The sequence below is a fragment of the Peromyscus eremicus genome, chromosome 8a (genome assembly GCF_949786415.1).
Source record: "Peromyscus eremicus chromosome 8a, PerEre_H2_v1, whole genome shotgun sequence".
Classification (NCBI taxonomy): Eukaryota; Metazoa; Chordata; class Mammalia; order Rodentia; family Cricetidae; genus Peromyscus; species Peromyscus eremicus.
In genome coordinates this window covers 78,237,318-78,309,406 of record NC_081423.1, presented here as the reverse complement: position 1 = coordinate 78,309,406, position 72,089 = coordinate 78,237,318, and the positions used below count along the sequence as shown (strand labels likewise).

The 72,089-nt window shown below is 43.5% G+C and overlaps 1 protein-coding gene, 1 non-coding gene and 1 pseudogene across 2 annotated transcripts; all 3 read right to left on the bottom strand.

Moving 5' to 3' along the window:
- Window positions 1–17,916: 17,916 nt before the first annotated feature.
- Window positions 17,917–33,906, bottom strand: Znf652 (zinc finger protein 652). Its single transcript, XM_059271600.1, has 5 exons — window positions 32,761–33,906; window positions 29,825–29,972; window positions 29,410–29,525; window positions 28,829–28,973; window positions 17,917–19,257 (listed from the first exon to the last, which is right to left on the bottom strand). The coding sequence occupies exons 1-5, from the start codon at window positions 33,655–33,657 to the stop codon at window positions 18,734–18,736; spliced, it is 1,830 nt and encodes a 609-aa protein (XP_059127583.1). The 5' UTR covers window positions 33,658–33,906; the 3' UTR covers window positions 17,917–18,733.
- Window positions 33,907–45,669: 11,763 nt separating this feature from the next.
- On the bottom strand, window positions 45,670–46,080 carry LOC131916328 (large ribosomal subunit protein eL27-like; annotated as a pseudogene).
- An 18,237-nt stretch (window positions 46,081–64,317) lies between these two features.
- On the bottom strand, window positions 64,318–64,481 carry LOC131918167 (U1 spliceosomal RNA). Its single transcript, XR_009380902.1, has one exon. It is a non-coding gene; the product is annotated as a U1 spliceosomal RNA (small nuclear RNA).
- Between the last annotated feature and the right edge of the window lie 7,608 nt (window positions 64,482–72,089).

Genomic DNA, 72,089 nt, shown 5'->3' with positions numbered 1-72,089 from the left:
ATTTACTATGTCCCTAAGAGTAATTTAGTTTGTCCCTGAGAGTCACAATGCTCAACAGTGGGACATGTGTAAGATGAGTAGTTATATCTGGTTCAACAAGGTAGAAATGTCACAGTTCAAGCCTGTTTCTTCTCACCTGTGGGCAAGAGCTGGAATTTTTTTTTTTCTCTCTTGGTTTCTTGAGACAAGGTTTTTCTGTGTAATAATCCTGGCTGTCCTGGAACTTGTTCTGTAGACCAGGCTGGCCTCAAACTCACAGAGATCTGTCTGCATCTGCCTCCCAAGTGCTGGGATTAAAGGCATGCGCCGCCGCCGCCGCCGCCGCCGCCGCCGCCGCTGCCGCCGCCACCACCACCGCCGCCGCCCAGCTAAGGGTTATAATTCTGAGGAAGATCCTTTACCTGCACCCTCAGGGCTATGGAGCACACTCTTCATTCTTTATCCTTCAAAGAACTTCACGGTTGCAACTGAGTTACCAACCTGCTTCCTGGCAGTGACATTTTAGGAAACCTGGAAGCTTCTTCTGTCTTTACTCCATTCCTCTTAGTTAAAAGTCTACTGAGTTCTGTGAGTGTAAACCTTGCCAGAACCCTGTGGCCTGGAATAGGCCTTGCAGGGCTCATTCCATTCATTCAAGGGTTCTGCAGAGCTTCCCAAAGTAATCCCTTCTGAGCCAGGCATAATACCTCTAGCCTGGAAAGCTGAGACAGGGAGATCAGGAGTTCAAGGTCAGCCTTATTTACTTACTTCTATTTTGAGACTAAGTCTTCCTATGTAGCCCTGGCTATCCTGGAGCCTACTCCGTAGACCAGGCTGGCCTAGAATTAAGAGATCCACTTGCCTCTGCCTTCCAAATGCTTGGATTAAAGGTGTGCGCCACCATGTCCCCAAGATTTTAAAGATTCTGTCTTTAAAAAGAAACAAAAGGGTGGTGGTGGTGCACACCTTTAAGCCTAGCACTTGGGAGGCAGATCTCTTGAGTTCCAGGACAACCGGGGTTATACAAGGAAACCTGTATAGTTAAAGACAGCCTGGGTTCCATGGGAAGGCTCTGTCTCGAAACAAACAAAACAGACAAACCAATGAACTCAACCGGGAAACGGGTGGGCCCTGGGTCCATCATGACTAGGGCAGTTTGGGTACAGACTTGCGCACAAAGGGAACGCCTCATGAAGGTGAAGGTCAGTGGAGGCTTCTACCAGCCTAGCGGTATCAAAGGCTGCCAGCAAAGTGCCAGGAAGGGGAGGAGTGGCAGGGAGCACGTTCTCACAGAGTACAGACAGGCAACTCTAGCACAGTTATCACCAGACTGTGAGGGGATTGATTCAGGCTGGCCTCAGATTCAGTATGGCACCAAGAATCACCTTGAAATCTTAACCCTCTTGCCTTTACTTTTATAATTTTTGTAATTTAACTTCAATCTTCTGAGTGCTGAGGATTGAACCAGAGCCCTGAACACTAAGTCAGCACACCCTCAAGCTGTGGACCCACTTTCAGCTTTAGACATAGAGTTTCCCAAGTTGCTCAGGCTGACCTTGAACTTGTCCTCCTGCCTCAGCCTCCCAAGAGCTGGGACTACAGGCATTAGCTACCATGTTCAACACCATTCCTGAACTTTAGTGTCTTTCTTTTCATTTCTTTTTTTGTTTTTTGAGACAGGGTTTCTCTGTGTAGCTTTGCACCTTTCCTAGAACTCGCTCTGAAGCCCAGGTTGGCCTTGAACTCACAGAGATCCGCCTCTGCCTCCGAGTGCTGGGATTAAAGGCGTGTGCCCGGCCTTCATTTCTATTTTTATTTCCTCTTTTAAAAACATCATTTGGAAGCTGGGTGTGGTGGAGCTCACCTTTAATCCCAGCACTCGGTAGGCAGAGGCAGAGGCAGGTGGATCTTTCTGAATTTTAGGCCAGCCTGGTCTAAAGAGCAAGTTCCAGGACAGCCAGCGCTACACAGAGAAACCCTGTCTTGAAAAACCAAAGCGGGGAGAGGAGGGATCTTTTGGATTGGGTGTGGTGGTACACACTTTAATCCTGGCCTTGGTAGGGGGGAGGCATGTGGATCTCTTGAGTTCATAGCCAGTCTGGTCTGTGTATATATCAAGTTCCAGGCCAGCCAGGGCCATATAGTAAGATTCTGTCTAAATAAATAAATAATAAAACACTGTTTATAGGCTGGCTAGGCTGGGAATTTTCCAGACCATCAAGTTCTGGCCTCTTTTGGATTTTTGCAACAGTCTTTTATTTATTATTTTGAAATTTATTCATTTTATGTGTGTGAATGTTTTGCCTGCATATATGTGTGTGTGTGTGTGTGTGTGTGTGTGTGTGTGTGTGTGTGTACCACACGTGTGCCTCAGGAAGACAGAGAGGGTTATGCCCTGGGACTGGTGTTATAGATGGTTGTGAGCCACCATGTGGGTGCTGGAAATTGAGCTCAGGTCCTCTGTGAGAGCAACAAGTGCTCTTAACCTCCAAGACACCTCTCAAGCTCTGTTTTGTTTCACTTAGAGATAGGGTCTCTTTATGTAGCCCTGGCCGTCCTGGGTCTTATAGCCTAGGCTGGTTTCAAATTCACAAAGATCAACCTGCCTCTGTTTCCAAAGTGCTGGAATTAATCACCACGCCCAAGCAGCTCCATTTTAATTAATTTTAGTGTGTGTGTGTGTGTGTGGTGTTTTCTCTAACTTTTATGTGGGTTCTAGAGATTGAATTCAGGTCCTCAGGCTTCCGAGGCAAGCACCTGACCCCCTGAGCTATCTTGCCTCTTCCCTCACCTCTCCCACGGCTTGCTTTTTATTTAACAGTTCTTTCCAGATGTATTGTTTTCTTCTTACATGTTACCAAGAGTAGCAAAAAGCAGCCCGGCTTTGCCCTGGAAGTCATCATTAGCATTTGCAAAATGTTTTGCCTAGAATGACCCCACACAGTTCCACTGAGCTGGAGCTGGCTGCCATGCGATACGATACCTCTCTCCTCCTTTGGCTTCCGATGGCACATTACTCGCTCTGACGTGCTCACTGAGTGTGTCCAGCTGCTTCTATTCTTCCTGGAGCTTCAAGCTTCTGCTGGGTGTGGCCTATCACTCAACACTTGGGAGGCAAGGCAGGATCGCTGCCAGTCCAAGGCCAACCTGGTCTACACAGCATGTTCCCAGGCCAGCCAAGGTGGCACTGTGAAACTGTCTCAAAAGGAAAACAACCGATGAAGTCTTCTCTGCTCAAGATTTCTGTAACTGCTATAAGCGGGGCCACCAGCTTTATGTAATTTGTGTGTACGTGAGACAGGGTCTCACTCTGTAGCCTTGGCTGGCCTGGACTTGCTTACATAGACAAGGCTGGCCTTGAACATCCTCTGCCTCCTGAGTGCCACCATGCCTGGCCTAGCTTCCGTATTTTTTACTAAAGGTTGTTCAAGGCAATCTAGGATTTGTTTTCTTATCAAACTTCTCAAAAGTTCTTCCCAGCCCCCTCTCACCTGCCCAATTTCAAAGCCGAGATTGTAGGTATGTATGGTACCAACTTCGGTGTGCTCACATTCTGGTTTTCTGCTGCATAACACAGCTGCAGTTCTTTTGAGAGAGAGGGTCTCTCGATGTAGCTCTGGCTGTCCCGGAACTCACTATGTAGACCAGGATGGCCTCAGACATGTCTCCCAAATACCAGGATGAAAGGCGTTTGCCTCTATGCCCAGCTCAGACGTGGTAGCTTTGAGCAACTCGGAGCCCTGTGACTTTACACTCATCCCTTGCTCCTCTGGCCCCATGAGTGACAAAATACCCACAGCCTTCCCTCCTCCTCCAGCTCACCAGCTACGCTCACCAGGAGCCCTCAGGCAGACTTCCCTGACTGACCCCTATGACCTGCACCCAGGGCACCCCCCTGCTGAACACTGCACCCCTTTAACACAATGCTCAGTGGCTCTATCTACCACTGGGGTAGAAACCTTATTACTAGTTGGCCAGCAAGTCCCATGTGAGAGTCGCCTTCCTCAAGCCACTCAACCCGCCAGATGTCCTGGGCACGGACACCAGCACCCAAAGCCAAAAGCTGGTAAGTGAAGGAAGTAGGCCAGGTCAGAGGTCGTGTTGGACCCCAGGCCTGGCTGTGATGCCGTCACAATGAAGTCTGCAGATGATGTCACAGGAGTTCAGGAGAGGGTGACTCTTTAATCCATCACATCTAAAGCAACAGGTCTATCTGAATACCAGTCTTGGGATGTGGGCCTCCTCCTCAGTGCTGGGTTTATAGTTGTGTACAACTGTCAGACTCTCACGGTTGTGTGTGTGTGTGTGTGTGTGTGTGTGTGTGTGTGTGTGTGTATTTTTTGAGACAGGGTTTCATGTAGCCCAGGTTGGCCCATACTTGCTAAGGAGTCAAGGATGAGCTTGAACTTGTGATTCTCTTGCCTTTGTTTCCCAAGTTCTAGAATTACAGGCAGGCAAGTGCTACCATGTCTGATTTATGCGGTGGTGGGGACTGACCCAAGGCTTGTGCATGCATATGTCCCTGGTCCTTGCAACTATACTTTATTGCTTCGTAACAAATTACCCCCAGGAGCAGGCCTGGTGGCACAGTTCTGTAATCCCAGCTTCTTGGGAGGCTGAGGCGGTATGATCTGAAGTTAAAAGCTTACCTGGACTACAAAGTGAGTTCAAAGCCAACCCAGGCAACTTGTTGAGACTTGAAGAAAAGGGGGCGGGGGCTGTCAGTCAATGAAAGAGTGCTTGCCCAGCACGCACGAGGCCCTCATGTCCAGTGCCACCCAAACCTCAGTGGTGCCCCGATCTTAGCGGCTAAAAACACATTACCTCGGAGTTCCTGTTGTCGGTGGCTATCACTCCCAGCCCAGAGTCTCAAGTTCTGCCATGACTGGAGAGCTCTCTTCTTGCTCATGTGACTTTCAGCATGTCCTTGCAGATCGGCTTCCAAGTTCACTCCCATGGTCGCTGGCCAGCTTCGGTCCCCTGGCATCCTGCTTTGGTTGCCTAAGTGTTGTCATGACATGGCTGCTGGTGACTGAAGATCGAGGCCGTATCCAGAAGTGGTTTTGTTTTTGCGATTGTGTCTCATTTAGCCCAGGCCGCCTCAGAACTTACTATGTAGCTGAGGGTGCCTTTGAGTTTCTGATTGCCCCGACTCAGCTCCCTGAGGGTTAGGATCACAGGCCTCCACCCCCAGACTAAATGTCTCTGGTTCTTCACCGTGTCACCTTGCTGGTGGCACCCTGTCGCTTCTGACATACCGCACTTACCAGGAGGTCACTGAATACAAGCCAAATCAAGGAGGGGGTCATTTAAGGGTGTGGCTACACCAGGGAGTGGGTTCCTCAGGGACATGTTTGAGTCACATGCTACTGGAAGTTAACTGTCCCAAAACCTACCTGGCAAACTTCTTCGAGCCGAGCCTTTTATCTACACAGCTTCACTTAATCCTCACGGGGACCTTATGGCAGTGGTTACTAATGTCACCACTTGCAGACGGGACAACAAGCTCCAAGTGGCTAAATGGCTTGCTCACAGCCATGGATGACGATTCAGTGGTGGTTCCTGACCTGTGTTTCAAGACCCCACAGGGTTGCTTATCAGATATCCTGTATATCCTATATTTACATTACAATTTGTAACAGTAGCAAAATCACAGTTATGAAGTAGCAATGAAATAATTTTATGGTTGGGGGTCACCACAACATGAGGAACTGTATTAAAGGGTCACAGCATTAGGGAGGTTGAGAAGCACTGGATTATGCAGTAGAGGAGAGATGTACCCTGGGTTCACCTGTGGACAAGCCCACGTGTTTCTCTTCCTCTGCTGGAAGCTCTCCTTCTACATACTCGAAGAATCAAGGTTGTACAGGTGTGTGGAGCTGAACTGGACCAGCCAGAGGGCTGGAAAACCCGACATTTCCTGCCTGCAGAGTTCAGGAATGGGGCTGGGAACAGAGCGTGGGGCTCATGCCCGAGGGGAAACTTGTTCCAGAAACCAAGCTAAGGGCTGATGATTGTAATCAAGAGTATTTGCTTCTTGGACAGGGGGCTGTGTGAAGGTACCAGGTCCTAGTAACCGTTAGACCAAAATCTGTGGGCTGTTTTAAGTTACCTATTGCTGTATGACCACCTGTCTCCCAGCCTAGTGGCCTACAACAGTATTTGATTTCTCAGATTCTGAAGGTGGATTGGGTGGTTATTCTGCTGGTCTCACTGGGCTCTAAGCATGCTGTTAGCTGTTGGGTCAGCTGACCTGGAGCGTCTGAGATCTTCTCACTCTTTGTCTCTGCACTCCCCAGTTCTTCAAGGGTCTAGCCTGAGCTTCCCACCCCCCAAGGTCTAGGCTATTCTCAAACTTATCAGGTAGTTGAGGATAACACTATTTCTAACCCTCCTGCTTCCCCCTCGGAAGTGCTGGGATTAGAGGGATGGGCTGCCACCAAACCTGATCATAGTCCAGGCTCCCCCCATTTCCTTTCTCACGTCTCCCTCTGGATATGCACATGTACATATACATGGAGGCCTGAGGGTGACGTCAGGAACCTTCTTCCATTGCTCCTTCACTTATTCATTGAGGTGTCTTCTCTGAATCAAACCCAGAGCTCACCAATATGGCTAGTCTTGCTCTGGGGATTCGGTCTCTGCCTTCTGAGAGATGACTAGAATCACAGGCCACCCAGCATGCCTGTGGGCTTGGGAGAGTCTCAACTCTGGTCCTCACGTCTGTGTAAGAAATGCTTTAAGTTCTGTACCACCTTCCAAGTCTGTGTGTCTTACTGGGAGTCATGTTCCAAGGAAATAAAAGCAGAAGCTGCCAGATGGCTCCACACACAGGGAATCAGATGGAATGTGACACATTATAAAAGGGTGTGGACGTAAGGTTTTTGTTTTGTTTTATTGAGATAGGGTCTCACTGGAACTCACTCTGTAGCCCAGGCTGACCTGGAAGTGACAGAGCTCCACCCACCTCTGCCTCCTGAGTGCTGGATTAAAGGTGTGCGCCCTGCCCAGCACAAGGACATTTTCTTTTAAGTCACAATAACTTACTTTGGAGACCTAAAGAAGATGGGTTATGAAGGGCCTCAAGGGTAGCTAAGTTGTAGAGCACTTGCCTAGGATGTGTGAGCCCTTGGGTTCAATGCCCAGCATCCATTTCCCAAAAGAGGGCCTATGTTTGAGTTGCAAAGAAGTACTTGTAGTTAGCTACCCACTATGGTACTAGTAATGGGTTATGGGCGCCAGTGAGGAACAAAGTGTCTGGATTCAGGGATGAATGACGGCTAGTCGGTGTAAAATACAGCCAGGTAGTTTGGAAGCAGTCAGGAAGAGAAACTGCTAAGACCTAAGATATTGAAAAATCTAGTTAAAACCACCTGACTGTCGATAAAATTGAATTCAAGCTGCTGCAGCAAAAGAACAGAACGGGATTGTACACACATGCTGCTGTGGGACAGGGTTTGTACTCCAAACAGGACTCATTAATGAGTCTTAAAATTAATTTAGGGGCTCATGATCCACATGAAGAATAATAAGGCTGGGGCCGAGGAAGACATTTCGATCTGTAAAGGGCTTGCTTTGTAAACATGAGTTCCAGAGTTCATCTGAGAACTCACACTAAAAGGCCAGGCATTGGCGGCACTGGACTATAATCCCAGGGCTAGGGAGGAGGAGACAGAGGGTCACTGGGGCTTGCTGGCCAGCCAGTCTAGGCTAACTGTAGAGCTCACGGTTCAGTGAGACCCTTTCTCAAAGGAAGTGGAAGACATTTCTGAGGGGGACACCTGTGGCTATCCTCTGGCCTACTAATCTAACACACATACACACACACACACACAGAGCACATGCTCACACACACACACACAGAGCACATGCTCACACTCACACACAGAGCACATGCTCACACTCACATACTCTCATGAACAGGCAGGCACATACATGCATCAACAGGCAGATAAACAAAGCTGGGCCTGGTGGCATTTGCTAGTGACCCTAGAACTTGGGAGGCTGAGGTTGGATAAGTATAAGTTCAAGGCCAGCCTGTACTATATTGTGAGCTCCAGGTCAGCCAGAGGTACATAGTGAAACTATCTCAAATAAATAAGAGCACAGTATATATAGCTATCTTTCTTGATTTTTTTTTATTCACGTATATAACATTTACATGTGTGTTAGATAGAAAAACACTAATACTTTATATATTTATAGTTTGTTTGTTTGTTGTTTTGTTTTGGAGACAGAGTTTCTCTGTGAAGCCCTGGCTGTCCTGGAACTCTGTAGACCATGTTGGCCTTGAACTCAGATTCACCTGCCTCTGCCTCCCTAGTGCTGGGATTAAATGTGTGTGCCATCACCACCCAGCTATAAATATATCTCTTCCTAAAGCTGTGGTCAAAGTGTAAAAGGCACTGATGTAATGTGTGCTGGGGTAGAGGTAGCTACAGTGTGTAGGAATAAAATGGTTGCTGGACACGGTGACACACACCTATAACCCTAGCTCCTGGGAGCTGGAAGCAGGACCAGCAGGGGTTCAATGTCACCCTCAAACACATAACAAGAACACAGCCAGGACTACAGGAATCCATCTCAAAAACAAGACCAGGTGGGCGTTGTGGTGCACGTTTAATCCCAGCACTGATGTGGCAGAGGCAGGCTGATCTTTACAGGGAGCTTCCAGCCAACCATGGCTACTATGAGACCCTGTCTCAAAAAACAAAATGAAACAAACAAAAAAAACCCACCAAAACCAAACACCACCCCTCCCCCACAAAAGAAAAGAAACAGTGTGTTAATATCTGTCAGGGATCCAAAAGGGCTGGGGTGACTCAGCAATTAAGAACCCTCAGCACCCACATCAGGCAGCTTACAACCACCAGTAACTCCAGCTCCAGTGATCTGGCACCTTCTTTCTGGCCTCCGAGGGCACCTACACACACACACACACACACACAACCAAACCTTAAAAATAATAGAAGAGAATGAAAACGGGCAATCCTGTGATCTGTTCAGCTCTGTCCCATTCTAAGAGGTTTCAAACAGGGAAATGTGAACAATACGGTTTCCTTCCTAGACACTGAGTCCCTAACTGGAATCCTGTAAAGGAACAAACAGGGTGGATGCGAGCTGGGAAGGCTTGTGACAGAGCTGGCTTGTCCTCCAGTTGGCACAGCCCTGTCTCAGAGGGCAAGCTTCAGGTTACAAGGACCCACATCACCTGACACTGCATTACATCATTTTAAATATACTTCTTCATTCATTCCCCCCTCCCCCAGTGCCAAGCACAGAACCCAGGACCTAACTCACGCTAGGTGAATGCTCTAATCACCCAACACCGTCCCTAGATCTCTTCTTGTTTTTTGGTTTGAGACAGGGTCTCGCTAGGTTTTCCAGGTGGCCTTTGAATTTGTGAACCTCTTGTCTCAGCCTCCCACCTGGCTAAACTGAGGCCTTGGCTCCAGGCTCAGCTGACATGTTGGTCAGGTTTTCTCCACTGGAAAGCATGCTCCGTGAGAGTGCGGACTCCGTGAGAGTACAGACTGCCAGTGTGCCCACTGCTGACTCTCTAGGCCTAGACCAGCAGCAAGGACCCACTAGACACATGTGGTGTGCGCGGCCAAGGGACTGGAGTGGGTAGGGCGAGGATAGGAGCCTCATCCCGTAACTGCATTTCCAGCTGCTGCCACCCAGTGGCTGCACCTGGTAACTGTCTGCACCTGTGTCCTGATCCTTTCCCCAGGTGGTCCTCCCTCTCAGGGATTCTGTGAACACTGCACCGCGGGTCAGAACGGGGTCACTGTGGTAGGCAGCCTTGGAAGCACGTCACCCAGTTGGACCTGGTGGTGCAGGCCTGTGATCCCAGATACTCAGGAGGTTGAGACAGGAGAATAGCAAGTTGAAGACCTGCCTGAGTTCCGGAATAAGTTCAAGGCCAGCCTGGGCAACGTGGTAAGACCCTGTGTCCAAACACAAAGTGTGAAGAGGGCTGAGGATGTAGCAACGGTAATGCTGACGTGATGTACATAAGCTCTAGATTCAGTCACCAGGAGTGGGTGGGCAGGGGACAGGAAATACGATATTCATAAAAGGGCAGGCAGAATTTGGGGCTGGGATAGGTGCTACCAACTAGAGTTACCAACCAATAATCCAGGTGTGGCTTACATGATTATTTTACATAAAATGTGCAATCATTAATCAGGGACCCTCAGAATGTCATCTGAGCTTAAGGAAGAAATGAAGAAAGACAACATAGGAATATGGCTACTTTTTCTTCTTTTTTACTTCGAACATTAGCATGAAGTTGATTACCGTACACATCCAAAGGCCCAGCATGTTGGAAAAAAAATCATTAAATGGCACACCTTGTACCAGAGTCTTAATAAGAATAAAATACACAATGCTACATTGAGTGGTTAAAAATACACAAAAAAGTAGTTTTAACAATCTATAAATTTTTATACTTAAGATCATGATTGAGTTGAAATAAAAAAAGTGCATTTCAATTGCTAAAAAAAATAATATTGGTATACTTAACACAAGGAGGAAAATTATCACACCAGGGGATCTGACAGGATGCTAGGGGAAAAGATGACTCGGAAGCCAGGCATTGTGGACCAGTTCAGAGCCCGCCTGACTCCATCCATCATGAAGCGCCTCGGGTCAAGCAGCCCATGCCCATCCTTTCCATCTCCAGAGATCCTGTCCTACCTGCCTGTCACCCCCCGCCACACACACACACTGAAGGTCCTCCGAGCTTCTTTACAGCTGACAGATACCTTCCCTCACCGAGTCCCCATTTGACGTGACCTTCAACTGGGCCTCTATAGAGACAAGAGGGGACATGCCCATTCTGGACTGAACAGTCAGTCTTTTGCCCTTGCAGGCAGGACCTGAACCAAGCAGCTTGTCTTCTTACACTCCTTTGGACAAACATTCAACAGCAAGCTTTGTAAACCTAAGGCTAAGGATTCTTGGCAAGCAAACTGGGCTTCCTTTAAGAAAGGAGAAAGTCCAAGTGACCTCAGCACTATGGGGAAAGCCACCTGCTACCTAACATGGTCACAGCTTCCACTCCGCTCTGGACAGTGCTGGAGTTACAAGGACCCCCACTCTATGTTTGCGTCTGGCATTGTTCAGGTTCTTGGGTCTTGCTGGGGAAAAGGGACCAGGAAGACATCAGTAAGGGATGTCTTTCCATAGGTAACTGCTTCCTGATCCTACAGGGTAAATGTTCCCAGGCTGCTGTTTTCCCTAGTGGAGACCCAACTATTCATCTGAAGATGCCCAATGAGCACAATCAAAATTCCCAAAGAGCTGATGAGGGCCAGGAGCCCAAAGACAGGGAACTGTGGAGAGTGCTGGGCCAAAATTCTAGCCGGAAGGGGTGCCTGCTGTGGGAGACCCCCCCCTTGACCTGGAAGACACCTTTTGGTCAGACAAAGTGAGGGCATGTGTGCTTACACACACTCCAAAGTCCCCACTGCTGTGACAGGTGTGAGGCTGCAGGGCCGCAATGGGATTCACAGCGAGGAAACAGGGAAGAGGGTTACCTTTCAGCTCTGCATTTACTAAATACTGGATCCTTCATGATAAGGTCCAGCTTTCAATCTCATGTCACCAGTATTAACAAAGCCTGGATGATTCTGCTGCCTGACCCACACAGACCTCAGACCCAGGAATCTCTGCTCCCATCACAAGGCCTGAGCAACTACTGAACTCAGTGCTTTCATCAAATCCAATTAGTGAACCAAGGGATATTCCAGAAGAGACTTAAAAGCTGAGAAGAAAGTATTTTACCGCCCCCTTATGGTCAAAACAAGTACTGTATATGGAATAGAATCGGCTCAAGAAATGAAAAAAAAAATCATATTCAAATTTGTGGAAGATTAACTCATTTGATTTTCTGAGGCCATATATCAGGCGGTACAACTTGAGAATTAAACACACACTACATACACTACACCGTTCTTTTCTTTTCAACTGAACTCAAATGAGTAATCATGCATGGGAAGATACTTTCCAATGCCGCCAAGCCGTCTCAGATCCCACGCAGGGTGTGAGGGAGACGCTGCTTCTGGCTAGTGACCCCTTCACCTGTAAGGCAGACTGCAAAGGCTGTGCTCATTCAGGGGAGCCAGAGATACAGAAACAAGCTGCTTCCTTCTCGGGCAGGCTCTTGACTTGACTAAAACCAGCCACCACAAGTGATCAGATTTCTTTTTGACATTAAGCAAAACCCAGCTTCCAGACCTTTTTGAACATCTCCATTTCCTATAAAATAATTTCTAAGTAATTTGTCACATTCCTGATTTCACCAGAGACGCTCAAATAGGATGAAGGTAACCTGGATGGAGTTAAGCGATGGGAACACCTCTGAGGAGCAAGAACTTCCTTTGATCCCTGACCAAAGGTATCCTAATAAACACACAAAACAAGCAGCCATCCTTTTCAAAGGATGTAGCTCCTTCCAGTGGTAGGTTAAGTATGGCTCTCTGCTATCTGAGTGCCTGGGATTCTGGAGAGAAAAGTAACCAGTTTACAAGCAGGTACTTTTAGGCATCCAGTTCTCAAGAAGTGACTGTCCAGATCAGCGATGGGCAAAAGCAAGGCCGAAGTCTGTTCATGATTTCTACAGTAGACTCTACCTCGTACAGTTTGCATACTGCCCTCACTGCAAATAACCAGTGAAACATTCAAATGTCTTGACTTCTACGTTATCAAACCAATACTCACAATTTGCTACTGTCCCACCAATTAATATCTTGTCTGTTCCCAGACAAAAAGTATTAAAAATTTATCAACAGCTGCCTTTTGAGACTCCTACCTCCTGCAGCGATCAGTCCTGGATGCCTCTGTACTAATAACTTTCAGGAAAGAGGCAGGAGATTGTAAGTCAGAAAGCAAAGATTTTGACCAAGGTCAAATACTCATTAGTGTTCATTCACCTACACAAACAAATCCCATTTCCTCACTGAAAGAGTTCATCTGCTTCCACTTTAGGAGGGGACAGTCAACCCATTACATAGCACAAGCTTTAATTTGGGGTGGGAAAGACCAGCCAGGTGCTAAGTAATTTTTAATCAATGAAGTAAGTGCACATACTACACACAGAACACACTTCAGCTTCCTTTTTATTACATCTTTCATATATTATACACCAATTACACTTTTTAAATGACTTGTAAGAGAACAACTAGAAAAGAAAATAAATGGGTTTGTGAGGGGACAGGTGGCTGGGTGAGAGGAGCCGATTCCCCCCCCCAAAAAAAAATCAATAAAGGACTTCTGTTAAAACCCGAGAGCACTTTTAAATTCCTATGACTAAAAGAAGATCACGGGAGGAACCCTGTGAAACGTTTATGAAAGAGAAGATGTGTAGCAACAGCAGCATTTAGTATTCCTTTAATTTGAAAGGTTAGGCATTCAGGAAGACTTCAGATGAGAAAAAGATGGCCCAGAGACATACGGGCTGACCTCTGATATAAAAGAACACTCAGCCTTCAGTGAAAGAACAGGAAGAAGGCCAAGGACCAGGACGGCTCTAGTAGTAGAGGTGTCGTATATAGGGAGTAAGATACAGAGAGAAACAGCAGCAACATGGGGCAACAAAACATAAATGTGTTCACAATCCTTAGCCAGGTTTTAGCAAGTTAAGCCCTTTGGGTTAAGGGTGAATTCCAATACTCATGCAGAATGAAACAATCAGAGGTAGGATCCAGACCAGGGACAGAGGTTCCAGGACATGGGCTTTTTGAAGGCACTCGAGAGCAGTGATGTAGACTAAAGCTGCACACAACAGCCGAGGGGCAGAAGAACAGGTAACTACTCACTCCTGTGCTACATACAGTAATAAAAACAACTCCAGGAAAACTGTCACTGTGCACAAAGCAACCAAGAACACCCAGTTAACAGGGTGGAAAGACTCACTTTATCACAACACAGCCTCTACTAAGGGAACAAGAAAAAGGAATTTATTTTCAGAATATATAGGTCTGCAAAGTAGTTTTGATTTACATGTGTGAGTTTTGTTTTTTTGTTTTTTGTTTTGGAATGGTATGGCATCTGGCTCTTTAAACAAATTTACTGAAGCTAGAGCTTCAAAGTTGGGACATTTAAGGAATTTGATTTTCCTTGGAGTCTTGCAAAAGCTATCCTCTAAGATGAAAAGGTCTGATTATAAGTCTATAAAAAGTCTAGCGAGTATAAAAGTATAGAACCGTGAAGGTGGACATACTGACAACGTTTATGGCTTCCATAGAAAGTGTAGCGAGGATCTCTGGGTTGCTTTATCGAGGTAGTTCCAGGGTTGGAAGGTCAGCATTACTTCTCATGAATGCTACAGATGACAGAAGCAGACTAGCTAGTGAGTTGTTATTGCATAACAATGCCACTATTTCTAATGGCTAATGACCTTTTATTCCTGAAAAAAGAAAAAAAAAAAGATGGAGAGAGAGAACTCTTGGGGAATTTTCTAACTTAGTTTAAGTAAAGAAAAAACTTAAAACCTGATAATGTTTTGCTCAGCTTCAGAGTTATAACAATCCCAGCTGATTTTTTTCAAAAGAGTTGATAAAATGGTTATATGTAACATACCTTCCTTTCATGACATGTTCCACAGAGAGTTTGGAACAGAATCAAAATCTATATCATGTGGACCATCAAAGTAACAAAAGTGGTATTTTTCATACAGTAGCTTAAACAGAGGGTTCCTTTAACTGAAACAGGGGTTCTTTTAATGGAAGTTTTAGTTTTTCTCTCTTTAACACAAAAACTCACCTACCATAGTGTATTTTCCTAACCAAAATCTGCAAGAGGAAATAAATCCATATACATATATGTGTGTATATATGTATATGTATACATACACATATACATGTATATATACCTATATACCTATATACATGTATATAGATATTGATTTATTATACCCAAGCGCGCGCGCACACACACACACACACACACACACACACACTTGCAATGGAGTTCTCTGCTTCATAGCCTCAAATTTTAAATCTTCCGGTGAGACAAAAATGAAACTAAACACATATCCATTCAATAATAATAAAAACTGAAATTTCAAGGAGTTAAAAATTCAAAGCATCAGAGATTTTGCCTCTGGTTAGCAGTGGCAGGGGGTCCAGCTCAGAAAGATGCTTTCAAATGAGGAGGTTCTTAGACAGGACAACTCCGGAAAGGGCCATGCAGAAGGACTGATTCAGAGGGTTCCTAAGACAGTACATGGAAATGACTTTCAAAGGTTTCTTTCAACTTTATTAAAGTTTTATGTGGAGACTTCCCCATTTGCTAAAAATAAGTATCAAGTAAAAAATAATATAGAAAAATGAAGCCACATGCCTTTAAAGGGTTTATCTTCTTTTCATTCAGTTTGGAAATCTAACCCAGTATGAGCCCACCTGACTCCATTTGAGAGCAGCAACCTTTCATTAAATCTGTGAGAAGAGAACAAAAGATGTACAATCCAACCTCTAAAAATGTAATGCCAACTTAAAAACATCCTTGGGGAAGCCAGGCAGGCTGAAGCAGGCACCCATAATCCCAGCTGTTGGGAAGCTGAGGTGGGGGGAGTTATTGGTTTGAGGCTACCATGGTCCATGTAGGGAGTTCAAGACCAGCTTGGGTATTTAGTGAGACCATTTCTAAAAAAAAAAAAAAAAAAAAAAAAACGACAACAAAAAGTTCTTAGGTGCTGGCTGTTGTGGTTCACTCCTCTGGACCCAGTCCTCAGGCTGTGAGTTTGAGGCTAGCCTGGTCTACATATAAGTAAATAAGTAATCCTTGCAACAACAAAAACCATTTGAAGATCAATAATCCTTGTGATGATACAGGCCTTTGAAGGTAGTATAAAGTGACAATGAGAAAGCCTCAATTTAATATGTCATTCTGGAATGTGGCTTCTGTCTTTACAAGATGAAAGCATAGATGGACCTAGAACTCGAACTCCTCCATGGCCTTTTTTCTAACAGATAACAAGAATGTAAGAGGTTCTGCAGAACTCTTGGGGTGCTGCAGCACCCGTGGGAGGGCACACCACACAATGCAACTTTTATCTTCCAAGCGGACCCCAAGCACAATTTCAACCCTGAGTTTGAGTCTTCAGCACGTTAAACCCAACGCACCTGCAAGCTTCAGGCCCAACCAACCCTGTGGCCCCTGTGGCCCCTGTGCTCAGAAGCACTTCTGTGTGGATTTCATTATGCTCATTATTCACACATGGTGCTGGTGAGAGTCAGTTTTTAGAGCAGGTTTCCTACAAATCCCAAGTCAGGGAAGATATACTTATCCAGGAAAAAAAAAATGGCATTTATAGATTGTTCCATAATACATTTCAGTAAGAATTATACAGTGTGACAGTGCTAATTCATTTTTTTAAATTCCTGTTTTCCTGCTTCTGTTAAGGATAGTGGTGGTTATTGAGTTACTACTGGACTTCCTATGTAGCAAACAGTTTCTTATGGCTATAGTCATTTGAATAAAAAAAAAAATCAAAACTGACTACCTGAATTTTTTAATGAGTATTCATAGTACATCCATAAAATGGTTGAGTCAACAGCCTCAAGTCTAGAATTCAGAATCTCTGCCCAATATCGTAAAATCATTTAGTATAAAATAAGATATAACCAATTAGCTAAGCTACAATGTATACTTCTTTGATAAAAGTATTTTAATATTATAGGCTTGACCATGAAATATTTTATGTCTACATGAACGTTTAGATCTGCAGACTTCCCATGGGATACAAAGGAGACTGTGGAGGTGACTGGAGAGCCTCTAAGGCCATAACAGTCAGAATCAAAGAACTGGCTTCCTTATTTGGCTTGGGTGTATGGGTGCTCCAAGAATGTATGCAAATATTACAATTACCACTCATTAAAATGTATACCTAGAACTAGAGGAAAAATGTGTCCTGAGATACTTTTCTGCCTCAGCACACAATTTTTCCTATCATTGCAGAGGACATGGTGAAACTGGAGTCAATCTAGAAATATTAACCAAAACTAATGTAGAGGAGGATGCTGAAAAGCAGGAACCTCACTCAGCTTAATCCAGAGTCCATGTGTCCCCACTGCAGAGTTAAGTGGCCAGAAAAAAGTGCGTGACGCATATCTGCGCATTTAATATCAAAGATAAATAAATAACAGCTAAGGTTCTGATTTGAGAGCCTAAGGAAAGAGAAATGAGAGAATTCTGAGATTTTTAAGGAGAGAAGCGGAAGGTAAGTGGCCACTTTTTGGACTCACTCTCTAAGGTGAAGAAGTATAAAGTGTGTAGCTCTGCTGCACACATCTGCCACCTAAACTGAACCACTGTGTCAGCCCTTCTTAGCTTTCCACATAATCCGCTCCAGGGTGACCATGCTCGGTGCAAGTTCCCCCAAGTGACCGAGTGAGGTGCCCAGGGGCAGGGCTGTCGCTCCTTCCTCACCTAAGATGCTGCTGTCACACCTACCTAAGAGGATGGGGCAGCAGTACTGGGGGGGGGGAGTTCCTCTCACTACAATTGATGGCAGATGCAGATCAGTGTGGACACCCACACTTTAGAGACTGCAGACATTTTGACACTTAAAAGCCAATTTGTCTTCTCCCCTCCTCCCATTTCTCAGCCACTATCACCAACTACATTTGTGATTTCAGTTCACCATTTAGCTTCTCCTACCAACTCTTGGAAAACACAGCAACCTCAAAATAAGAGATTCCAATTTATCTTCTCCTAACAGCTGAGCATGACACAGGTCCTAAGAGAAGTGAGAAACAGACGTGATCAAAAGGAATCCTCTGCCACTTCCTTCTGCAGGTATTCACAACGTTCCTCAGATTTCCAAATCAGACAAGCTTTTGATGACCCTGCCCCAGCACAGCACCCCACTGAATGCACAGGCACGAAAGGACACCAAGGATGGAGGTGTCCGGGAGCCTGACCGACCGACTGAGTACCCAGCAGGGATTTCCAAGTTACTGAACCTTGCTTTTGTAGTAATCTGGTCTGCTGACCCCCATCCAGTCTCAGAAGCACCTTTGAGTTGTATGGATGTAAGAATAAATTTGAAATAGAACTTATTATATGTATCTTTAAGAATCACATTTTGATGATTATAAAAAATTTATCTATTTTACAACATGGGTTTGGCTACACTGAAAAAATTACACAGCTTATTGAAATACATTTCATTTTAGAAACAGACTACTAAAGTCTATACAAAAACTCTAAAATAATTTCTGTAGTAAAATAAAGAGTGTGTTAAAAGAGCTACACAAAGAAGAAAATTCCCATCTTCTCTATAATGCTTGATATTGTGTGAAACGTGGCCAGCTCGACTGCAGTCAGCACCAAAAGCTGAAAAGAATTCATTACAATACACAGTGATACAGTTAATGCTCTGGATTAATCTCACAGCCTTCCCGATTAGTATAAAGGAAACCAGGCCCGTCCCCTCTTTGAGGAGAAGACCAGGATATAAAAGCAAGCATACCTCATCTGCTGATATGAAATTATAAAATCCCACAGTCCAAGTATCTGAAATTTATAAAAGTCATCAGAAAATGCAAGCAAACTGGGCTTTAGTTCAGTGGTTCCCCTGGTTGCCAGGGCAGTCTTCCTGTTCACTCCCTCGGGTCAGTCTGATGGTTCACCAGGACAATGGCCAAGGCCTTGAATTCAGGAGGCCGTGGAGGCAGGGAGACCCCAGAGAGGTACAGCTGTACCCATCTGCCAACTCACCACGGGGATGACACTTGGGCGGGTGCTAATGATGCTGGGCCGGGGCCGCGCTGTTCTTCTCTGCCAGGTGCCTCAGGAAGGTGTCCTCGCTCTGGCCTCTGTGGTTGAGGGGCTCACTCTTGAAGAGGGCTGGGGGTGGGGGCAGGTGAGGCACAGGTGGAATAGGGAGGTGGTGTGCATGGTGTGGATGCGTGTGGATGTGCAGGTGTGAGAAAGGGTGCGGGACGGGCCTTGAGGGAAGTGTGCCGCCGCTCACGGGGTTCATATTGACTGCGGGGGCTGGGCTCGTGGGAGTGTTGGCCACAGCTGGAGCGGGAGCAGCCGGCGCCGAGGTCAGAGGGATCTGGACAGCTGGTGGCACGTTCACTGGACTGGTCACTCGGAAGCACTTCTCCTTGTGGGCCTTCAGCATGTTGGAGAAGCGGAACCGCTGGCCACACACGTCACAGGGGTAAGGCTTCTCGCCTGTGTGAGTTCTGCGATGCCTCTTCATGTTGGGTCGACTGGTGAAGCTTTTGCCACAGATTTCACAGATAAAAGGTTTCTCTCCTGAGATGAACATAGACAAATGGTTGATGTTCGGGGTGTGAAGATGTGTACCTGCCACTCATGCTTCCCCCTCAGCATTCTGTTCCCCAAACTGAGACTCAACAGGTCACAGGAGGCACAAATACACCTTATAACCTACCGTGCTGGAAGGGGAAGAGGGGGAAATTAGAGGCAGTGGTGGATGCTGCAGGTGTGACCTATGGCCCCTTGTCTCTGTAGGTTAACTACTGCTGTGCCGCTCATGTCACTTCAGCCACCACTCCTTTCCTTGCAGCAGGTGCTCACCCCTCTGTGCAGTAGGTCTTACTCAGGGAACCTGCTCTACTCCAATCACTCCATGGTAGCTTTCCACTCTCACAGCAACTGTATGAGGTAGGATACTATCCCTATTGTCTGTGGGCTAGCTTGCCCAAGGTGATCTGTTAGGCACAAGTTAGGAACCCTTAAGTCTAGCTCGCAGTCTGTGCTGCTGGCACAGAAGCCACAGTACTTCCTACCCTATGGGTGTATTTCTACATGCATGAAAGAATGCATTTCTTACTTTTTTATGAAACTCATAACTCATAACTAGGAACAAACGCCTCTTTACCCACACCATAGTCCAGTCTCTTTATTATTCTAGTGAAAAGCTGGATCTCGGGGCTGGAGAGATGGCTCAGAGGTTAAAAGCACTGACTGCTCTTCCAGAGGACCCGAGTTCAATTCCCAGCAACCACATGGTGGCTCACAACCATCTGTAATGAGATCTGGCACCTTGTTCTGTATACATAATAAATAAATAAATCTTAAAAAAAAAAAAAAAGCTGGCTCTCCTATTGCCTCCTTCACGGAAGCCAGAGCCCCACCCTACCCACCCATGCTTCCTAAGAGATGGCACTAAAGAGTCAGACAGGGCCTCCTTCCCTTGTTGAAGAGTCTTCACTGTGACTCCACTCATCTTTCCGGTTGAATGCCGAGCCTAGCTTGGCTCCTTTTTAATCCATTTCCTTCCATCTTCTCTTTCTTCATTCTTCCTCCCTTCCTTTCTTTTTTGAGACAGGGTTTCATTATGTATCTCAGGCTGGCTCGGAACTCAAGATCTCTTGCCTTCAGATTCCAGAGTGCCGGGATTACTGGTATGAACCACAAGTACCTGGCTCCTCCAATCACTTCCCTCTTCCCTTTACAGACAGGGTCTCATACATCCCAAAAGGAGACTTTACATTTCCTATGTAGTCAAGGATGACCTTGAACTTCTGATTCTCATGCCTCCACCTACCAAGTGCTGGTGTCACAGGCTTGTGTCACTATGCTTAGTTTCCCTTTAATCATCTTAAGAACTTCAAATATGGCCAGTGAGATGGTTCCGTGGGTAAAGGTACTTGTTGCCATGCCTGAGAACCTGAGTATGACCCCCATGGTAGGAGAGAATTGACCTCAAAAGCTGTTCTCTGACCACCATAAATGCTCCAGGCCACAAGTTCATCCTCACCCCCAAATAAATATATGTAATCAGTCAACCAAACAAACTCTTCTAATTGTATGCTAAGTGGTTCTAGTTATATCCATCTGAGAGAAATGCCATTGGAAACAACTGTATATAGCATAGAAATATAATTATTACCATGAAATCTATGTAAAGGTATCTATAATCTATTAGTAAAGTAAAACAAGTTATGAAAATATGTGCATAGCCTTAGTCACTTTCATGCAAAATATGCACAGGAAAGGCATGAAAAGAAACACATTGTATTGTCAAGATTACTTCCAGGACTTCTAAGTAACAGGATTATAGATGGTTCATTCTTTCTTTCTTGTTTTTCTTTTTTTAAATGTAGCCCTGGCTGGCCCACAACTCCGTATATAGATAAGGCTGGCTCAGTGTGATTCGGCTGCCTCTGACTTTCAAGTGCTGAAATTACTAAGGCATGTACCACCACGCCCAGCCTTATTAAAAAATATATACATAGACATACATATATACATGCATGTCTATATATTTTATGTGTCTAACTGTTTTGCCTGCATGTATGTTTCACATTCATGCCTGGTGACCACAGAGGCCAGAAGAAGGGACCAGAACCTTTGGACTGGAGTTACAGATAGTTGTGAGCCAACATATGGGTGTGGGGAACTGAACCCAGGCTTTCTTCAAGAGCATCCAGTGCTCTTAAACACTGGGTCATCTCTCCAGCCCATTCTTATTTTAAATACTTGTCTGTATTTGTTTTGCTGAAATAAACATGACCTACTCATTCAATAAAATGCATAATTTTTTTTTTTTTTTTAGTTTTTCGAGACAGGGTTTCTCTGCGTAGCTTTGCGCCTTTCCTGGGACTCACTTGGTAGCCCAGGCTGGCCTCGAACTCACAGAGATCCGCCTGGCTCTGCCTCCCGAGTGCTGGGATTAAAGGTGTACGCCACCACTGCCCGGCATTTTTTTTTTTTTTTTTTTTTAAAAAGATAGGTTTTTGCTATGTAGCCCTGGCTGGTCTGGTAATCACTCTGTAGTCTGGGCTGGCCTTAAACTCATGGCAATCCTTCTGCCTCAGTCTCCTGAGTTCTGGGAAACAAGATTGTTCACTAGTAAAGTATTTAAAAGCACAGCTGTTTGCTACGTTCTTCAGCCCCGACCTCCCATCCTTGCTCTCAAAGTCCTTGTTCGTCATCTGTAGCAGCCATATGGAAACAGAGTGCAAGGACCTCGTCTGACCAAGTAGTCTAGTGAGACCCTATGCTCTGACTCACCATACACACACACACACACACACACACACACACACACACACACACACACACCACTCACAAGCAGCACATACTGAAGGTTCTCAATAAACATGTTTAATTCTCTAGCTTCTTTAATTATCTCCACTCATAATCTCCTGGCCATTGTGACTTGCCAGAGAAAGGTTCAAAGGAGTTGGGGCTGATTACAAGTCCATGATTCAAATGAAAATCTTACTGAATTAGTAATCTTTTACTTCTTTTATTTTTTTCTGTGACAGGGTTTCTCTGTCATGTGTAGTCTTAGCTGTCATGGAACTCTCTCTGTAGACCAGGCTGGTATCGAACTCATAGAAATCCACCTGCATCTGCTTCCCCAGTGTTAGAATTAAAGGTGTGTGCCACCACTGTCTGGCCAACCTTTTACTTCTTAATATATTAGCAAAAATTTCCACATTTTTGTCACATGCCTTCACTTGACATAAACCCGTTACCCCTGTACCTCTGACTCTATTTATTTGGCCCCATTGCCTACCTGTGCTTAATTGTTAGTGTTAAGGTTATTCTGAAGCTTAAGATAAAATAAAAATGTAATGCTGTGGGATGGTCTGCATGTCAAGTGTGTTGCTGATTGGTCAGTAAATAAATCACTGATTGGCCATTGGCTAGGCAGGAAGTATAGGCGGGACAAGGAGAAGAATTCTAGGAAGTGGAAGGCTGAGAGGGAGACACTGCCAGCCGCCACCATGACAAGCCACATGTGAAGATCCCGGTAAGCCACGAGCCATGTGGCAAGGTATAGATTAATGGAAATGGATTAATTTAAGATATAAGAGCAGTTAGCAAGAAGCCTGCCACTCCATACAGTTTGTAACCAATATAAGTCTCTGTGTTTATTTGGTCGGGTCTGAATGGCTGTGGGACTGGCGGGTGAGAGAGATTTGTCCTGAGGTGGGCCAGGCAGGAAAACTCTAGCTACAAATGGCGCCCAACGTGTTGGCAAGAGTTTCTACCTAAAACCTGAGTAAAAAGATTCTAAAACGGAGCTAAAAACAGCTCCTAGTTGTCTCTTTCAAGCTAGCGGCAGCCTGCGTGTTTGAGCTACTATGGCATGCATGCTCGACCTGCAGTATGGCGGGAATGAGGCCTCTGCAAGTGGCACATTAAGCTGTGTGGTGGATTTAGCCTTTGCTAGTACAAAACAAAACAAAACAAAACAAAACGAAACAAAAAAAGAGGTTTCTGGGCTACACGCTGCTTTGATAGAAGCATAGACCCACTATTTCTGAGAGTTGATGGCTCCCAGAGCTGGCGGAAAATGTACCACCGCCATGTTGGGAAGTTGAAGTGGGCGGAGCCAGCGCCGTTTCAGGCTTAGAAGGCTGCAGTTTAAAGCAATAGGCTCAAGCTAATATAAAAAAATAAGCCATGTAAAGATGGCTACCACACAGAGAATCTGGATTATGTTCTCTTTGATATTCGTAACTGAAGAAAAACATTTGATTACAAAAGCTGTTGAGTTATGCCAAAATGTATATTTTAAAGGTACCTTGACTTCAAAATTTGGATGTAAGGATATGTTGCTTTGGAAAGGAGGCTCTGCTTTTGTTTCCACAGAAAGCCAGAGGCTATAGATTTGTTCCAGATTAAGATACATCAGGTTTGACCAGCCAAGACCACCTGAAAGGTCTCCGATAACACCATGGCCCAGATGATCCAACATCCAGAATGGTTTCAAGGCAACTGGCTCAGACGATACACCCTCATGGACTACTCCATAATCCTAAAATATTCTTTATGTCCCCATAAGATACAGCACCCCCCTCCAGCAGGAAGTAGTAAGAGAAGCTACGCCCAAATTCCCAAATATACCAAGCTGACTTTGGAGATGTGTAAAGGTTAAAACCTTCCTTTTTAAGAAAAGAAAAGGGGAAGTGCTGTGGGATGGTCTGTATGTCAAGTGTGTCGCTGATTGGTCAGTAAATAAATCACTGATTGGCCATTGGCTAGGCAGGAAGTATAGGCGGGACAAGGAGGAGAATTCTGGGAAGTGGAAGACTGAGAGGGAGACACTGCCAGCCGCCACCATGACAAGCCACATGTGAAGATCCCGGTAAGCCACGAGCCATGTGGCAAGGTATAGATTAATGGAAATGGATTAATTTAAGATATAAGAACAGTTAGCAAGAAGCCTGCCACTCCATACAGTTTGTAACCAATATAAGTCTCTGTGTTTACTTGGTCGGGTCTGAATGGCTGTGGGACTGGCGGGTGAGAGAGATTTGTCCTGAGGTGGGCTAGGCATGAAAACTCTAGCTACAATGTAACGTTTGAAGTCAACCACTGTACCATGCTCTACTTTAAAGAAGGCTGGGAAATGTGGGCTAGAGGGGACAGCTAAATTCACAAGATAACTAGAAAAGCATGCACATTAACTTCTCTAGAGACCTACCTAGCAGACCCAGCTGACCCAGCTCTAGAAGCAGAATTTTAAGTAGCCTGAAGAAGGGCATTCTACTGCTGTCAATCTTGACAGCACATCCCTCCAGTCTATACTATCACTGTGCTACAAATAAAGTTATCTTGCTACTTAAAAAAAGGCATTATAAATGAAGAAGAGTCTGCAGGGAAGACAGAAAAGGACTTGGGTGGTTGTGTTTTGCACTGTGCACGGGGAAGAGTGATCTGTCCCACAACTCCAAGCATTCCTGCCTACACAGCATGAATATCTTCGGCAGCATCAGAAATCCATCCATCTATCTATGTAAAGAAATCCCCTTGAGCTTTCAGTCCGGTCTCAAACTGCTTACTGGTCATTTCCACTTGAATGTGCCACAGACCTCAAAACTAACAAAACAAAGTTAGACTCATTATCCCACGGAGCAAACCGCTCCACTCTCCACTATTTTCTACCTAGAAGATCTTCGAAAGCCTCTGGGACCAACTCTCACTTTACCTCACTGGTCTACCATTTGTGTTCTTCACCCCTGACTCTCTACACTGGAGCCAAGGTGAACTCTCAAAACTGTGTCCCACACCAGAAAAGCCACACCTTTCTCACTGTTCTTTAAGTCCAAAGGTTTCGTACGAGGTTTATGTTAGAGCCTCTGTTCCCTGCTCTCCAGGACCATGTCTCATACTCCTGCCTCTCTGCACATCCATGACATTCTTAGTTCAGTGGACTCCCAAGCTGTCAGCTCAAAACTGCCATCAGCCTTTGCTAGTCTCCACACCCACCCAGCCTGAGCATAAGCTTTGTGGAGCTAAGGGCTATCTCCAGCTTGCTTACTACAGCAGCTTCGTTTAGAAGGCTCTTCATCCCATTTTTGGTTTTTTGAGACAGGGCCTCTCTACGTAGCCCTAGTTTACCTAGAACTCACCATGTGGACCAGGCTGGCCTCAAACTCAGAGAGATCCGCCTGCCTTTGCCTCCCAAGTGCTGGAATTAAAGGTATGTGTGCACCATCATGCCTAGCCTTGGTAGGCTCTTTAAAAATATGTATAAACAAATTTTAAAAGGTTAAAAACAGGAATTTCTTCTCACATTTTAATGCCTCTGAAACTGTCATTTACCTTATATTCAATGGCATATCACTGTTTAATTTACAACATTTTCTCAGCAGCATATAAATTAATTTTACAACTTAAAGCAACCTGGATTCAATGAAGTATGGCGATCACCATTTAGATCATTACATTACCTTCTTTTGCTAATTCTCTATCCCTGGCAATCTTCTCATAATTCAGCTTCTAATATAGAGTTTAGTTTAGGCAAACAATGTTGACCAAAAGGCATTAACAGTCTGGCCTGGGCTGGAGATGTAGCTCTGCAGTAGAGGACTTGACTAGCACATGTTGAGACCCTAAGTTCATTCAATCCCTAGGACAGAAACAAACAAACAAAAAAACCTGGGCTGAGAGATGGCTCAATGGTTAAGACCACTGGCTGCTCTTCCAGAGGACTTGGGTTCAATTCCCAGCACTCACATGGTGGCTCAAAACCATCTATAACTCTAGTCTCAGGAATCCAACACCCTCTTCTGGCCTCTTCACCAGGCAAGCATATGAAACACAGATATACATGCAGGCAAAACATCCATACACAAATAATAATAATAATAATAATAATAATAATAATAATCCTTCCAAACTACTTGTCATTCACATATAATAAATAAGCAATTTGATATCATCAGGATCATGTAACATATCTAAGAACCTCTGATCTTGAGCTGCTGACTACAGTGACCAAACCCTAGATTTGAGAACCAGACCCCGTGATGATGCTTCCTACATTTATAATGTCCAATATACCCTGTTTTATTATTTGTTACATTAAATAGTAACAGAATCACTGAGTGTCCAGTTAGAGTAAAGCTGTCTTGAGCAAATTATTTACTCTTCAACTCAGCTTCTTTAAGACTAAAAACAACCCCCCAAATAGGTCACTGTGGAATAAACGCAAGCTGGTGCTTAGAGTAGCATCCGGCACACAGGTGCTCAGTGTTATTGTCATTATCACTATTGTTAGTCAGTGGACCATTTCTGGAGGGCAGATACAGTTCTTCATTCATCCTGGTGCCCTTACGCATGTGGTATGAGGACAATCAGCAAACATTCTGCTTTAAACTTACCCTGTGCCTAGACTGTACTAGGAACCCTGCCTGATGGTGGTCAGCTTTCCTAGGTAAGATCTGCCTTATGTGGCTGGAGACATGACTCAGCGGTTAAGAACACCACTGACTGTTCTTCCAGAGAACCTAGTTTCAATCCCTAGCACCCACATGGCGGCTCAAAACTGTCTGTAACTTTAGTTCGGGGGGACTGGACACCCTTACACAGGCAAAACACCAATGCACATAAAAATAAACAAAAGATCTGCCTTACTTTAACTGCAAAGAAATAATCAATGCTAGTTCCCACAATGGGTGTGATTCCCACCCAAACAGCTGCTACTTATAAATGTCATTTCATCCAGCTTTCTCTGTTTTCCTCTCAAGCTCTCTAATCCTGTATTCTCTCAGACACTATAGTCATTCTTATTTAATGCCATGGAACTAGAGGCCAACTAGTTGCACAACTCTGCTAGTGAGGCTTGTTCAATCCCACCATCCAGCTGCTTTCCCAGTTTTACTATCACAAACAATCCTGAAAGGCAGATGAAAGACGGGATGAGAAGTATTTCAATATTGATATTAAACAAAGTCTAATATACTTAACACATCAAGACCTATTGTCAACAGTAAGAAAGGCATAAGCAATTCAGAAAAGACAGATACTACTACTCAATAAACCCCGTCTCGAAAAAACCAAAAAATAAATAAATAAATAAATAAATAAATAAATAAATAAAAATAAAAACAAGTAAATAAAAGCAGGTTGTAATAAAGTATAAGGACCCAACTGTATTATCACATGCATGAACACTGTAGACACAGTACTTGCCTAGACCTTGCTAAAAGCTGAAAGTTGTTTTGTCTGTGATACTGGTTACTGAGTCTGCTCCTGCTAAGCACATGCTATATCACTGGCTACACGTTTAGCCCTTGGAAGAATTTTTTTTTTAAAAAAAAAATAGAGTAAATCCTGGGCTGGAGAGACAGCTCAGTGGTCTGAGAACCCAGGTTCAGTTCCCAGTACCCAAACGACAGTTTACAATCATCCTTAATTCCAGTTCCAGGTGATTTAGTATCCTCTTCTGGCCTCCAAGGGCACCAGGCACATATGCAGTGAACATACAAAGATGCAGGCAAAAATACTCATACATATAAAATAAAAATAATAAATAAAATCTTTAAAAAAATAAAATAAAATAGGAGCCAGGTGGTGGTGGTGGTGCACACCTTTAGTTCCAGCATTTGGGAGGCAGAGGCAGGCAGATCTCTGAGTTCAAGGTCAGCCTGGTCTACAGAGAGAGTTCCAGGATAGCCAGGGCTACACAGAGAAACCCTGTCTTGAAACCCCCCTCCCCCACAAAAATAATAATAATAATAATAACAACAACAACAACAATAATAATAAAATAGGTTAAATTAGCCAAAATGTTACTTATTATTTGGCTAAATCTTGGTGCTCTCTGTGGTAAGATTTTATTTAGTTCCTAATTTTCTTTCTTTCTTTTTTGGTTTTTCGACACAGGGTTTCCTCTGTGTAGTTTTGGAGCCTGTCCTAGATCTCGCTCTGTAGATCAGGCTGGCCTCAAACTCACAGAGATCTGCCTGCCTCTGCCTCCCGAGTGCTGGGATTAAAGTCATGCACCATCATTCCTGGTTGGCCCTTAATGCCTTTAATCCCAGCACTCCGGAGGCAGAGACAAGGCCAGCCTGGTCTACAGAGAGACCCTGTCTCAAAAAATAATACAAAACAAACAAGTCATTTACAGTTGACACGGTGGCACACACCTGTAATCCTAGCATGGGAGCAAAAGGCAGGAGGATTGCTATGGGTTCCAGGACAGTCTGTGCTTCAGTAGGACAGTCTGTCTCAGAAAACAAAAAACAAAGAACACACACACACACACAAACTCAAAAGGCATTCACATAAACACATCTTTTAAAAATAGTTATAAAAGAGAAAATTTCAGTATTGTAGATCATTTTTTGTCTCGTAGGCTTAGTGAGATTTTCACTTACAAAGCAAATCTGTGCCAGGCATGGTGGTGCACACCTCTGACCTCAGCACCTAGGAGATCAAGGCAGGAGGATTGCTGTGAGTCTGAGACTAGCCTGGGCTGCACAGCAGGACTTCACCTCCAGACAAGACAAAACAGGAAAATAACACAAAGTTATGGTTTGGATTTAAAGACAGATCCCCAAATGACTACCAAGGAGCAGGCGGAGCCATGTGTACCCTGCCAAGAGATCCTTACCAGTGTGCGTCTTCATGTGCTCATCGAAGTACTGCTTCATGTTGAAGTCCTTGCCACACCACTGGCACATGAACTGCTTGTGCCCAATGTGGATGCTCATGTGGGAGCGGAGCTGGTACTTGTACTGGAACCTCTCATCGCAGTTCTGCAGTGGACACAGAGGCGGGGTTGGCGGCCAAGCACAGAAGCGTCACTCCAGCCTACCCTCACAGCCTTATAGGTTCATTTTCATACTCAAAACACAAGCTGCTTATGGCAGCTGTTTGGATTTGCTATGTTCCTGCAGCTGAAGACAAGGGAAATTTTCTCATGTGATTATCACTGGCTCATACTCAACTTTTCTGAATCACTGAGAAAGAAAAGTCGGCTACTGCACATTACTCCGCAGCTAACCTAAAGACTCAACTGTGTGCTAATAGGACATTTCTCTTCCTAGCAGGGAGAGAACCCCCAGACCCGGTGCACATCTGAAGCTTCAGTGGTTCCCAGTCTTGAGCTTTGCACCCCGCACTCCGTTCTCACTGCTGCATCATCAACACACCCTAGCTTTGGAGCTGGTCTGTGTCTGGCCTGTTCCTTACCTCACATCTGAAGGGCTTCTCTCCAGAATGCTGCAAGGAGTGAACCTTGAGGGACATACTGCGCTTGAAAGATTTTCCACAGGTTTCACATGTAAATGGCATGTCTTTTGTGTGTGCTGTAACACAGAATACATTTACACTCAAAACAATTCCACTAAAACACTCAGACTGGAAGGGACAGACGTCCTAAGGTGTGGCACTTTAACAGAAATGTTCCGGAGGAAAAGGAACAGCAGTGCTCAGGAGAACTCTAGGTGGGAAGAGTGCGCCGTCCACCTGGCGATGCTTGAGACCCGCTGCATTTAGTCTCCAGGAGTTAAAACCAACAGCAGTGTGGCGGCTGTCCACAGCTGCTACTGTGGAGCAGAGTACTTCAGAGACACCACAGGCTGAGTGAGGAGGGAGAGAGACTTACCGACCATGTGTTTCCGCACGTGAGCCATGGTATAGAACTTCTTTTCACAAATCTCACAGGCAAATTTTTTTTCTGCATATCCATGGACAATCTTGATATGTTCATGAAGGGACCAGAGTTTCTTGAAGGATTTGTTACAGGAAACACACTGAGCAGGATAAACAGAAAGAGCCTTTATTTATGGAGACTTCAGGAGGCCATCCTGCCTCCTGGCAGATGAAATGGATCTACTTCAGATTTGTGGCACAAGGTCAGAATCTTGACAAAAAAACTATTCCTCCATGGAGTCCACATTTCAACACCAACATATGTATGTTCTATTGTCCAAGATCCAGCTTTTAGATACCTTGGTAGCATACAAACAACGGCAGAATCTAAGGCAAGACTTGGAAAGTTCCACTAACAACAAAGAACTAATTGCTATTACCACTTCAGTGTCACACTTATGAAAAGAACATTCACTTTGTTTGGCATATATATACACACACACACACACACACATACACACATATATGTATATATATACACACACATATATACATACACACATATATGTATATATACACACACATATATATACATATAAATACACACACACATATGTAGTAGTTGTTGTTTATTTTGAGATAGGGTGTCTCACTATAGAGCCCAGGGTGGTCTTAACTTACTATTGGCCAAGGCCAGCCTCAAATCATGACCCTGCCTCTGTCCCAGGTGCATTAGCACACCTGCTAGGCCTTCAGGCTTGCTTATGACATAGACCAACAAGCACAGCTGTCCCAGTTCAGGGTGCCATACAGTTAGGAAGTGTTTACCAGAGAACAGAAGTTTGAAATGAGCATAAATAAAGGCAAGATATATAAGCATTATAGATCTGAAGACTATAACAACGTCCTTCTGCATTAGAAAACACCATTTTGAAAAAATTCTGTAACAAATGCTCAAGTTTACTAACTTTCCCTGAATCTAATTTACTCTGTTGCCATTTCCCTAGACAGAAGCGAACATAACCTCTAACCACTGGCCATTCTCCTCCTCCTCTTTCACAATTCCAGACCTCCTCACGTCACAACGCCCAGCTCTTCAAATCATGGCTCATTAGCACCCTGGCATAAAGTATGACGAAATAAACAAAACACCACCAGAGAGTTCTTGACAACGGCCAGGCTCTGAGGGATAAACTTAGAGAACTCAGTTACTAAAGCCTCCTGAGTACCACTGCCACTGCGGGAGAGGAGGACTCGAGAGCTCAGAGACAGGTGCTGGCTGGACACTGCCCTGGGAAAGGACAGACTACCTGTGAGCCCGAGGTGGCCAGATTATCAGGAGCTGTACAAAGAAATTCAACACAAGGTTCTTTAGGAATGTGAAGGGTCTCCTTTCTGAAAACCATGTCTTCATTTTTATTTATGTATATGAGTGTTTTGCTAACTGTATCTATGTATAGTGTGTGTGTGCCTGGTGCCCAAGGAGGCCAGAAGAGAGTGCTGGACCCCTGGAACTGGAGTTACAGATGGTTATGAGCTGCCATGTGGGTGCTGGGCACAAACTCAGGTCCTCTGAAAGAGCAGCCAGTGCTCCTAACTGTTGAGCCATCTCACCAGCCTAGGAATGCGGAAGGTTTTCACTCAACAGAACCACACAACACAAGCACAAGAGAACATACCATAATGAGGAAAAGCACAGACACTCATAAGAACTGCTGCTTCTGTAACTTTAGCAAATTCAAGTTTTTTTAAAAGAAAGAAAGAAAAGAAAAGAAGAGAGAAAGAAAAGAAAAGAAGAGAGGAAAAGAACCTACAAAACAAGTAGCTCCTAGAGACAGAAAAGAGGAACGCCTTTTCAGTAAGGAGCCATTACAAAATCCGCATTTGACCTCTAGGGGGCAGCAGCACTGTACCATGCTCTGTTGGACTAGACTGACCCTGCAACCAACTCCTGCCCAGGCACCTGCAGGGGAGCACGGCAGAGTCTTCTTTTATTTACCCAGTATGTCTCGATCACGATACACAAGCCAAATCAGTGGATTTTTAAATCTCTTTAAAGGAAGCCACTGATCTCAGTCATTGATTAAAAACAATTGTCAAAGAAAAAATTAAAGGTGGTCACCAGTATTAGCAGTTCCCAAACCAAAAGTATAACAATTTATCTTTTAAAAAGTCAGCTTTAAAATGGTAGATTATTATACATATGGAAACATAACAGACTTACCTTGTATGAATATACATTTACACACAAACATACGCATAAACCAATATAGCTGCAATGCATTCAACACCTCTTAACCTGTCATAATACAGTTTTTTTGTCACATTAACAATACTGTACCGCAACGTTATGTAACCTACTGCCAGGTAAGCAACATTTCCAACACCTCTGTTTAAAGTCTGCATATTCCCATGGGCTCGCCTCTTGACACATTTAGTGTTGCCATCTCTCCACGGGTGAAAGGAAACTCACTGCAGGAGATCTTCCATTTCCACAGGTATGAGTCATTATGGTCTCTGTCCCCGTCAGCTGCGCTAGCCTCTGGCATCCTTTTACACAGAAAGGAACCTTTCTCTACTCCTGACCTTCACTCAGTACCTCCCACCCTGACTGAAGATGCCAGAGTGGATTATCTCACGGGTCCTACGGCAGCGACTCTCGGTGCAAAGCCGGCGCTGACTTTACATCCCAGTCAATCATCTACAACAGATCCCCCTTCCGTGTGCCTGGGTTCCCACTAGTCCAGCGTCAGGGAAGTGTAATACTTTTGAAATACAGGATTAAGCCTTGGTTTTGAAAAAGACCCAAGCAGCAGCGTCTAAAACGATAAATTGGTGAATTCTGTCCCTTCAGCCTCTACTGTATTTATTCTCTTGGGCAGACACCAGATGACTCTGAACAGCCAGGTTCTATCCTGGAAAGTTTGCCCTCTCGGTGATGAGACCTACCTGAATGTTTTTTTCACAGTCTGTTTGCTGGTGAAGGGACAGCTCACTTTCCAGGACAAACTTCTTGCCACATTTATCACAGATCTGCATGCGCCTGTGAGTAACGTTCATGTGCTTCTCCAGGTACCAGCGAGTATTAAACACCCTGGGGCACTTCTCACAGGTCAGAGTCTCTTTCTCCTCACACTTAGCTTTCTGGACTGGTGCTTTGGGCTCCTTGGCGGCCCGCTTCTTCCGTTTGGGTAGCTCTGCACTCTTCCTCCGGCCTCGAGTTGTGCGAGGTGTAGGGGAAGTGGTAGCTGCGGCAACAGAGGCAGCTCTCCGGGTTCGCCTTTGTGTAACCCTGACTTTCTCCACTCGCTTCTCCTTTTTCTTCTGCCGTCCGTTCTCTCCGTAGTCGTTGCTGTCGTCTGTGGCCTCCTCCTCGCTCTCTTCCTCTCCTTCCTCGCTGCTCGTCTTAAGAACAGGAGTCTCTTTGGACTGAGAAGAGACACCCTTTTCCCCTTTAGACACATTTAATGTTTGATTATTAAGGTTTACCTCCACTATGATCTGCTCCCTTTTGTAAGAGACTTCCTCCTCCTCCTCCGTGTCGTCAGAATTCTCCCGGTCTTCCTTGACAGTGTGCACCTCAGACACTGCCCTTGTCTCCCTGAAAAAAGGCTGTTCCTCCGTCTCGTGGAGATGCGGTTTGCTCATCTTGGTGTCTACTAGCACAGAGTAAGGGCTTCCAGACTCTCTTTTGTACACTTTGGTGGACAGGTCGAGCTCCTGGCTGGCACCATGGTAGAAGGTGGGTGGCGCCTGATTCCGACGGCTCTCTTCCTGTGCCATCCCTGCTGCATGTGCTGCACAGTTCTCAACCAGCTCCTCACAAGGACTGGCTGTGTAGCTCATTGGGAAGTGGCCCAGTTTCTGAAGCGGTTCAGACTAGAGAACACCTTGAAAACAGGGCAATCAAGACTCCAATCTTTCTCCATGCACAGAGAACTAACCACTCCAGTGAAAACAAGAACCTCCAGGAGCCTGTGTGCCGTTCCTTCAGCGTCACAGCACCAGCGTGTAAGTCAAACCTGGCTGTTCTTACGGCAAGAGCAGAGAGTACTCCTGACTCTCTTCCCAAGAGAGCTACAAGGGACTTGGAACGGCTTATCTACAAAGAGAAAGAAAACGGGGAAAATTACACCACCATTTCCTCCTTAGGCCACGTGTTTCTCACAACATACAAAATTTAAAATCAAACTCCATAAACCATGATTGATGGTTATTATTATTATTACTATTATTATTATTTTTCGAGACAGGGTTTGTCTGCGTAGCTTTGGTGCCTTTCCTGGTACTCACTCTATAGCCCAGGCTGGCCTCGAACTCACAGAGATCAACCTGCCTCTGCCTTCCGTGTACAGGGATTAAAGGCGTGCACCACCACCACCTGGCTTGGATGGTTATTATTTTACAGGCTGTGTGAGTTCCCATTTTCAGTCAGAATGTACATTCTATCAGCCAAGAGCCACGTCTGTTAAATTCATGCTAGCATATAACAAGTCCTCAATGACTGGATAAATACCTACTGCTGCATGATGTCTGCCATGCTGGATGTCGCAGGACCCACTGCTATCAGTCTAGTCATACAAGAGGCCGTGGGACACTCAAGGGACTCCTACAGGCAGTTTCCTTCAGCATCAGCCACCACATGCACCAGAGGGAGAACCCACAAATGAAGGTGGTAACATGAGCAGTGTGGACCATGGAAATAAAGCAGCTAACTGGCATACTCACAGAAGAAAACTGTCCTGGCCTCCAGTAATTAGGAGTGAACTGTAAACAGAAATGCCTTCAGGTCTGTCAGAGTAAAGCCGGACGGAGCATTCTGACACGTGTGCACAGCTCACTAGATCCACTCGACAACTGGGTGGTTTTTCATGTGTCAGTTGCGGAGAAGTCAAAATTCTGAGAATTGGCAACCACTAGGTCGATGTGGTTCTAAGAAAACTAAAACCATCCATTAAAAAAATCAGAAGGGCATCCAATTTGTTGGCAGCATGCCTCCTAGTGCTGGTTAGCCAGCCAGAAACAGCTGAGTCAAATGACTAACGCTGAAGGAACCGTCCTGTCCGGCTGACAAACGGAGGAAGCCAGTGTTTACTGAATGCCTGTCATGTGGTGGGCACTGGAGAAAATTCTATTACTATCTACTTCGTACCTACTGCAAAACTTTGGGGTTGATTTTTAGTTAATTAAAAATAAGTAAAGCTTATTTTTTCCTTCTTTTAATTGAGACAAGGGTCTCACTATGTAGCCCTGGCTGTCCTGGAGCTTACTATGCCGACTAGGCCACCTTGGTCCCAAGTACAAGGATTAAAGGTGCAGTCATCACTTCTGGCTTTTTCTTAATAAAATTGGTTCTACTTGCCATAAATAAATGAAATCTTGCTATATTGTCTTTTCTTAAAAATAACCTTAATAAGAAGCTATTCAGCACACTCAATGCTGAACTGCTATGTAACTTTAACAAGTCTAACGGGAATCACCTACGCCTCTCTGACCTGTTCTAGATAAAACAACTCATAATATTAGGGAAGAGAAGGTGTGACCAACTTCATAAAGGGACCAAAAAGTAGAGTTAATTTCTAACCTGAATTTTCACACTCAATCCTAAGCTGTACCAACAACCTATACCTTAGTAGTCTACCAATGCAGGAAATGGAGCCAAGGCGGCAAACTACAAAACTGTAAAGCTTGGCCGATTCTCCGGTTTATAAAATAATCATAAGGATTTGCATTTATACAAAACACTCTGTCACATACTTGTTGAACATTTCAGTGCATCCCATCTGTTAGGTACTACAGGAGTTCTAACAAGCTAGCTAGAAGAGAACAAAGCCGAGTTGCTTCTAGGTACTACCTAATGACTTGCAAGCACCACCAGTCCCCACGTTTCCACACAAGAACAAAACCAGTATGTATTACTCACCACACAGCCAGCTTAAGCAACTTTAACTTTCACCAAAGAAAAGCCCCTTGGGCCAAAGATGCAATCAAATACTAAATAAGCTACACTGCAAGACCTATGGAATTCCAATGAGTGTTCAAAGCACTTTCCATTATTCAGTTCTATCCACAAACATCATCTATAGACAGAAACACGTTTTAAACAAAAGGAACTGTTTATTTTTAAGGTAAGGAGTTTTGTGTGTATTACTGAGATAGTTTCTATTAAAATTCAACACCTGTCAAGAACCAGAAGAAAACGTGGTGTGGCTCTGCCCACTTGTGTGCCCAGGAGGAAGGGATGGGAGAACAATCCCAAAGCCAGAGTCATTTTGGTCTGTATATCAAGTTTGATGTTGGGGTACTGGGAGGGCTCAGTCTAGCCATGATCAAGGGTAGTTTTGTAGGATGCAAATTTTTAACACAGTAGTCTATCTTTAAGATGGCTAGCCAAGGGGCTGCAGAGATGGCTCAGCGGTTAAGAGCACTAGCTGTTCTTCCACAGGTCCAGGGTTCAATTCCCAGCACCCACATGGCAGCTCACAACTGTCTGTGACTCCAGTTCCAGAGAATCCAACACCCTCACATAGATATACATGCAAACAAAAACACCAATGCACATAAAATAATAAATAAAGATGGCTAACAAAAAAGAAAGAAAACCTATGTAGAGAATGAAAATATACGAGAAATGTCGTCTTTACTTAAAACAAACAAACAAACAAAAAAAACACCAAAAATAAAACAAAACAAAACAAAAAACCAGGGTCTCACTATGCAGCCTTGGCTGACCTGAAATTCTCTCTATAGATCAGAGTGGCTTGGAACGAACAGAGATCTGCCTGCCTCTGCCTCCAGAGTGCTAGGATTGAAAGTATGTACCATCATGCCTGGCCCTACAATTTTATATTTCACAAAAATTAAAAGTCACAAATACTTTAATTTTTTGAGATAGGGTCTCATATAGTCCAAGCTGGCCTCAAACTATGTAACTTAGAATGACCTTGAACTTCTTTTTAAAATTATTATTAATTTTATGTGCATGGGTGTTTTTTGTCTGTCTGTCTCTCTCTGTACCATGAGCACAGCTGGTGCCTGAGGAAGCCAGAAAAGGGCATGGGATCTTCTGGGATGGAGTTACAGATGGCTGTGGGCCACCATGTGGGTGCCGGAAATGGAACCTGGGTCCTCTGGAAGAGTAGCCAGTGCTCTTAACTTCTAAGCCATCTCTCCAGTTCCCACCTTGAACTTGTGACCCCCCTCTTGCCACCTGTATTTCCTGAGCTGGGATTACCAGTAGGTGCCACCACTCCAAGTTTTAAGTAGTGCTGGGAACCAAACTCAGGTCTGCATATATGCTGGCCAAGCAGTCTCACTATATAGCCGAAAGTGGCCTCAATTTTGGGTTCTGTCTTGCCTCTACCTCCTAAATAGGATTACAGGTGTGCACCACATAGCTTAAACACAGACACACACACACACACACACACACACACACACACACACACACTTTAGCTGTGTGGAATAGTGTCAGGAGATGATGGTGATCTGTTATTTTCTTTCTAGTAAAATTTTTTGGCATCTCAAAAAGTAACACCTTTTTTTGGGAAATTTTTTTTTTTTATCTAGTCTTAGACCAACAAGTATAAATAAATAGTCTAAAACAAAACTATTTGAACAGATGGAAAGGTTTAGTCCAAACCATAACATACCCACAACACAGCCAATGGGAAAGATGAATTGCTAACACGTCGCCACCTGCCTTTTCCTCCTAGCAAGCCTACATACAACTCTTCTTAGTAGCAACTCTAATACTGTAAGATTCTCTTCAAAATTAAAAATCATCTCTCCACCCCCAAAAAACGAGCACAGAAAATTTCATATGCAGTTTCCAGGTTGCTGCCCACTTCTAAAAACATACCAATGAGTCCCTAAGGCCCCAAGCTCCAAGCTAAGAAAAAAGCAGATTTTATTTTCTTATCTGTAGTGTATATTTAGAGAAAGCATGTAAATTGAAGTTTTCTGTCTTTCCCCCTTAGCTCCCTACCCACTTTTCTTATTTCTCTAGCACATATATGGGTCAGAAATGAATTAACAGGGGCTGGAGAGATGGCTCAGCAGTTAAGAGAACTGGCTGTTCTTCCAGAGGTTCAATTCCCAGCACCCACATGGCAGCTCATGACTGTCTGTAACTCCAGTTCCAGGGGATCAGACACCTTCACATCAATGCACATACAATAAATTTAAATAAATTATTAAAAAAAGAAATGAATTAACAACAACATAAAAGGAGACCAAGTTTGAAGTCATATACAGAAAGGTTAGCACATGGTTTACAGACGTCAGGCAGGAAGCAAAGTACAGCCTCAAGAGCCCCAATATGCTACCTACCCAGGTCTATGACCCCAGACAAGGGGTCTCACCCATTCTCAGAGTGCTCCCCCAAGGGCTGTTTTGAAGGTTGAATCCAACCTCACAGGCCAAGTTTCTGTGTTATACAGAGGACTGGGTGCTGGCTCCCTTTCCAATTCTGAAGAAGTTAGAAGTGTGATCGGCAGATCAGAGGTTTATGTATAGCATGCTGCATACCCTATTACATAGTAAATGAGAAGAAGATAAAGTAAGGAAAAGGAAAGTTAAAAATGAAAAGGTAGGGGATAAGGAGATGGTTCAGTCAGTGAAATCCTTGCCAAATAAGCCTAAGTTCAGTCTCTGCACCCATGTATACAAAGCTAGACACAGTAATAGTGTCTATAATCCTAGTACTGGGGATGCAGAGACAGGACCCTGGGGCTTGCTGGACAGTCAGTGTAGCCAAATCAGTAATTTCCAGGTTCAGTTTCTCAAAAACACAGTGGAGAGCAGTTAGTGGAGAGACCTGTCATCAACATCTGAGTGTCTACATGCATGGGCATATACACACAAACACAAACAAAGTGAAAGCCACTGGTAGAGGCCAGCATATGGAAAGTAGGAATGACCAGTCCAAGGACATTCATGCTAAAAGCAAGTTCACACATAGCCTGCATTCCAGGAGATCCTGTCCTATCCCACCCTTGAGACACACACACAGACACACATCGCACTCACTTCCCTCTGCGTGTATCTGCTTCCTGGCTGCTGACACCACGTGACTAGCCAGCCAGCATCCAGCTAGCAAACCTTCCATGCCAGGATGAACTGTTTTCCCTCCAACTTAAGCCAGAACAAACATCCCCTCCTTAAGACGTTTCAGTCACTGCTTTGTTACCGTAATGAGAAAAGTAGCTGGCACAAAGAAAGTGTCTATGGAGAAGGGGGCTCTTGCTGTGACAAAGCTTGACTGTGTTGTTCACTGGCCCTGGCAACTGGCTTGGGAGGGGCATGTGGAAGAGGTTGGCACCGTAGGCTGAGAAACCCTAGAATGCAATCTGATGGCCAGTCTAACAGGAGTTTGGAGGACCCGTATGTCAATGCAACCAATGGAGGTCTGGTCTAGGGGAACTGGGCTAGTGGCCTTTTATGTTACATTCTGGCAAAGAATTGGCTGCATTCTTCCCATGTCCTGAAAATCTGAATGAGACTAAATTCAAATTAATGAACTAAGTTGTTTTGAAAAAGAAATTTTAGACAGCAGATATCCAGGCTGTGGCAGTTACTGCTTACTTCTCTTAGTCTACTACAGTGAGAGAAAGCAGAAAAAAGATTAGCATAGTACTTGAAAAGAGCTGTGACTTTAAGGATATAGATAAGGCAGGTGCAGAGAAAACTGTTTAAGAGATTAGCACCACAGAAGAGCAACCTTCTTAGGAAAAGTGTTCCAGGAGAGGTCCACCTGCGAGGTGAGGCTGGAACTGAAACTGCTGAAGAGCAGTCTCTACTCTAGGAAACCATCTAAAAAATGCTTTCCTGAGGTCAGTTACTAAAGTGCACAGCAAGTGAAGCCTAATTTTCAGTGGAGACACCAGGATGCTGGAGATGCTAGGGTTGTGGGATATCTACAAGGAAAGTCACAGACAATGGGACCAACCCAGGACACAGGCTATGTGTGCTACCTGCAGCAGAGCTTGAAACCAGGGCTACCTGCTGTGGGATGTTCTGTATGGCAAATGTGTTGCTGATTAGTCAATAAATAAAACACTGATTGGCCATTGGCTAGGCAGGAAGTGTAGGCGGGACAAGGAGGAGAATAAAGCTGGGAAGTGGAAGGCTGAGTCAGAGAGACACTGCCAGCCGCCAAGATGAGAAACAGCATGTGAAGATGCCGGTAAGCCACGAGCCATGTGGCAAGGTATAGATTAATAGAAATGGATTAATTTAAGCTGTAAGAACAGTTAGCAAGAAGCCTTCCATGGCCATACAGTTTGTAACCAATATAAGTCTCTGTGTTTACTTGGTTGGGTCTGAGGCTGTGGGACTGGCAGGTGAGAGAGATTTGCCCTGACCGTGGGCCAGGAAGGAAAACTCTAGCTACAGCTACCCAATGTCACTGGAGCTCAGGATCCCATCCCAAGCTTCAGATAGTGTTTGTCCTACTGGGTTTCTGTTTTGTTTGAACCGAATCATTTTCTTAGGCAGGTTTACTGTGTCTTTGTATATTGGAAGTAGATAACTTGGTTTTTACTTTATAGGCTCACAGTTAAAGCATTTCTTTGAATCTCAGAAGAGAGTCTTGCCTTGGGTTTTTGAACAATATTACAATCTTAATACTTTGGGGACTTTTACAGATGAGTGAGATGCAATTTGCAGTATGAGATAGACATAAACCTTTGAGGAGGAGTGGTGACGTAAGGGTTAGCAGTGATGTGTTCAGATGTCAAACTAACAAGGGGACAATTAATCTTTACTGTCAACTTGACTGCATTTGGAATCACCTATGTCTTTGAGGGCACTTTCAAGGAGATCCATCTGGAAGGTAGGTGACACCATCCCATGGAATGTGGTCCCAGACTGAATAAAAAGGAGGACATCAGATGAGCAAAAAAATTCATCTCTCTGCTTCCTGATGGCAGACAGTGTGGCTGGCCACCTCGTGCTTCTGTCCAAATGCCTTCCCTACTATGATGAACTACATCCCCTCACACTGTGAGCCAAACTAAAAGAGGAAGGGGAGGGAGACAAGGAGGAGGCAGAGGTGGTGGAGAGGGGAAAAGAAAAACTACAAACTCCTAAAGTAAAACTACAAACTGAACTTTATTAAAATTAATAATGTTTGTACACTAAAGAATGATTATCAAGAGGACAGAAGCAACACATAGGATCGGCAGGATATATTAATAAATCATAAGTTTGATAAAGTCCAGGTATCCAGAACATACAAGGAACTCTCAAACTCAACAATAAAAAGACAAACAAACAAACAAATGGACCCAGGCCGAGTAGTGCACACTTGTAACTCCAGCTTCCAGGAGGTGAAGGCAAGGAGGATCAGCAACTCAAGGCCAGCCTAGGCTACAGAGTAAATTTGAGGCCAGCCTAGGCTACAGAGCATTCAAGGTCATCCTGGAACAAATAAGATCCTGCCTCAAAAAATAACAATATGGACTAGAGAAAATAGCTCAGTGTGGCTTCTCCTGCAGAAGACCTGGGTTTGGTTCCTAGCACCTACACAGTGGCTGACAGCCATCTGTAACATAAGTTCCCAAGATCCAAAGCCATCTTCTGAATTTTACCAGACACCAGGCACTTACATGATGCACAGACATCCATGTGGGCAAAACACTCACACACATAATATAATAATAATTTAAAAATTTTAAAGTATTTTTTCCCAAGACAGGTTTTCCCTGAGTATTCCCAGCTACCCTGGAACTCCTCTGTAGACTTGGCTGGCCTCGATTGAACTCACAGAGATCCACCTGCCTCTGCTTCCCGAATGCTGGGATTAAAGGCGTGCGCCACCACTGCCTGGCTTGTAATTTTTTTAAAAAGGTAAAACAAGAGTTGGAGAGAATATGGAAAATGCATAAGCTTCATACATTATTGGTAAATATAAAACGGCATAATTTAGAAGACAGTTTGGTAAGTCCTAAGAAGGTTAAGCAGGGGCTGGATAGCACTGACTGCTCTTCCAGAGGTCCTGAGTTCAATTCCCAGCAGCCACATGGTGGCTCAAAACCACCTGTAGTAAGATCTGGCACCCTCTTCTGGCCTGCAGGTACACATGCAGGCAGAACACTGTATACATAATAAATATTAAAACAAAAACAAAAACAAAACATTAAGCAAAGAGAGACTGGATGACCTAGTAGTTCCACTTCTAAGCACATATCTAGGACTGGAAAACATACACTCATAAAAACGAAAACATTCATAGGAGTGTCATCCCTAACAGCCCTAAGTGAGAGTCACTCAGACCCATGCCAGCTGGGGGAATGTGCACGACCACAGAGTCAAACAGTGTCAGGCACCCAACAGGGGGATGCTGATGCTCAGTCTAACATGGATAAACCCTGAAAGCATTATGCCAGATACAGTCATCCACATCACTGCAGGATTCTTTTTATGTGAAATGAGCAGAATAAGCCAATCCACAGACACATAAAGTCAATCAGTGACTGGTGGGAGCTGCAGTTATGGAGGTATGGCTATCACTGCTAATGGACTCCAGCATCAGTGAAAATGTTATGGAATTATGTACTGGTTAAACAGTCCTGTGAATACACTAAACACAACAACAATTCAACACTGAATTATACATTTAAAATGGTTCTATGCATATAAATTATATCTTGAGAAAGGGCTTGAGATGCAGTTCAGTGGTAATGAACTACTTTGCCTAGCATGTGTGAGGCCCTGGGTTCAATCTCTAGCATTGAAAAACAAATCAATAAAAATAATAAAAAATATTCTGTCTGAACACAAACAACCCAAAGATTATATGAGAGGAACACAGTATTTCACATAAAAATGGTACTCTTGACCCCTTGGGTAGTTCATCAAGTATAAACTAAACGACAAACAACAGCTGGGCCTGAGATAGTAGAAAATAATAGCTTGAGCAAAACCACCAAAGATAGGTCTCCCCTGGTGGATGCTGGGAAACCAAACCAATGGTGCCTTTCTCCTTTGGGAGAGTACAGGTGAACATAGAGGAGAGGTGGATACTGAGATCTGGGGTGTTACACTATGATTAATGAATCTTTTTTGAAGATTTTTATTATTATTTATGTATTGTAGGATATTTGTACACTGTGTGAAGGTGTATTGCTGTGACTGGTGTAATAAAAAGATGAACAGCCACTAGCCAGGCAGGAGGTACACGCTGGACTTCTGGAGACAGAGAGAACTCTGGGAAGAAGAAGGCGGAGTCACCAGCCAGATGCAGAGGAAGCAGCATGGGAAGTACAGGGAGATGAGGTAATAAGCCACATAACAGAATGTAGATTAAAATAAATGGGTTAATTTACGTTATAAGAGCTAGTGGGACAAACCCAAGCTAAGGCCAAGCTTTCATTAATTAATAATAAGTCTTTGTGTCATTATTTGTGAGCTGGTGGCCCAAAGAGAAATCTGATTACATTTATGTTTTGTGTGTCTAAGTGAATCATATAGAAATACGGTGCCCGTGGATGCCAGAAGAGGGTGTTGAATCCCTTGGAGCTGAAGTTACAGGTGACTGTGAGCCACGACATGTGTGTGCCAGAAACCAAATTTGGGTCCTTGGAAGAGCAGCAGGTACCCTTAAGCACTGGGCCATCTTTGCAGATCCCAGAGATTAATGAATCATACACAATACTGGATATCACTGTGTTGTGAGTGAGGTAACTATTACTGAAATTGGTGCCACTCAGCCTGGGGCATATATGTGAGACTACCCACACCTCTTTCTTCCAAACAGTTGCTTTTTAATTCTCTTCTGTTATAAAGGTAAAGCTATAGGTAAGATGGGTTTATACAGCAAGCATTTCCTGCTCAGTCCCTGCAGGTGTGAATGCACAAGCTTTGACTACTGTCCACACAAAGTCTAAGAGGAATATTTTACTTATTTATTACTGCTAACAAGTACTGTATTAATTTATTCTCTCTCTCTCTCTCTCTCTCTCTCTCTCTCTCTCTCTCTCTCTTTTGGTTTTTTGAGACAGGGTTTCTCTGTGTAGCTTCGGTGCCTGTCCTGGATCTCACTCTGTAGATCAGGCTGCCCTCGAACTCAGAGATCTGCCTGCCTCTGCCTCCTGAGTGCTGGGAGTAAAGGTGTGCGCCACCACTGCCCAGCTATTTATTCATTTATTTTTCAGACAAGAACTCCCTATGAACACTAGGAAGGCTAGCCTCAAACTCAGAGACACCTGCCTGCCTCTGCCTCCAACACACACCACCACACCCAACTACTGTATTGATCTGAATTTTCACACACTTAAAATTTGTCAGGAAGCAAACCCTATATACACAAAGTAAGTCATGATTGCCGATGACATTATTTAAAGGCGATGAAGGAATGAACTGGATATGATGGAAGGCTGTGTGAAGAGCCCAGGACCTGGCTGGGTTCTGAAGAATGGAGAGATCTGAAAGCAGAAGAAATTAAAAGATGTTCCAGGCACAGAGGAGACTCCAAGAAAGCTGCCATGTTCTTGATGAAGCAGTCTACTTAGGAACAGACCAAGACACGGGTCTACCCAAAGAAACCCAGGGGCTAGTAGAAGATATGGGTACCAAAGTAGAGTAGGGACAGAAAATGGAGGGTTTGGTTGTTATGGGTTTCTCTATGTAGACCTGGTTGTCCTGGAACTCCCTTTGTAGACCAGGCTGAACTCAAACTCAGAGATCTGTCTGCCTCTGCCTCCCTTGTGCTAGGACTAAAAGCACACAGCACCGCTGCCCAGCAAGATGATGATGTGTGTATGAGAGTTTGCACCATGTGGAAGTGTGGAGGTCAGAGGACAACTCTGTAGTCGGGTCTCTCCTTTGGTCTTTACCCAGGTTCCAGGGATCAAACTTAGGTCATCAGGCTTACACAGTAAGCACCTTTACCTGATGAGTCATCTTGCCTGACCAGAACAGAGAGGGTTTTGATGGAGGCTGAGAAACAGACATTGAGAGAGCAATAAAGGGAGATATGTGAGAGAGATTCAAGGCAAGCTTGGGTAAGAGTCCAATCAGCCTGAGCAACCAGAGCAAGACTGTCTCAGACAGACAATCAGAAAGTCCACTTGAATATTTAATGGGAAAAATACAGGTGGGAAAGACAAGAAGTAACATTTTTTTTTATTACTTTGGAAATAAGTTTTAGATTTAAACACAGTATCTCATTCTACTTTTTGTATAGTGTTTATTTTCAGACTGGGAACTGAGCCTAGGGCTTTGTGCACGCTGCAAGTGCTCCACAGCCAAGCTATCGCCTAGGCTCTCTTTTAACCTTTCATTGTGAGCCAGGGTCTATGTTGCCTGGAACTCACTAGCCCAGGTGGGCTGTGAACTTGCAATTCTCCTGCCTCCATGTCTGGAGTGCCTTGTATTAGAGGTTGTGTCAGAGTTCTGACTCAAAAATTGTTTATCCGTTCTCATGCCCTTGCTAGGGATTGATTTGGAGGTAGCCTGATGAAGTTGTGGGTGATGGGAATTAAGTGGAACTCTGCTGAAAGACTTCTGAGAAAATGTCGTGAACTGTCCTAAAAAGCTTAAGCAGACGTAGGCACCACTACTTCTGAACACCATCTTGCACCTGGGCTGGGAACTAGGCAAAGGATAAAGCATATTAAGTTGGCATAGCTGTAAAGTGGGGAAAATGGGTCTTGAATTTTATCACTGAGTCCATCCAATCCTTGACAAAGACTTCTGGTTGATGACAAGGATAAACTTTCCTTATTTTCAAATTGCTTTAAATTGGATTTTCTATTATCTGAAGTTCAAACATCCAAGTTCATCTAATCATGTTTGTGAAGTAAATTAGACACTTCCTTTTGTTGTTAGTTTTAAATGATGGAAACAGAAACATCCCTAAAAGTGAAGCTTCTGGAAAAACCACTTGTCCTTCCCTGTCTTGTATCGTCCCTCAAACTTGACCCTGGCCTGCTGCCTGGCCTTGTGTTTCAGAGCTGGGTCTCTAAAGACATCCTTGTTGAAACCAGTTTTGTCTAAGGGGTTATCCACAGAGTGCCTTGTGGGCAGGAGGTGACTGTAGTTATAAAGTTTGACAAAGTACTTGATCTTTGATCTTTTGGTGATTTTCTTCATGCCCGTGACAGCTGTCACTTTTCAGGGGTAGTGGTCAATCCTGGCCACCAGGGCATGGCTGTCAGGATGGTCTGAGGTGCCATCATCAATGTTCCTCATGATGACAGCTTTGCGTCCGGAGTAGCGTCCAGCCAGGACCAGCACCACACTCCCGGGTTTCATGAACTTGCCCATTTCAACAGCAAGCAGCCGGCACCCAGCAGAAAGGAAGGAAGGATGGACACTTGTGCTGGAGAACTGTCAAGTAGTCAGGTGGACAGACGAGTCTCCAGTCAGGGAACAATCCAAGCTGTGTGTACTGATTGTCTCTGTTTACAATAACTTAAGAATTTTCAACTTTATTATGACGAAACTTTTGTTCAACAACCACATGAGTCTCACCTCAGCCAGAACTACATAGAGAGACTTTGTCTCAAAAAACTAAACAAAAATTTGAAAAATTCTAAAATTTAAAACCACTCTGTGATAGATTATAATGACTTTTGAAGTTGGACTGAATGTATTTTTGAATTATATGTTCAACTCTGGTTTAGTGATAAAATTCAAGACTCATTTTGTCCCCCACTTTTCTGCCACTCTTAACTTAAACATGCTTTGTTCTTTGCCCAGTTCCCAGCATGGGTGCAAGATGGTATCCCAGTTTCTGGCATGACTTCTCCAAGCCTATGGAGCCAGGGAGTAGAAAGTGGTGGTTTGAATGAGAATGCTCCCATAGGCTCATATATTTAAATGCTAAGTCACCAGGGAGTGGGGCTGTTAGAAAGGATTAGAAGGATTAGGAGGTGTGGCCTTGTTGGGAGGAGGTGTGGCCTTATTGGAGGAAATGTGTCACTGGGAGTGGGCTTTGAGGTTTCAGAAGCCCAAGCCAGTCCAAGTGTGGCTCTCCCTCTCTCTGCATATGGATCAGGGTGTAGCTCTCAGCTACTGCTCCACCAGCTGCCTGAATGCCACCATGCTTCCCCACAAGATGACAATGGACTAAACCTCTGAAACTGTAAGCCCCAAATTGAATGCTTTCTTTTATAAGAGTTGCCATGGTCATGGTGTCTCTTAACAGCAATAGAACAGTGACTAAGACACACTTTAAAATTAAAATATGACCACTTCAAAGAGAAGGGATAATCTCAAAGTCAAGACCAAGACAGCTTTTGATGCAAACCACCGCATGTTGCAGAAGCAGTAACCTAGTTTCGTTCTGAGTGGAGCATCTGCTGTCCTCAAGAGAGCTGTGACTTTCGAGCAAGATTTCCTTCATTACATGCCAGATAACAGGTAAAGCAGAGGGGCCAGGGAGGGCCAGCAACACATTCCTGTGTTGCAACCTGGCTCAAGCTTCCTGTCTGGGGGAAAAAAAGCATGTGCGCGCACACACACACACACACACACACACACACACACACACACACACACAGAGACAAGCCTCTGTTCATTATTCTTGACCTAACACTGAAATTTAACTGGAGGCTAACAGCGGGACTTGTGATGGCATAATGATTTCCTTGGGTGTGCACACGTGGGGGGGGGGGGTAAATTCTTTTCGGTATACAGAATTATTCTCGGCTATTTGCTTTATTCACAACTACTCATGACTAACTTCAGCCAGGAAACCTGATGTTTGAACATATAAAGTTTTTTCCACATTGCCTGTGCGTGTGCGCGTGTGTGTGTTTTCTTTTATATGATGGACCTTATGTCTCCACATATGTCTGTTTACCACGTGTGTGCCTGATGTAGGTGGAGCCCAGAAGCGGGGCACGATGCACGTCTGTAATCCCCTCAGGAGGCAGAGGCAGGCAGATGTCTAAAAATCGAGGCCAACTTGATCTGCATAGTGAGTTACAAGTCAGCCAAGGCTCTCAAAAGAAAAGAGGGTGATGGCTGCCCCAACCTCCAGTCCTTAGAAGACAGCATCAGATCCCCTGGAACTGGAGTTACAGATGGTTGTGAGCTACCATGTGGGTGCTGAAAATTGAATGTGGGTCTTCTGGAAAAACAGTCAGTGCTCTTAACTGATGAGCCATCTCTTCAGACCCTGTTTTGGGTTTGTTTGTTTTGTTTTTCGAGATAGGGTTTCTTTGTGTAGCCCTGGCTGTCCTGGAACTTGCTCTGTATATCAGGCTGGCCTCGAACCCACAGAGATCCGCCTGCCTCTGCCTCCCAAGTGCTGGGATTAAAGGCGTGTGCCACCACTGCCCGGCCTGTTTTTGCTTTTTAATTGCAGTACTAGAGATAGTTCTAAGGTCTGTGCATGCTAGTCAAATGCTCTACCACTGAGTTACATCCCCAGCCCTCCACATAGAATTCTTTTTTTTTTTTTTTTTTTTTTTTTTTTTTTAATTTATTTATTATGTATACAGCATGTATGACTGCAGGCCAGAAGAGGGCACCAGATCTCATTACAGATGGTTGTGAGCCACCATGTGGTTGCTGGGAATTGAACTCAGGACCTCTGGAAGAGCAGTCAGTGCTCTTAACCTCTGAGCCATCTCTCCAGCCCCCACATAGAATTCTTATTCATCTTTCACCCAAAACATTTCACTACGAAAGAAGTCGTACACACCTGTATTTCTGTATTGAACCATCTATTCATTCCATGACCTCTTCATACATCCCAAAGAAATTACTTTCAGAATATAAGATAAACTGTTAGTAAGCACCCATTTATGTTTTAAGCATTTATATTTTAACTGCACAGGAATGTCTAAAGGTACTGATGAGCAACAAAGGCTCATCAAGGTAAGTGACCACACTCCTGGCTTGTAGACCAGCAGGTGGAGGAAACACTGGGAAGATGACGTTTACATTAATCACTGTGATTTATACACAGCACCTGTATTAATCTACAGAGAACCCTAACCCCTCACAATGTATGTGCTATGAATAGACACAATTAGTAGAAACTTCAATGCTTTGCTTTTTGCTTTGTTTTGTTTTTCAAGACAGGGTTTCTCTGTGTAGCCCCGGGGATCTGCCTGCCTCTGCCTCCCAAGAGCTGGGATTAAAGGTGTGCACCACCACCTCCTGGCTGAATATTTTTTTTTAAACGTTTTTTTTTTGTTGTTGTTTTTTTCCCCCGAGACAGGGTTTCTCTGCGTAGTTTTGGTGCCTGTCTTGGATCTCACTCACTCTGTAGACCAGGTTGGCCTCGAACTCACAGAGATCCACCTGGCTCTGCCTCCCGAGTGCTGGGATTAAAGGCGTGCGCCACCACCGCCCGGCCCAAAGAATTCTTATATTAGCTCAAACCATGAGAATTTCTTCTTTAAAAAAAAAATTATGTATAGGGCTGAAAAGAACCTGAGCAGTTAAGAGCACTGGCTGCTCTTTCAAACGCCCTGGATTTGATTCCCAACACCCACAAGGCAACTCATAACGACCTGAAACTCCAGCTCCAAGGGATCTATCTGATACCCTCTTCTGGTCTCTGCAGGCACAAGGCATGCACGTGGTCCTTACATATATGCAGACAAAATATGCATACACACTAAAAAATACATTTTAAATGTGCATGAGAGAGAGAGAGGGATGGATGGATGGATGGATGGATGGACGGACGGAGAGAGAAGAAGAGTATGAATTAGAATGCTTTATGTGTGCACGTGCCCTTGGATCTTCTGGAGATGGAGTTACAGGCATTTGTGAGCCACCTGATGTGGATGCTGGGAACTGATATTCAGGTCCTCTGGCAGAGCCACAGGTCCTCTGCTGAGCCATCTCTCCAGCCCCTGGGAATTTTCTATCACTGCCTTTTGTAATATCTTCAAGAAATACAGGTAGAGCAGGTGATAATAGTTCTGACTGTAGAAACATGGCTAAAGGAATCACTCCTTCCCTGACCTCATTCCTTAAAAACACATTGATCTAAGGTGGCATACGCCTTTAATCCCAGCACTTGGAAGCAGAGGCAAGACAATCTGTGAATTCAAGGCCAGCCTGGTCTACACAGTGAGTTCCAGGACGGCCAGGACTACATAGAGACCCTGTCTCAAGAAACCAAAAACCAAAAAGCCCACATATATTGCCCTAAATTCCACAAAGTTCCTGTCAAGTAAGTATTCTTCATGGACTAAGGATATGAAGACCCACTGGCTAAAACATGAGTCAGGGGGACTCTGAGAGTGCAAGCGCTTGTCCTGTATGTAACTGTGGTGCCTCTTCTCCCTGAAGGTAAAATCCAACTAGGCACACATGACTTTTTCCCTTTCTGTTTTTAGAAATGGAAGTGAGAAGTAATGATGAGGGTATCTAGATTTTCTCATTTAAATTTAATTTTGTGTAGTGTGTGTGGTGTATGTGTGGTGTATGTGTGTGTGTGTGCACAGATAGATAGCCAAAAGAAAATGTTGGCTGTCCTGTTCCTTACTGTCCACCTTCTTCCTTTGAGAATAACCTGGAGTTAGGCTGGAAGCCTGCAAACCCAGGATCCACCTGCCCCACCCCACCTCCAGCACTGGGGTTACAGGTATGCTCCAACACACTTGGCTTCTTACAAGGGTGCTGGGAAATTTGAACTCAGATTCTCATGCTTATATAGAAAAATGTTCACATTTGCTGAGATAACTTTCCAGCCCCCAATTTTCACATTTCTTTTAAAAATTGTATTATTATTGTGTGTTCAAGAAATGTATGTGTGGGTGTACATGTCAGGGGACAAGTCTGTGGAGTCGGTTTACTCCTTTACAGGCTCTGGGATTAAACTCAGGTCTCTAAGGCTTTGCGGCATCTCCCACTAAGCCCTCTCTGGCTGGCCTTCTCTTTTTTCTTTTTTTCATTTCTTTACAGCAAACAGGCATTATTTCTACAGTAAACAAAACAACTCATCCTCATCCCAACCTTAAAAAAAATAAATGAATTCATCACAACCTTCAGATCCAATATCTAAGATCATTTAGATACAAGTGTTCATAAAACGCAAAAACACAAATACAATTTAACAACCACTGAAAATGTCTATTAAGCTTTAAAACATTAGTGATTTCATGAATGTTTATCATGTATCTATTGAGCACCTATTGTGTACGATGTCTCACAGACACAAATGTGAGCAGAACAGCCCAGACCCTTGGTCTCAGAAGCTGGCCATTTGTCCTCACTGTTCTACTTCTTGTTAATACCTGTTTCTCCCACAGTAACTGTTTGTTAAGATTTCTTTTCCTTCCTTCCTTTTTTTTTTTTTTTTTTTTGGTTTGTTTTTGTTTTTTGAGACAGGGTTCCTTTGTGTAGCCCTGGCTGTCCTGGAACTTGCTCTGTAGACCAGGCTAGCCTCACACTCACAGAAAAAATCCACCTGCTTCTACTTCCAGGCGCTGGAATTAAAGGCATGCCTCACCATCCCCCATCAAGATTTATTTTATTTTCTATATGTGGGTGGTTTGCCTGTATGTCTGTATGTGAACCACATGTGTACAGTGTCCACAAAGGCCAGAAGAGAGTGGCAGATCCCCTAGAACTGGAGTTACCTAATGTGGTTGCTGGGAATCAAACATAGGTCCTCTGCAAGAGCAGCCAGTATTCTTAACCACTAAGCCATCTCTCTAGACCCAACTACAGTAATTGTTAATAATGCCCCTCTCACATCATCTCCCAGTGGGGACATCACACAGCTATTCTATTTATTAAAAATAGCAACCACTGGACTCCAGTTCCAGGGGATCTGACACCTCCTTTTACTTCTGAGGGCTTTAGTGCACACATGATGCACATACATACACTGAGTTGCATGCACACACACACATAATACTTTTAAAAAACAAACTATTGTTCTGTAAGGCAGTGGTTCTCAGGCTTCCTAATGCTGTGACCCTTTAATACAGTTTCTTATGTTGTGGTGACCTCCAACCATAAAATTATTTTTGCTGATACTTCATAACTGTAATTTTGCTACTATTGTGAATCATAATGTAAATATCTGTTTTCCAATGGTCTCAGGCAACCCGTGAAAGGGTCAATCAACCACCAAAGGGGGTCTCAACTCAAAGGTTAAGAACTGCTACTATAACTAGGCATGGTGGCGCACGCCTTTAATTCCAGCACCCAGGAGACAGAGGCAGTTGGAGCTTTATGAGTTCAAGGCCAGCCTGGTCTACAGAGTGAGTTCCAGGACAGCCAGGGCTACACAGAGAAACCCTGTCTCGAAAAAAACAAAAACAAAACAAAACAAAACAAAACAAAACAAAACAAAACGAACCCGCTACTATAGGGACTTATGTTTGTAAAAATGTCTTTTTTATTTACTTTTATTTTAAAGACAGGAACTCACTATGCAGTTTTTTTTTTTTTTTTTTTGGTTTTTCGAGACAGAGTTTCTCTGTGTAGCTTTGCACCTTTCCTGGATATCGCTCTGTAAACCAGGCTGGCCTCGAACTCACAAAGATCCGCCTGCCTCTGTCTCTGAGTGCTGGGATTAAAGGTATGCGCCACCACCGCCCAGCAAACATTTTTTTTTTAAAGATTTATTTATGTATTATGTATACAACACTCTGCCTCCATGTATGCTTGCACACCTGAAGAGGGCACCAGATCTCATTGCAGATGGTTGTGAGCCACCACCATATAGGTGCTGGGAATTGAACTCACTCTCTGGAAGAACAGTCAGTGCTCTTAACCTCTGAGCCCTCTCTCCAGCCCCTACTATGCAGTTCTTGCAGGCCTGAAACTTATGATGTAGAATAGGTTGGCCTCGAACTCACAGAGATCTCTCACACACACACACACACACACACACACACACACGAGCACACGAATACACACATCCCTCTCCCTAACTGCTTCCTGGGTGCTGGGATTAAAGCTGCACAGACCATGCCTGGTTTTAATTTTTTTTTAATTTTTATTTAAATTTTTTTAGGGATGATTTTATTGGGGGACTGGAGAGATGGCTCAACTGTTGAGGGTACTACTGGCTGCTCTTCCAGAGGACCCGGGTTCAATTCCCAGCACCCACATGGTGGCTCACAACTGTCCTTAACTACAGTTCCAGGAGACCCAACACCCTTCCACAGGTAAAACAAAAAACCACCAATGCATACTAAAAATAAAAAACAATTAAAGAAAAAAAAGAATGATTTTATTGTATGTGTATGAGTGTTTAGCCTGCATGTATGTGCACCGCATGCATGCTTAGTGCCTGAGGAGGTCAGAAAAGGGCATCAGATCTTCTGGAACTAGAGTTACAGATAGGCTGTGCGCCACCATTCTCGTATTAAGAACTGAACCTGGGTCCTCTACAAGAGCAATAAATGCTCTTAACCACTCAGCCATTCTCCAGCTTTTTTAAAAAAAAAAAAATTAAAAGACAATCTTTTATTTCATAGCCCAAGCTGGCGTCACTTACTATGTGGCCAAGACTAGCCTCAAAATCACAAGCTTCCTGCCTCAGTTTCCATGTTCTGGGATTACAGACATGCATCACCATGCTTATAATTACTCACCTACCTACCTACCTACCTACCTACCTACCTATCATTTCCTTATTTAGATAAGGTCTCTTTGTAGTCAAGGGGGACTCTGAACTCACTATGTAGTCAAGGCTGGGCTTGAACTTGATCTACCTGGCTCCACCTTTTGAGTGCTGGGATAACATGTGGCACCATGCTGGATTATCATGCTTATCTTTAACTTCAATTTTTATTTTATTTGAGATTTTCACCTCTTCCTTTTTCTTTTCTTTCTGTCTATATGGATGTGGTACTGGGGCACAAACCCAGGGTCTGGACCATGTTAGGCAAATACTGCAATACAGAACAACTAATTATGTATGAGATCTCTCAAATTATATAAAACATTATTTTAGAGAACTCGCTATATGTGTGTGTATATATATATATACACACACACACATACATACACACACACACACACACACACACCCCTATTACATAATGAAACCAAACCTCTGCTAGAACCAAGACTCAAGTCTGTGGGGACTGAGGTGACAGCTTAGTTGATAAAGCATGGAGACCTGAGTTCAATCCCCAGCACCTGTGTAAGAAGCTGGTGGCAGTGGTGTACACCTTTAGTCCAGCACTTGGGAAGCAGAGGCAGGTAGATCTCTGTGAGTTCAAGGCCAGCCTGGGCTACAGAGCAAGTTCCAGGACAGCCAGAGCTGTTACATAGAAGCCCTGTCTGAAAAATCAAAAAACAAAAATAAACGAACAAAAAGAGCTGGTGCATGTTTATAATTTCAGTACTAAAGAGGCAGAGACAGGATGGTCTCTGGAGCTCACTGGCCAGCCAGCCTAACCTAATGATCAACAAGTGCTGGGTCCCAGTGAGATACTGTCTCAAAATATTAGGTAGATGGTCCTGAGGAATGACACCCAAGGTTGACATCTGTCCTCCACATGTATGTATACACACATTAGCAAGCACAATTCAATCTCTACCTCCCCATGTGAATAAATAAAATCTGATTTTTATTATACCTAAATGTACCTATTTTTCTTTTCTTTTCGTTTTTTTGAGACAGGGTTTCTCTAGGTAGCCCTGGCTGTCTTGGAACTTGTAGGCCAGGCTATCCTGGAACTAACAGAGATCCTCTTGCCTCTGCCTCCCAAGTGCTGAGATTAAAGGAATGCACCGCTACCACCTGGCTAGGTATAATAACTTTTAAAGCTCAAAACTTTACATATCATAAAACCTTGAGGCACATAGCTCTTTTTGGAGACAGGCACGTCTCTTAAGAAATGGAATTTCTAAGTACTACCCAGAATGGATGTTGTTACGTGCAGTTTGGAAATAAATTAATATCCTCAATTAATTTAGAGAGAAGGTCTTGCTATGTAGCCCAGGCTGGCCTCAAACTTGTATTCCCGTTTCAGCCTTTCTCTGCTGGGCTTACAGAATGAGCTAGTACACCTGACTAGGATTTTTTCAATCCGAAGTGTGTCTCTTGGGACGGCTCCCACTCATCTCACATCAGGCACTTTTGGTGCTGCCTCCTCCTGGAGGAGCATCCTTCTGTCAGCCATACAGTGGGCTGACAGCACAGTGGAGCAGCCAACACACAAGACCACCCACCATCTGTGCATGGCTAAAGACCGTGGGGTTTTTACAGCACCCTGGGCATTTCACATTCATAAAGCAGGAATTGGGGCTCTCACCAGGCGCTTTTCTTGTGTTTCTTTTTCTCCTCTTCTGGAGAAGGATAGTCTTGTAGGGAGGACATCACCGCCAGAAAGGGAGACATTTGTTAGTATTCTACTAATCAATGAATTATACAACTGCATATTGTTCTGCAACTCCTGATGAATGAATACCTAGGCAATGTTAATCAAGGGCTGAATAATAATACCAAGAAAGAAACAATGTTTCCTGTTAGAATTGCATGTTATTGCCTAGTAAATAATCTTCCCCCATGGCAGGCAAGAATTGAACTGTAATCTGATCAAGCATGGAGAGCTAAAACCAAATTGTGGGCCATAAAAAGAATTGAGTAGTATGTCACATGACATCAAATGGATGTAATCAGTGAAATTCAGGCTATAGGAAACTCAACAGCAAATGACTGGATTCTTCAACCAAAGAACTATAAAGGTGCAGTAAGGAGAGGCACCAGAGTCAACCAGCCTAGAGACCTAAAGGGACTTAAATGGATTAACCCACCTGCAGCACCCCCTCCTCCTGGGGCTGCTTTTTTATTTTGACACAGAGAATCACCATGTTACTCTGTTGGCCTGGAACTCTCTACATAGATCAGACTGGTCTCAAACTCAGAGATCTGACTGCTTCTTCCTCCCAATTCTGCTGGGATTAAAGGTAATCAGAAAGCTTGTTTTTGAGCTTAACAATAATGGTAGTTGTCTTTTTCATTTGTTTTTTGGAGTCAGAGTCTCCTGCAGCCCAGGATGGCCTAGAGCTCACTATGTATCTAAGGAAGACCTTGAACTTCTGATCCTCCTGCCTCTACTTCCTGAATACCAGGATTACATGTGTGCTCCTAGGCTCAGTGTCATGTGGTGCTGAAGATCGAAGTCAGGGCTTCCAGCATGCCAGGCAAACATGCTATCAACTGAGCTACACCCCCAGACTGGTAGTTGTCTTTTTAAAAGAGTTCTTAAGTTATTAAACAAATAATATCTGAATTTGCTCCAAATTAATGATAGGGGCTGTAGGTCGGGAAGTATAATGAACATGAATAGTCATAAGCAAAACATTCCATATATGGGTAAGTGAAACCGAAACTGGCTAGATGGACATATTACGTCTACTCCTTTCTCCCTTCCTTCCCCTCCCCCGATTCTTTTAAGAGAGATGACCTTGGCCGGGCAGTGGTGGCGCACGCCTTTAATCCCAGCACTCGGGAGGCAGAGCCAGGTGGATCTCTGTGAGTTCAAGGCCAGCCTGGACTACCAAGTGAGTTCCAGGAAAGGCGCAAAGCTACACAGTGAAACCCTGTCTCGAAAAACAAAAAAAACAAAAAAAAAAACAAAAAAAAAAAACAAGAGAGATGACCTTACTCCAGTCTGGCCTTGAACTTGTGGGGATCTTCTGGATGTTGCTACCTCTACTCCTGAGTGCTGGGATTACAGACATGAGCTACCAATGTCTAAATTTACCTTTCTCTCTTTACTTGTTTATACTTGAGAATTTTTCTGTAATAAGAGTTTATATCTTTGTTTTATCTGTTTGCTTGTTTTTATTTTGTTGTTGTTGTTGTTTAGGGGTTTTTGTTTTGTTTTGTTTTTTGAAGCAAAGTCACAATCCTCCTGCCTCAGCCTCTTGAGTGCTAGGATTACAATGTTTTTCCCGCAAGTATTACGGGAGCAAGTATTCCCGCAAGCAGTATTACGTCTCTTTTTGGGGGGTTAGGGGGATGACAGTTTTGAGAAAGGGTTTCTCTGTGTAGCCCTGGCTGGCCTAGAATTCACTCTGTAGCCCAGGCTGGCCTTGAACTCAGAGATCCGCCTGCCTCTGCCTCCTGAGTGTTGGGATTTAAAGGAGTACGCCACCACCATCACCTGGCCAGTATTACTTCATTTGAGAGCCCCCAAACATCATCATTTAGAAACATATGGGGCACTAAAACTTGATAATAGAGGAAAACTATTTATTACAATGAAGCCCAAAGTAATGTGTGTGAGCATGTCATTCTTTCCTTCTGTGGAGAGTCCCTTCCCCACCCCGCCTCTGTCACAAAATCCTAACCATCCTTCCAATCCCAGCTCCACAGCACCTTCTCCTTGAAGCTTTTCATGACCAACTCTGGAAGAGCTTCCTGCCTTCTGGAAAGAGCAGACAGACAGATCTTCTCCTTCTCTACGTGTTTATAACAGAGCTCACCTCAGCATTTGATGACAACTGATGTTCTCTAACTCGGTTTCTCCCACTGTGAATTCTTTAAGGGAAATACATGCTCCAAGACACCCAATGCTATGCTCTGCCCAAGGCACTCACAGCACACACACAAAACCAGGACTTCACTTAGCTCCTTAGTCTCAATGATGTATGTCACAATCGCCACACCTGTTTTCTGCTTTTTGACTCCAAAAATGGAAAACGTACTTTATATTTACTGTCCATCTCCCCCCCCCCCGCCCCCCCACACCATTTTTAATGGGACTGCAAAGTTGTCCTTATGTTATTGTTTCCTAGAATGCTTAAGAAGCTTTTCCCCCAAAACAGTGGGGCTGGCGCTGGAGCTCAGTTGGCAGAGCGCTTGCCTAGCAAGCAGAAGACCCTGAGCAGTGCTGCAGCCTGTAATCTTAGCGCTGGGGAGGTGAGGTCAGGAGGATAAGAAGTTCACCCTCAGTTTTGGCTACACAAGGAGTTAAGACCAACTTGGGCTAAATGAAAGCCTGTTTTTAAAAATAATAAACGGAGCTGGAGTGAATCCTCAGCAGTTAAGAGCACTTGCTGCTCTTCTAGAGGACATGGGTTCGATTCCCAGATCTCATATGGCAGCTCCCAACCACCTGTAAAGCCACCCACGTGGTATACAGACATATATACAGGCAACACAGGCAAAACATGCATACAGTCCCCTTTTTTATTTGTTTTGTTTTTTTTTCGAGACAGGGTTTCTCTGTGTAGCCATGGCTGTCCTAGAACTTAGAAATCCGCCTGTCTCTGCCTCCCAAGTGCTGGGATTAAAGGTGTGGGCCACCACTACCCAGCTCATACAGTACCTTTTTTTTTTTTTTTTTTTTTTTTTAGATTTATTTATTATGTATACTATGTTCTGCCTGCAGGCCAGAAGAGGGCATCAGATCTCATTACAGATGGTTGTGAACCACCATGTGGTTGCTGGGAACTGAACTCAGGACCTCTGCAAGAACAACCAGTGCTCTTAACCACTGAGCCATCTCTCCAGCCCGCTCATACAGTACCTTTAATCTCCCAGAATTTGGGAGGCAGAGGCAGGGGGTTCTCTGAGTTCGAAGCCAGCTTGGTCTACAAAGTGAGTTACAGGCCAGCAAGAACTACATAGTAAGACCTTGTCTCAAATTAATTAATTAATTAATTAATTAATTAATTAATTAATTAATAATCCACACACATAAAACAAAAATTAATTTTTAAAATTTTTCATACTTTAAAAATGTTATTTATTTAACTTTATTTTATGTACACTGGTGTCAGGTCCACTGGAACTGGAGTTATAGACAGTTGTGAGCTGCCATGTGGGTGCTGGGAACTGAACCAGGTCCTCTGGAAGAGCAGCCAGTGCTCTCAACCTCTGAGCCATCTCTCCGGCCCCAAAATTAATTATTTTTAAAAGTCCATATCTGAAAGCTGGAGAGCTGGCCCCATGGTTAAAAACACTTGTTACTCTTGCAGAGGGCCTAGAAAGTACTTTGCCACCAAGCTGACAAATCTGTGCCTGATCTTCAGAACGACATGGTGGAAAAAGAACTGACTCCCCAAACTGTAATCTGGCCTCCAAACACACTCCCAAAAAACAAATAAAAATATAATTTTAAAGTGCCATATCTACTTGATGTTACCGTTTCCTTCCTTCTCGCCATAAACTCATCTGCTTAATGGAATGACTCAAATCAAGTTAGTGAGTCTGGACGAGCAGCAGCAGCAGCAGCAGCGAGCCTCAGCAGGGATTCCATGCATTGAAATACCAAGTGCTTCATATATATAATATAGACAAGGGTATTCTGCCTCAAGGCCAGCACCACCAGAGAGGGCCGGGAATGAGAAAGGCACTTGCCTAGAATGCACAAGGCCCTGGTTCAGTCACTAGCTCTAGGAACAAAACAACCCACAAGATATTTAAATGCTTAACTAACAATGAAAGTGCCTATATAAGAGACTCTTGACTACTATTCTCAATCAGGTCAACCTCCTAGTAAACCCAAGTGGCTATTTTCCTTGTGCTCTTGGAGATGAGCTCCTGCCTACACCGGGAAAAGCAGCATTGTGCATGAACCACACTCACAGGTGATTATAAATCATGTTTCTGCAGGAACACAGGGTGGAGAAAGTTCTTTAGCCCTACCTTAAAATTGCCCTGAGCAGAACTGTCTATGAATGTTAAAACATAATTTTTGAGATATTGATGTTGAAGATAACATTTGTTTAAACAGAGATCCATATAATTATATATAGCACGCATATGTATACAATAAATGTTATAAATAAAATTAATTGGGGTTGGGGATTTAGCTCAGTGATAGAGTGCTTGCCTAGCAAGCACAAGGCCCTGGATTTGGTCCTCAGCACTGAAAAAAAAAAGTTCAAAAAAAATTAATCTATGACAAGGTTCAAGCATTTAATGTTTAAAAGTTTAATTTGTTTTCAAATGGAAAAAAGTATGTATGCTGAAAACTAGGGAAATCTGAACTCTGAAATCTAGTTAAAAGGAATAAAGCCGGTTTCTTAATTCTGAGAAACACTGTTACATAAGACTTTATCAATAGAGAAACTGAATAAAGTGCAGGTGGCTTTTCCCAACCTTTTATTCCTTCCTTTGCTCTCCCTCCACCCTTCCTCCACCCCCACCTCTCTCTCCTCGAGACAGGGTCACTAAGTAGCCCAAGCTGTCCTCTAACTCATCAGCCTCCTGACTGCTGGGATTACAGGTGGGTAATTCTTTGCAACTTTACTGAAACATAAAATCTTCAAAGACATCAAAAAGAACTTACTGCAATTGCATATACTGAATTACAATCACCTTAAAAGATTTACTCAGCCTAGGGGGGTGGGGAGGAATCTACTCTGCTGGCTTCTGTCAGAAGAGACATTCTTGGTTTTCTGTTGCCCCACTGCCCTCCCAGCCTCCACCCTGCACTGGAAATGCAGAGTCTCAGTTTATTTGGTAAAGACTATCAATGAGCTAATGGGTGTGGTTTCACCAGAATCCATGTACAAACACGAACAAATACGTTTTATGGCTAAGGTCCCAAAATGACTAACGCCAAGATAACCTGATGGACTTCTGGCGTTAACCAGCACTGCTGCCTACAGCTCATGACATCGTGAATCTGGAACAACCTGCCCAAGTGCAGTTCAGCACTTTTCCTAATTCTGAGGTGTGCCTGCTTTTGGAGCCAGACAGGGAAGAATTCACCACTACCAGTGTATAAAGACATGTGAGGGGGATGTCCTTACAGCATTATCTATTGTAACAAAAAGTTTAAACAACAACAAAAATGGACCATACTGATAGAAATGTTACAAAACCATGTGCATTTATGGTATAGATATATACTGACTGAACCAGATTAAGTCCATGTGAAAAAAAGGGATTTCAGAATATATGAGAAGGAAACCATGCTTTTGGAGGATACAAATTAGGGTCCCTGTGAGATGGATTAGGCTTATTTTGATCAGTTTCATGTAGTTCCATTATGCAACATCATGATCATACTCTCACTGAGTCTGGAGCCTGCTCCTAAGCCAGTGAGTCCCTGGGACCTTCCTGTCTCCACTTCCGTAGCACCACATTCTCTCTTACACACAGACATCATATGCATGCAATGATGATTAAACTTAAATTTAAATAAAATTTAAAAAATCAAGAGACAGACATGGTGGTTCACACCTATAATGCCAGCATCAGCTCCGGGGAAGCAAAAGCAGGAGGGTAGCCAGGAGTTCCAGCCCAGCTCAGGTTTTTTTTTTTTTTTTTTTTTTTTTTTTAAAGATTTATTTATTTATTATGTATACAGGAGAGGGTGCCATCATTACAGATGGTTGTGAGCCACCATGTAGGTGCTGGGGATTGAACTCAGGACCTCTGGAAGAGCAGTCGGTGTTCTTAACCCCTGAGCCATCTCTCCAGCCCCCCAGCTCAGTTTTTTATTAGAGTTCCAGGCTAGCCAATGCTACATAGTTAAAGCCTGTCTCAAATAAAAGAAAATAAAAATTCAGGGAAGCCAGGTGTGGTGGTACAATCACAGTACCTAAAGCAGGAGGAACCTGAGTTCGAAGCCAGAGTAGACTACACAACAAGAGCTGCTCCAAAATACAAACATTACAGCACTAGCAACAGGTTAGGAGGCTAACATGTCCATCATGCGATCCCCAACCTGCTTGTGAATGGGATAGTGGCTCTGGTCATAATCACCAACAACTGGAACTAATCCAAATATCCTCAAATGATGAGTGGGAAACAATTTGTGTACACTCAACAATGGGCTTCTTACCTCAAGATAAAACCCAACAACTACTGATGTACACAGAAACTTGGATACACCTCAAAGACATTGCATGCAAGAAGTCATCTTTATAGGTTACATACTGTATGATCCTACCTCTATGATCTTCTCCAGAAGACAAAGCTACAGAGATAGGGAATTAGGTTGGGAGGTGAGGGGATGATTCAAAGGGACTGGAAGGAGGTATGAGTGGGAATTATACTGTACCTTGATTGTGGTGGTATAGCTACACAAGTGTACTGACATTCACAGGTTTCTAAAAGCCAGAAATATTTATGGGATTCAAACCTTTAAATTACTTTTTCAACTGGTGAAGTTAAAATAGTTTCAAAGTTCTTTTATTAATGCAAAAAAAGCCAACTTGGAGCCAGGTAGTGGCAGTGCACGCCTTTAACCCCAGCAATCAGGAGGCAGAGGCAGGGGGACCTCTGCCTTCAGGCCAGCCTGGTCTACAGAGTGAGTTCCAGGACAGCCAGGGCTACACAGGGAAACCCTGTCTCAGAAAACCAAAACAACCACCACAAAAAACAGTCAACTTGGAACATTAACAACTGACCTGCTGGACAAATGAGAATGATAATAATTGATATATGACGATACAGTAATACTTGAAAAGGTTCTAAGATGATTAACTAGTAAATGCTATGTAAGTTTGTTAAATAAACATTTATAAATATTTATAAATACACAGTATATACAATTTTGGGTATAAAAATGAAAGACTACTCTAACCAAGTAACTTGGAACTTTGTCCTCTGAAGACTGGGTTCTGATTATTACTATAATCACAGGGTCTCCATGTAACCTAGGTTCACTGTGAGCTTGATTTTCTTGCCTCAGCTTCCTGAGTGTGGGCTCCAGGTGTACATCACACTGCCCAGCCTGGTAGCTGTCTCTGAAATATTATCTAAGTTCATTGACTGATTTCTATAGAAACAATGTTCACTGCTGGTTCCTCGTTGTGTTTTTATTCTATAACCATTCTACATGTAAACTGCTGCTTAAACAGGACCAGTGTTAAAGGAGATTAAACTAGAGAGTTTAAAAAAAATCTTCTAGGGGCTAGCAAGATAGTTTATCAGGTAAAAGTGCTTGCCGATAAGCTTGCTGACTTGAGTTGCATTCCCAGAGCCCACGTGGTGGAAGGAGAACTGACTTAGACTCCTCCAAGTTGTTCTCTGACCTCCGTATGTGCAACAAGGCAATGCAGCACGCCCAGTCCACATACACCATTTTAAAAAGTTTTCCATATATTCATTAGTTCTATCAGTTCTACCCAGCATAACGGGATCCAGCATGTGAATGTATGTGTGGATGTGTGTATATATTAAGTAATGTTAAATATATAGATCATCAATTTAAATGTGATACAAAATGACACTCAACCTTAACCCCTTTTGGAATTTCGGGTACTGAAAGAACTACTACTCTGTAGGATAAAATCATACAAATAATCATTTCTTAAAATTATTTATTTTTAATGATTTGTATATATGTCCATGTGGTACTATGAGCACAGGTGTATACAAGAGACTGAGGGGGCCAGAAGAGGGCACTGGATCCCCTGGAGCCAGAGTTACAGGCAGTTGTGGACCTACTGATCTGGACACTGAGAACCAAACTCAGATCTTCTGCTAGAGGAGTAGTAAATGCTCTCAACTACTGAGCCATCTCCCAAGTCTACATATACAATGATTTTATCACTTTGTTTTCCACTCCCTTTAATCTAGTGAGCAGTTGAAACTCTATTTCAAGAGGTTGCTCTTTGTGAAACATACAGGGCAGTGGTTTTTCTTTTTCTTTCTTTCTTTTTTTTAACCTTTATTTTTGTTTAATGTGGATGGGTGTTTTGCCTGCATGCATATCTGTGTATGTATATGTATGTATATGTATGCTTTGTGGCGGCCAGAAGAGGGCATCAGATCCCCTGGGACTAGAGTTATAGGTAGTTATGATCCACCACATGGGTTCTGGGAATTGAACGCAGGTCCTGTCAAAGAACAGCCGGTCCTCTTAACAGCTGAGCTCTCAACCTTCTCCCAGCCTCAGCAGTTTTTCCAAACTGCCTGACCAGCCCAAACAAACCTGTCCACCAAGCCTTATACCAAAGTCTTCATATTTAAGACTATTTTTATTTAGAAACAACCTACCTTATTCCCCCCCCCTTTTTTTTTTTTTTTTTTTTTTGGTTTTTCGAGACAGGGTTTCTCTGGGTAGCTTTGGAGCCTTAACTCGCTCTGTAGCCCAGGCTGTCCTCTAACTCACAGAGATCCACCTGCTTCTACCTCCCGAGTGCTGGGATTAAAGGCATGTGCCGCCACCACCACCGCTCAGCCCTACCTTATTTCTTATCTAAACTAGATTAAATGAGTTTCATTCATGAACTAAATCTAATAAAGTTGAAGTTAAAACTGTCACTTGCCTCCTAGTGTCAGCTTAGTCACTGGTTTCTCAGCCTGAGCACTGTAAACATTTAGTTCATGGCTGTGGTGAGCTGTCCTGTGTCCTGGAGGGTTAGCAGTACCCAGGAGCACATTCCTATCCCCAGCCCCAAAACTAAAACAAACCAGAAAAAAAAAAAAAATCAAAAAAAAAAAAAAAAAAAAAAGCCTTCCCAGACATTGCCAAATGTCCTCTGCAGGCAAAATAAAACTCTGCTTTACAGATTTATAGACTTTCATCGTTTCTATGTTTGAGCAAAGGGACAGGGGTAGGCAACATTACTACAATAAAGGAAAAACATCTATCAAATGTGTTTTTTTTTTCAAATGTGGTTTGTTTTTTTTTTTTTTTTAAATTTTCTCAGGGGAGAGCATGAACACAGTCCCCCACTACCACAAATTATGCAGTCGAGTTTCCCGCATTTGGGGAAATCGCAGGGGTCAGCACATCCGGAGTGCAATGGATAAGCCTTGCCCTGGGAAAACCACCTTCGTGATCATGGTATCTCCCCTGCCAGGTAAGTATTCAAATGTGGTTTTTAATAGGAACAATAACACCTCAAAATTTACTCCTGTGTATCTAGGACAACTGCATTCCATCAGCCAACTGGTTGACAAGTCTAACAAATCCTAAAATATTCAAAGTAAGGTTTTGTTATATTGCTATTTATTTAGAACTTGTTGCACTATAAAATATACTTTTACATGCATGGGTCATTTATAAAACTTACATTAAGTAAAAATGGAGGAATGTATGGAGGCTGCCCTTTTTTTTTTTACTTTTTTTCTTTTTTTTTTTTTTGAGACAGGGCTTCGTGAAGCCCAATATGGCCTCAAACTAGGTACTGAAGGATGACTTTGAACTTCTGATCTTCCTGCCTCTATTTCCCAAGAGCCGGGAATGTAGGCATGCACTACCATGTCCAGCTGTGATATTGATATATAAAATGAGATAGTAAAAGAAATACTTAGCAATTACAGAAAGATACCTTTCAGGCATTGTAATTTTTTATTTTTATTTTTTTGAAACAGGGTTTATGTTGCCCAGAGTAGGCTTGAACAATCCCTCTGCCTCAGCTACCCCAATAGCTGGACTACATAGATGTCCACCTCCACAGCTGCCTCAGCTGTAATTACTTGAATGACATTTCTCATCTGCTTTTTTGACATTTGGGGTTGTTTTTTTTTTTTTTCGGAGACAATGTTCCTCTGTGTAGCCCTAGCTGTCCGGAACTCACGCTACAGACCAGACCAGGCTGACCTCGAACTCACAGAGATCCACCTGCCTCTGCCTCCCGAGTTCCCATATTAGATCCCTCTTCATTTGAGAATAAAAGTACTTTAATGGGAGTACTGTGGGAGAGAGGAGAGGCTTCTGAGATGTCAACCATCTATCTGCTTCTCAGTGGGTCACAGTGGCAGCACACGGAGGACTAGCTACTCAGGAGGCTGAGGCAAGGAGATTTGAACTCAAAGAGTTCAAAACCAGCCTGGACAATACAGTAAGAGCTTATAAAACAAATCATCAATTTCCAGGGCTGGAGAGATGGCTCAGGCTCAGTAATCAAGAGCATTTGTTGCTCCTACAGAGGATCTGGTTTGGTTCCCAGCATCCACAGTAGCTCACAGCCATCCATAACTCCAGTTACAGGAAATCTGATGCCCTCTTCTGACCTCCATGGTACAAGGAATGTATGTGGTACACTTACATACATGCAGGCAAAACATTCATACATGTAAAATAAACAAATCTAAAATAATTTTTACTTAAAAAAAATATATTTCTGTTCCTGGCGTGGTGGTGTACATGGAGTCAGAGGCAGGAGGATCTCAGACCAGTCAGAGCTACATGCTGAGACCCTGTCTCAAAAAAAAAAAAAAAAAAAAAATCTACTTCCTCTTCTGGGTACTGATTACACAGAAAAAAAAAATTAAACTGGACTTTTTGTAATGTAATGATTTTTCTATTTTTCTGCATGCACTTTAATAAAATTTTACTTAAAAAAAGAGTATATACTGCCGGGCGGTGGTGGCGCGCATGCCTTTAATCCCAGCACGAGGGAGACGGGTTGATCTCTGTGAGTTCGAGGCCAGCCTGTGCTACAGAGTGAATTCCAGGAAAGGCGCAAAGCTACACAGAGAAACCCTGTCTTGAAAAACCATATACTGAACTATTTACCTTCAATTCAGGTTCCCCATCACTCAATTTAACCCCAACAGACAACGAGTATTATTAGCTTTTTTGGGAAACTACTAAACTTTTTAAAACTTACTTTTACACAGGAAAATCCCCATAATGCAAACAGTGGCATACCCAGAACATTAATCTATGCCTTTTAGTTTTGTTTCTGTTTTTTGAGACAGTGTCTCAGGTAGTCCAGAATGTTAAACTTGCTATGTATCTGAAGCTGGCCTTGAACTCTTGATCCTCCTGTCTCAGCCTCCCAAGCACTGGGATTACAGGCATAAGCCACCACACTAATTTTCCTCTAGCCTTTCAAAATTAACATTACTGAATAGTGAGTGTTCCACAGCAATAGATATGTTATCCTACTATGTAAATATATGCTAATTTATTTAATTAATTCTATACTGGTGGACACTGAGATGGTTTCTGAATCTTTTTTTTTTTTTTTTTTTTTTTAAAACAGGGCCTCTATGCAGCCTGGCTTGCCTGGAGCTTGCTAGATAGACCAAGCTAGCCTTGAACTCTGAGACACAGAGATCCACCTGCCTTTGCCTTCTGAATGTTAGGATTAATGACCTGCATCATCATTCCTGGCTGGTTTCTGAACTTTTGATTAATTTTAATTTAAATGTCTCTATATCTAAAAAGAAAAGTATAAGGCTTTCTACAATGAGTAACCTTCAAGCAAGGTAATTTCAAATTCCAATCATGTCCTAATAACAGGAAAAGTCCTTAGACATTCCAGTTGCCCAATCACACAGATTTATCCACATACTTGAGATCACACTCTCTCCAGCTACTTTACTTTTTTTTAAGATTTATTTATTTATTTATTATGTATACAGTGTTCTGCCTATATGTGTCCCTGAAGGCCAGAAGAGGGCACCAGATCTCATACGGATGGTTGTGAGCCACCATGCGGCTGCTGGGAATTGAACTCTAATCCTCTGGAAGAGCAGCCAGTGCTCTTAACCCCTAAGCCACCTCTCCAGCCCCTCCAGCTATTTTAAATGTGTTAGAATGATACACTCCGAAGAGGAAAGCCATTCCGGTCTTCTCATTTTGTAGGTCACACAGTATAAGTAAAGAGTTCTGTTCCAATGCCCATCCCAGAAGAGTCTAAATTCCAAAGCTAAAAGGCAGAGATATACTTAAAAATACATTCTGCATGGTTGACACTATGTCTTGGCTTAACTTTCTGATGTCACATGCACAGTAAAGACCAAAATCTCACTACCCATTCACAGGTTTGTGAAAGGGGTGCGGGGCCTTAAAGACTAGCTTTCTGCTAAACCATTTGATTTTAGTGACTCAGGAAAAGTAATGTTTGTTTGTTTGTTAAAAGAAAGCATCCCTTCCAGAAAAAAATTTACTCAGCCAAACTGACCAGAGCATGTAGCCCGATCCTATGTTGTTTGCGCTTTCATTCCCGACACATACGGCGTTAGTGCTATTTCCATGACATACTCTGGCCAAGGGTAACTTTTCCTCAGTGTGCTGCAAAATCTACAGCAAGTCAACAACCATCGTTCGCCAATCCCTCTTTATCGTAATTCAGAGTTGGTGACGGATTCCACCACTAGGCAGCTCAATAATCAAAGAAAGTAAGGGTTAGCAGACTCCCCTGAGTCAAGCCTAACACATTGCAGACATGTGTCTTCCTTATCTGAAAGTCTCTACGTAACTCTTGTGGGCTCACAGACTGACCACAATGCTCTACTGGAAAAAAGAAAAGACAGTGAATTTACTCTATAGCAGTCAAAGTGATTCTATTTTAAAAGTTGTATGCACCAAATAATACTGCATACATAATCTTAACTGAACCTATTTTTCCTTTTCCTTTTTTGTTTTTGTTTTTTGTTTTTTGAGACAGGGGTTCTCTGTGTAGCCCTGGCTGGCCTGGAACTTGCCCTGTAGACCAGGCTGGCCTCAAACTCAGAGATCCACCTGCCTCTGCCTCCCCAGCACTGAGATTAAAGGTGTGCACCACCACTGCCTGGCTGAACCTATTTTTCAAAGCAGTCGAGCTCTAGCTTTAAAAGAAAAAGAGAGCTGGGCGGTGGTGGCGCACGCCTTTAATCCCAGCACTCGGGAGGCAAAGACAGGCGGATCTTTGTGAGTTCGAGGCCAGCCTGGGAAACCAAGTGAGTTCCAGGAAAGGTGCAAAGCTACACAGAGAAACCCTGTCTCAAAAAACCAAAAAAAAAGAAAAAGAGATGCCACATTTTACCATAAACTGCCTTTTTGACTAATAAGCAAGGCTCCACAAGCAATCTATAGATCAAAAGCAGACTGTTCATTAAATTTAACAGGTACAAGACCTTACCTTTCATTTCTTCCTCCACCAAAGCAAAAAGTGCACACAAATCTACAGTCCTATTGACAGTTCATGATCAAAAATTCAGATGAGCATTAGGAAGTCTCACAAGTATACTCATAAAATATTCACAAGTATTTTTAAAGTCAAACAAAACTGCCATATAAATAAGCAGATTAATAAAATAAGCACCTGGTATCTCCACTGACTCTACCAAGCACTTCATGGCTTGCACTAACCACGAGAATTTACACATGTGATTCGATTCTGGACACAGAACTCACTGAGGTATGTTAATGTCCTAAAACACCCTTTTTACCACATAAGTCTGAACAGACTTAAAAGCAAGCACAGCCTGTGAGGTAATGTTGCAGAATTTAGAGCTAGGTTTTACTGTCTCTACCAAGTTTGATACTAACAAATCAACTTTCTAATAATCACGTTGAACCTTCAAGTCGCAGTCCAGCTTGAAGTCAAATATTTGCAATTTTTCATCCTAAATCAGCACAAACCAAGAAATACAAAGCTCTAAGTCTTGTCCTAAGTTACAACGAACTCCACTCTAGCTTCATGCTGACAAGCTCCGGATCCCACCACTTATTGAGGTCCTGACCTGTACATATAGCAGGCCCAGTGCTGGGAATTTGCGTACTTTATCTTGAACCTTCACAAGAAATCTCACTGTACTGACGAGAAAATTGAGGCAGAAAGAATCAGATGATTTGCCCAGTGCCATAAGGCCAGTAAACAGTAAGACTACAATGTCAGCCTAGTCTGCCTGGTTCCAAGGAACTCTTCCTTTAGCTAAAATCACCAAATACAAGATCAGTTCATCCCCATCAAACTCAACACACACAAAAGCAAAGAAAAACATCATACCTAAAACAGCAGCACACAACCCAGGAGTTACCAAGGAGATGCAGCTACCTACTCCAGAAGAACTAGTTTCAAAGACTGTTTGCTCAAACTCAAGACAATCCACTCTTTCCTCCACCCCTTTCTGGCTATCTTTCAACTGACTTTTTCGAACAAGGGAAAAGAAACTTAAGCATAGATTCTCAATTTTGGTAATCATCAAAAACCTACCAGAAAAGAGAGAAAAGTATACATAGTTCACATTATAGTTTATTCTTCAATAGGCTTCAGACATGTAAAACTGAAAAGTCACATCAGTACCCTACTAATCTGTATCTCTACCTGTATATATATACACATACACAAACAGGTATGTATGTATGTGTGTATATATATATATATATAGATATATATATATGTATAGATATATATATGTATATCCTACAGGCTTGAAAATTATTTTCTTACCACACTACAAGCTTACTCCCCAAACTTAGAGCACAGATGGAGACTGCTCCGGGTGTCTGGAAGCAGATCTTGAGGCAACAGTTGCAGACAGGAGCTGCTGGTCTGAAACCTCCTAAGGGAAGGCTGTCTGAAGAGTGTTGAGGGAACCGATGCTGTTGGTCCTAATGAGGGTGAGCTGCTGGCAATCACTCCTCCTCCAATGTCTCACTGCTATGATGCACAACTGTTTCCCAGTTTCCACGTCCTGAATCTGGCAAGCAGAGAGAGAATGCTGTCCTCAGAGCCCTAAGTGTTACCTGATCAGCGGCTCCATGGTGTGTGGATGTTTAACTAGGGAAGTGACTGGTTAGAATAGGTGCTGCAAACTAAACCAAGCAAGCACATTGTTCCCTGAGACTCCAGGGGTCCTCCCCCAACATTACAATCACTGACAAAGACAAGTAACACATTTGAAACTTTGAAGTCCTTTGAGTTTAGGATAGGCAAGTAATTCAGATGATAAAAACTACAGGCGTGCCACCAACAAAAAAATAAAGCCTGTAATATAAGTCACTTCAGTCATGCATAGTAGGTAATAAAAATGCAACATATGCAACCTCAGCATACTTTTAAACATCACAGAGCACACTGAATAATTATTAGAATAAATGCTATTCTCCAGGTGTGTGGAACAGGTTCTGTGCAAGATTCCAAGCCTCTCCTGCTTTTCAAAATGCTAGTTAATACCAGGAATTCCTTAAGCTCTCAGAACCCTAATTATTATTTTTTTTAAAGTGGAAACTGTATGCTGTTCGAGACTGGGACTGTGGTTACTACCACTACCTTTCACAGCAATATCATAAGCTGGAACACATGTGTCTTGGTTGAAATATGATCAAAAGACAAAAGCTGAGTAATTTAAACACACACAAAAACTGACATTTATCAACTGCTTATTAACAGAATAGTGCAAAGTTCATCCTCAGCTCTAGATTCTGAATAGGGAGAGTAAAATTTCCAATTATAACCGAAATCTTCCCATTGAAGTGGATGGTTTTGATGGCACCATGAAATCAAATTTAGCGAAGCTAGAAAAAATTCTCATCCCTGAACAGGTGCTCTACCATGGAATAACAAAGAGATCGGCCTCAGTCTTTAAGCGGTGTATAGTTAGTCCCATACCGGCACCACAAAACACATTACACACTTCACTGTTGAAATTCGCTACCTTTAGAATATGCCAGGAAGATAAACGATCAATTGGTCAAATCTAGATTATTTTGTCTCTAGTTTTAACTTCTTCTGATTCTCACCTACCTCCCTTTTCACAGAAAAAATATCTTGTAATTCCTAACTGCCCCTACTTACCCAAAGAACAAAACACAATGATAAGCCATCCGGAGAAATGGCTCAAGAGTTAAGAGCACTTGTTGCTCTTACAAAGGACCCAGGTTCTATTCCCAGCACCTACATGGTGACTCAGAACCATCCTTAACTCCAGTTCCAGGGTTTCCACCACCCTCTCTCACCCCCTTCTGACCTCTGTGGGCACCAGGCACACATGTGGTACACACACATAGATGCAGATAAAATATGCATACAAACAAAACAAAAACAACCCTACGATGATACATACAAAAGCTCCTTTGCTCTTTAGTCCAGAGCCAAAGTAAACCTAATGGTTAAGAGAAGCAAAACACAAACTCAAAACTGCTTTCACTTTTGCATAGCACAGATCTTAACTTGAGGTTCCAGGACCAGATTCAAGATGACTATTTAGTTGCAAACAAAACTATATATGTATTTCACTGAAAAGAGGGCCCTAAAGACTTCCACAGCCCCTGGAAAGAGTTCAGGATCACAAAAATTTAGCGGTGAATCTTTTATACTAAGGACAGTATCTATGTGAACACATGGGCACAGTGGTGATATAAACAAGCAAGCCGCCGTTGACACAAGGCAACACATCCATCCCAGACCAGCCCCACTGGAGAACATAACTAACTGCCTTCAGCCCACAGCGAACAAACGAGCAACGGCAGCTTTCCTTCCCTAAGCACACATACATGCTGTCAACAAAGCATGTGCTCTTTGCCTTTCTCAGAACAATACGGACCCAACCATCCTCCGGAAAAAAGTATACAGACCTTCTTTCCAAAAGATTACACTACTTACACAGGCTATGCCTTGTTATGTTAAACGTTGCAACAAGAACAAAAAAAAAAATCGATGAAATTACTGTGTGCAGTAAGTATCTAATTAGCTGGGGGATAGGGGTGGGCGGGGGAGCATCACTCAGGTGATACTGAGAATGCGCTGGAGAAGCA

Bases quoted from the DNA above. Each gene is read 5' to 3' on its own strand.
- Znf652 (XM_059271600.1), bottom strand. From the start codon at position 33,657: ATGAGCTACACAGCCAGTCCTTGTGAGGAGCTGGTTGAGAACTGTGCA. The intron at 29,973-32,760 runs GTAGGTCTCATC...TATCCTGCTCAG, and splicing joins ACTGTGAAAAAAACATTCAG to TGTGTTTCCTGTAACAAATC. The intron at 29,526-29,824 runs GTAAGTCTCTCT...TCTGTGTTACAG, and splicing joins CGTGCGGAAACACATGGTCG to CACACACAAAAGACATGCCA.